Source organism: Ranitomeya imitator, chromosome 9, assembly GCF_032444005.1.
Source record: "Ranitomeya imitator isolate aRanImi1 chromosome 9, aRanImi1.pri, whole genome shotgun sequence".
In the NCBI taxonomy this organism is placed as follows: Eukaryota; Metazoa; Chordata; class Amphibia; order Anura; family Dendrobatidae; genus Ranitomeya; species Ranitomeya imitator.
This window is the reverse complement of record NC_091290.1, coordinates 142,906,646-142,978,734: the sequence shown is the minus strand read 5'-3', so window position 1 is coordinate 142,978,734 and position 72,089 is coordinate 142,906,646. Positions and strand designations below refer to the sequence as shown.

General features: G+C 46.7%; 1 protein-coding gene across 2 annotated transcripts; it reads right to left on the bottom strand.

The window, feature by feature from the left end:
• Positions 1–21,408: 21,408 nt before the first annotated feature.
• Positions 21,409–59,978, bottom strand: URI1 (URI1 prefoldin like chaperone). 2 transcript variants are annotated; one of them, XM_069739298.1, is made up of 11 exons: positions 59,851–59,978; positions 50,817–50,851; positions 48,712–48,790; positions 48,334–48,469; positions 35,448–35,539; positions 35,037–35,097; positions 28,169–28,337; positions 27,595–27,793; positions 27,327–27,469; positions 23,444–23,669; positions 21,409–23,120 (listed from the first exon to the last, which is right to left on the bottom strand). In XM_069739298.1, the coding sequence occupies exons 1-11, from the start codon at positions 59,926–59,928 to the stop codon at positions 22,935–22,937; spliced, it is 1,404 nt and encodes a 467-aa protein (XP_069595399.1). In that variant the 5' UTR covers positions 59,929–59,978; the 3' UTR covers positions 21,409–22,934. The 2 variants fall into 2 exon arrangements, with proteins under 2 accessions (XP_069595399.1, XP_069595400.1); XM_069739299.1 differs by having other exon boundaries at positions 48,712–48,786; positions 59,851–59,939.
• Positions 59,979–72,089: the final 12,111 nt, after the last annotated feature.

Here is a 72,089-nt window from a genome sequence, read left to right as displayed (position 1 = left end):
AGGTACCAGGTTCTGTCTGGGTTTGTGTCTCTACCTGTAAATATTGATCACTACTTCTCCTGTGAAAGGTACCAGGTTCTGTCTGGGTTTGTGTCTCTACCTGTAAATATTGATCACTACTTCATCTGTGAAAGGCTCCAGGTTCTGTCTGGGTTTGTGTCTCTACCTGTAAATATTGATCACTACTTCACCTGTGAAAGGCTCCAGGTTCTGTCTGGGTTTGTGCCTCTACCTGTAAATATTGATTACTACTTCACCTGTGAAAGGTACCAGGTTCTGTCTGGGTTTGTGTCTCTACCTGTAAATATTGATCACTACTTCACCTGTGAAAGGTACCAGGTTCTGTCTGGGTTTGTGTCTCTACCTGTAAATATTGATCACTACTTCTCCTGTGAAAGGCTCCAGGTTCTGTCTGGGTTTGTGCCTCTACCTGTAAATATTGATCACTACTTCTCCTGTGAAAGGCTCCAGGTTCTGTCTGGGTTTGTGTCTCTACCTGTAAATATTGATCACTACTTCACCTGTGAAAGGCTCCAGGTTCTGTCTGGGTTTGTGTCTCTACCTGTAAATATTGATCACTACTTCATCTGTGAAAGGCTCCAGGTTCTGTCTGGGTTTGTGTCTCTACCTGTAAATATTGATCACTACTTCACCTGTGAAAGGCTCCAGGTTCTGTCTGGGTTTGTGCCTCTACCTGTAAATATTGATCACTACTTCACCTGTGAAAGGCTCCAGGTTCTGTCTGGGTTTCTGTCTCTACCTGTAAATATTGATCACTACTTCACCTGTGAAAGGCTCCAGGTTCTGTCTGGGTTTGTGTCTCTACCTGTAAATATTGATCACTACTTCACCTGTGAAAGGCTCCAGGTTCTGTCTGGGTTTGTGTCTCTACCTGTAAATATTGATCACTACTTCACCTGTGAAAGGCTCCAGGTTCTGTCTGGGTTTGTGTCTCTACCTGTAAATATTGATCACTACTTCATCTGTGAAAGGCTCCAGGTTCTGTCTGGGTTTGTGTCTCTACCTGTAAATATTGATCACTACTTCACCTGTGAAAGGCTCCAGGTTCTGTCTGGGTTTGTGCCTCTACCTGTAAATATTGATCACTACTTCTCCTGTGAAAGGCTCCAGGTTCTGTCTGGGTTTGTGCCTCTACCTGTAAATATTGATCACTACTTCACCTGTGAAAGGCTCCAGGTTCTGTCTGGGTTTGTGCCTCTACCTGTAAATATTGATCACTACTTCACCTGTGAAAGGCTCCAGGTTCTGTCTGGGTTTGTGCCTCTACCTGTAAATATTGATTACTACTTCTTCTGTGAAAGGCTCCAGGTTCTGTCTGGGTTTGTGCCTCTACCTGTAAATATTGATCACTACTTCATCTGTGAAAGGCTCCAGGTTCTGTCTGGGTTTGTGCCTCTACCTGTAAATATTGATCACTACTTCTCCTGTGAAAGGCTCCAGGTTCTGTCTGGGTTTGTGCCTCTACCTGTAAATATTGATTACTACTTCTTCTGTGAAAGGCTCCAGGTTCTGTCTGGGTTTGTGCCTCTACCTGTAAATATTGATCACTACTTCTCCTGTGAAAGGCTCCAGGTTCTGTCTGGGTTTGTGCCTCTACCTGTAAATATTGATCATCACTACTTCACCTGTGAAAGGCTCCAGGTTCTGTCTGGGTTTGTGCCTCTACCTGTAAATATTGATCACTACTTCATCTGTGAAAGGCTCCAGGTTCTGTCTGGGTTTGTGCCTCTACCTGTAAATATTGATCACTACTTCACCTGTGAAAGGCTCCAGGTTCTGTCTGGGTTTGTGCCTCTACCTGTAAATATTGATCACTACTTCACCAGTGAAAGGCTCCAGGTTCTGTCTGGGTTTGTGTCTCTACCTGTAAATATTGATCACTACTTCACCAGTGAAAGGCTCCAGGTTCTGTCTGGGTTTGTGTCTCTACCTGTAAATATTGATCACTACTTCATCTGTGAAAGGCTCCAGGTTCTGTCTGGGTTTGTGTCTCTACCTGTAAATATTGATCACTACTTCACCTGTGAAAGGCTCCAGGTTCTGTCTGGGTTTGTGCCTCTACCTGTAAATATTGATCACTACTTCACCTGTGAAAGGCTCCAGGTTCTGTCTGGGTTTGTGTCTCTACCTGTAAATATTGATCACTACTTCTCCTGTGAAAGGCTCCAGGTTCTGTCTGGGTTTGTGTCTCTACCTGTAAATATTGATCACTACTTCACCTGTGAAAGGCTCCAGGTTCTGTCTGGGTTTCTGTCTCTACCTGTAAATATTGATCACTACTTCACCTGTGAAAGGCTCCAGGTTCTGTCTGGGTTTGTGCCTCTACCTGTAAATATTGGTCACTACTTCTCCTGTGAAAGGCTCCAGGTTCTGTCTGGGTTTGTGTCTCTACCTGTAAATATTGATCACTACTTCACCTGTGAAAGGCTCCAGGTTCTGTCTGGGTTTGTGTCTCTACCTGTAAATATTGATCACTACTTCACCTGTGAAAGGCTCCAGGTTCTGTCTGGGTTTGTGTCTCTACCTGTAAATATTGGTCACTACTTCTCCTGTGAAAGGCACCAGGTTCTGTCTGGGTTTGTGTCTCTACCTGTAAATATTGATCACTACTTCACCTGTGAAAGGCTCCAGGTTCTGTCTGGGTTTGTGTCTCTACCTGTAAATATTGATCACTACTTCTCCTGTGAAAGGCTCCAGGTTCTGTTTGGGTTTGTGCCTCTACCTGTAAATATTGATCACTACTTCATCTGTGAAAGGCTCCAGGTTCTGTCTGGGTTTGTGTCTCTACCTGTAAATATTGATCACTACTTCACCTGTGAAAGGTACCAGGTTCTGTCTGGGTTTGTGCCTCTACCTGTAACTATTGATCACTACTTCACCTGTGAAAGGCACCAGGTTCTGTCTGGGTTTGTGCCTCTACCTGTAAATATTGATCATTACTTCACCTGTGAAAGGCTCCAGGTTCTGTCTGGGTTTGTGCCTCTACCTGTAAATATTGATCACTACTTCACCTGTGAAAGGCTCCAGGTTCTGTCTGGGTTTGTGCCTCTACCTGTAAATATTGATCACTACTTCTCCTGTGAAAGGCACCAGGTTCTGTCTGGGTTTGTGTCTCTACCTGTAAATATTGATCACTACTTCTCCTGTGAAAGGCTCCAGGTTCTGTCTGGGTTTGTGTCTCTACCTGTAAATATTGATCACTACTTCTCCTGTGAAAGGCTCCAGGTTCTGTCTGGGTTTGTGTCTCTACCTGTAAATATTGATCACTACTTCACCTGTGAAAGGCTCCAGGTTCTGTCTGGGTTTGTGTCTCTACCTGTAAATATTGATCACTACTTCACCTGTGAAAGGCACCAGGTTCTGTCTGGGTTTGTGCCTCTACCTGTAAATATTGATCACTACTTCTCATGTGAAAGGTACCAGGTTCTGTCTGGGTTTGTGTCTATACCTGTAAATATTGATCACTACTTCATCTGTGAAAGGCTCCAGGTTCTGTCTGGGTTTGTGTCTCTACCTGTAAATATTGATCACTACTTCTCCTGTGAAAGGCTCCAGGTTCTGTCTGGGTTTGTGTCTCTACCTGTAAATATTGATCACTACTTCACCTGTGAAAGGTTCCAGGTTCTGTCTGGGTTTGTGCCTCTACCTGTAAATATTGATCACTACTTCTCCTGTGAAAGGCTCCAGGTTCTGTCTGGGTTTGTGTCTATACCTGTAAATATTGATCACTACTTCTCCTGTGAAAGGCTCCAGGTTCTGTCTGGGTTTGTGTCTCTACCTGTAAATATTGATCACTACTTCATCTGTGAAAGGCTCCAGGTTCTGTCTGGGTTTGTGTCTCTACCTGTAAATATTGATCACTACTTCATCTGTGAAAGGCTCCAGGTTCTGTCTGGGTTTGTGTCTCTACCTGTAAATATTGATCACTACTTCTCCTGTGAAAGGCTCCAGGTTCTGTCTGGGTTTGTGTCTCTACCTGTAAATATTGATCACTACTTCATCTGTGAAAGGCTCCAGGTTCTGTCTGGGTTTGTGTCTCTACCTGTAAATATTGATCACTACTTCATCTGTGAAAGGCTCCAGGTTCTGTCTGGGTTTGTGTCTCTACCTGTAAATATTGATCACTACTTCACCTGTGAAAGGCTCCAGGTTCTATCTGGGTTTCTGTCTCTACCTGTAAATATTGATCACTACTTCACCTGTGAAAGGCTCCAGGTTCTGTCTGGGTTTGTGTCTCTACCTGTAAATATTGATCACTACTTCTCCTGTGAAAGGCTCCAGGTTCTATCTGGGTTTCTGTCTCTACCTGTAAATATTGATCACTACTTCGTCTGTGAAAGGCTCCAGGTTCTGTCTGGGTTTGTGTCTCTACCTGTAAATATTGATCACAACTTCACCAGTGAAAGGCTCCAGGTTCTGTCTGGGTTTGTGTCTCTACCTGTAAATATTGATCACTACTTCACCTGTGAAAGGCTCCAGGTTCTGTCTGGGTTTGTGTCTCTACCTGTAAATATTGATCACTACTTCATCTGTGAAAGGCTCCAGGTTCTGTCTGGGTTTGTGCCTCTACCTGTAAATATTGATCACTACTTCATCTGTGAAAGGCTCCAGGTTCTGTCTGGGTTTGTGCCTCTACCTGTAAATATTGATCACTACTTCTCCTGTGAAAGGCTCCAGGTTCTGTCTGGGTTTGTGTCTCTACCTGTAAATATTGATCACTACTTCACCTGTGAAAGGTACCAGGTTCTGTCTGGGTTTGTGCCTCTACCTGTAAATATTGATCACTACTTCATCTGTGAAAGGCTCCAGGTTCTGTCTGGGTTTGTGTCTCTACCTGTAAATATTGATCACTACTTCTCCTGTGAAAGGCTCCAGGTTCTGTCTGGGTTTGTGTCTCTACCTGTAAATATTGATCACTACTTCACCTGTGAAAGGCTCCAGGTTCTGTCTGGGTTTGTGCCTCTACCTGTAAATATTGATCTCTACTTCTCCTGTGAAAGGTACCAGGTTCTGTCTGGGTTTGTGTCTCTACCTGTAAATATTGATCACTACTTCACCTGTGAAAGGCTCCAGGTTCTGTCTGGGTTTGTGTCTCTACCTGTAAATATTGATCACTACTTCATCTGTGAAAGGTTCCAGGTTCTGTCTGGGTTTGTGCCTCTACCTGTAAATATTGATCACTACTTCATCTGTGAAAGGCTCCAGGTTCTGTCTGGGTTTGTGCCTCTACCTGTAAATATTGATCTCTACTTCTCCTGTGAAAGGCTCCAGGTTCTGTCTGGGTTTGTGCCTCTACCTGTAAATATTGATCACTACTTCACCTGTGAAAGGCTCCAGGTTCTGTCTGGGTTTGTGCCTCTACCTGTAAATATTGATCACTACTTCTCCTGTGAAAGGTACGAGGTTCTGTCTGGGTTTGTGTCTCTACCTGTAAATATTGATCACTACTTCACCTGTGAAAGGCTCCAGGTTCTGTCTGGGTTTGTGTCTCTACCTGTAAATATTGATCACTACTTCACCTGTGAAAGGTACGAGGTTCTGTCTGGGTTTGTGTCTCTACCTGTAAATATTGATCACTACTTCTCCTGTGAAAGGCTCCAGGTTCTGTCTGGGTTTGTGTCTCTACCTGTAAATATTGATCACTACTTCACCTGTGAAAGGTACCAGGTTCTGTCTGGGTTTGTGTCTCTACCTGTAAATATTGATCACTACTTCATCTGTGAAAGGCTCCAGGTTCTGTCTGGGTTTGTGTCTCTACCTGTAAATATTGATCTCTACTTCACCTGTGAAAGGTACCAGGTTCTATCTGGGTTTGTGTCTCTACCTGTAAATATCGATCACTACTTCACCTGTGAAAGGCTCCAGGTTCTGTCTGGGTTTGTGTCTCTACCTGTAAATATTGATCTCTACTTCACCTGTGAAAGGTACCAGGTTCTGTCTGGGTTTGTGTCTCTACCTGTAAATATTGATCACTACTTCACCTGTGAAAGGCTCCAGGTTCTGTCTGGGTTTGTGTCTCTACCTGTAAATATTGATCACTACTTCTCCTGTGAAAGGTACCAGGTTCTGTCTGGGTTTGTGTCTCTACCTGTAAATATTGATCACTACTTCCCCTGTGAAAGGCTCCAGGTTCTGTCTGGGTTTGTGTCTCTACCTGTAAATATTGATCACTACTTCACCTGTGAAAGGCTCCAGGTTCTGTCTGGGTTTGTGCCTCTACCTGTAAATATTGATCACTACTTCACCTGTGAAAGGCTCCAGGTTCTGTCTGGGTTTGTGTCTCTACCTGTAAATATTGATCACTACTTCACCTGTGAAAGGCTCCAGGTTCTGTCTGGGTTTGTGTCTCTACCTGTAAATATTGATCACTACTTCACCTGTGAAAGGCTCCAGGTTCTGTCTGGGTTTGTGTCTCTACCTGTAAATATTGATCACTACTTCATCTGTGAAAGGCTCCAGGTTCTGTCTGGGTTTGTGTCTCTAACTGTAAATATTGATCACTACTTCACCTGTGAAAGGCTCCAGGTTCTGTCTGGGTTTGTGCCTCTACCTGTAAATATTAATCACTACTTCATCTGTGAAAGGCTCCAGGTTCTGTCTGGGTTTGTGCCTCTACCTGTAAATATTGATCACTACTTCTCCTGTGAAAGGCTCCAGGTTCTGTCTGGGTTTGTCTCTCTACCTGTAAATATTGATCACTACTTCATCTGTGAAAGGCTCCAGGTTCTGTCTGGGTTTGTCTCTCTACCTGTAAATATTGATCACTACTTCATCTGTGAAAGGCTCCAGGTTCTGTCTGGGTTTGTGTCTCTACCTGTAAATATTAATCACTACTTCATCTGTGAAAGGCTCCAGGTTCTGTCTGGGTTTGTGCCTCTACCTGTAAATATTGATCACTACTTCACCTGTGAAAGGCACCAGGTTCTGTCTGGGATTGTGTCTCTACCTGTAAATATTGATCACTACTTCACCTGTGAAAAGCTCCAGGTTCTGTCTGGGTTTGTGTCTCTACCTGTAAATATTGATCACTACTTCATCTGTGAAAGGTACCAGGTTCTGTCTGGGTTTGTGTCTCTACCTGTAAATATTGATCACTACTTCTCCTGTGAAAGGCTCCAGGTTCTGTCTGGGTTTGTGCCTCTACCTGTAAATATTGATCACTACTTCATCTGTGAAAGGTACCAGGTTCTGTCTGGGTTTGTGTCTCTACCTGTAAATATTGATCACTACTTCTCCTGTGAAAGGCTCCAGGTTCTGTCTGGGTTTGTGTCTCTACCTGTAAATATTGATCACTACTTCTCCTGTGAAAGGCTCCAGGTTCTGTCTGGGTTTGTGTCTCTACCTGTAAATATTGATCACTACTTCACCTGTGAAAGGCTCCAGGTTCTGTCTGGGTTTGTGTCTCTACCTGTAAATATTGATCACTACTTCTCCTGTGAAAGGTACCAGGTTCTGTCTGGGTTTGTGTCTCTACCTGTAAATATTGATCACTACTTCACCTGTGAAAGGCTCCAGGTTCTGTCTGGGTTTGTGTCTCTACCTGTAAATATTGATCACTACTTCTCCTGTGAAAGGCTCCAGGTTCTGTCTGGGTTTGTGTCTCTACCTGTAAATATTGATCACTACTTCACCTGTGAAAGGTACCAGGTTCTGTCTGGGTTTGTGTCTATACCTGTAAATATTGATCACTACTTCATCTGTGAAAGGCTCCAGGTTCTGTCTGGGTTTGTGTCTCTACCTGTAAATATTGATCACTACTTCACCTGTGAAAGGCTCCAGGTTCTGTCTGGGTTTGTGCCTCTACCTGTAAATATTGATCACTACTTCACCTGTGAAAGGTACCAGGTTCTGTCTGGGTTTGTGTCTCTACCTGTAAATATTGATCACTACTTCACCTGTGAAAGGCTCCAGGTTCTGTCTGGGTTTGTGTCTCTACCTGTAAATATTGATCACTACTTCTCCTGTGAAAGGCTCCAGGTTCTGTCTGGGTTTGTGCCTCTACCTGTAAATATTGATCACTACTTCTCCTGTGAAAGGCTCCAGGTTCTGTCTGGGTTTGTGTCTCTACCTGTAAATATCGGTCACTACTTCTCCTGTGAAAGGCTCCAGGTTCTGTCTGGGTTTGTGTCTCTACCTGTAAATATTGATCACTACTTCACCAGTGAAAGGCTCCAGGTTCTGTCTGGGTTTGTGCCTCTACCTGTAAATATTGATCACTACTTCACCAGTGAAAGGCTCCAGGTTCTGTCTGGGTTTGTGTCTCTACCTGTAAATATTGATCACTACTTCACCAGTGAAAGGCTCCAGGTTCTGTCTGGGTTTGTGCCTCTACCTGTAAATATTGATCACTACTTCACCTGTGAAAGGTACCAGGTTCTGTCTGGGTTTGTGTCTCTACCTGTAAATATTGATCACTACTTCTCCTGTGAAAGGCACCAGGTTCTGTCTGGGTTTGTGTCTCTACCTGTAAATATTGATCACTACTTCTCCTGTGAAAGGCTCCAGGTTCTGTCTGGGTTTGTGTCTCTACCTGTAAATATCGGTCACTACTTCTCCTGTGAAAGGCTCCAGGTTCTGTCTGGGTTTGTGTCTCTACCTGTAAATATTGATCACTACTTCACCAGTGAAAGGCTCCAGGTTCTGTCTGGGTTTGTGCCTCTACCTGTAAATATTGATCACTACTTCACCTGTGAAAGGTACCAGGTTCTGTCTGGGTTTGTGTCTCTACCTGTAAATATTGATCACTACTTCTCCTGTGAAAGGCTCCAGGTTCTGTCTGGGTTTGTGTCTCTACCTGTAAATATTGATCACTACTTCTCCTGTGAAAGGCTCCAGGTTCTGTCTGGGTTTGTGTCTCTACCTGTAAATATTGATCACTACTTCACCTGTGAAAGGCTCCAGGTTCTGTCTGGGTTTGTGTCTCTACCTGTAAATATTGATCACTACTTCACCTGTGAAAGGCTCCAGGTTCTGTCTGGGTTTGTGTCTCTACCTGTAAATATTGATCACTACTTCACCTGTGAAAGGCTCCAGGTTCTGTCTGGGTTTGTGCCTCTACCTGTAAATATTGATCACTACTTCTCCTGTGAAAGGTTCCAGGTTCTGTCTGGGTTTGTGTCTCTACCTGTAAATATTGATCACTACTTCACCTGTGAAAGGCTCCAGGTTCTGTCTGGGTTTGTGCCTCTACCTGTAAATATTGATCACTACTTCTCCTGTGAAAGGCTCCAGGTTCTGTCTGGGTTTGTGTCTCTACCTGTAAATATTGATCACTACTTCACCTGTGAAAGGCTCCAGGTTCTGTCTGGGTTTGTGTCTCTACCTGTAAATATTGATCACTACTTCACCTGTGAAAGGCTCCAGGTTCTGTCTGGGTTTGTGTCTCTACCTGTAAATATTGATCAACACTTCACCTGTGAAAGGTACCAGGTTCTGTCTGGGTTTGTGCCTCTACCTGTAAATATTGATCACTACTTCTCCTGTGAAAGGCTCCAGGTTCTGTCTGGGTTTGTGTCTCTACCTGTAAATATTGATCACTACTTCATCTGTGAAAGGCTCCAGGTTCTGTCTGGGTTTGTGTCTCTACCTGTAAATATTGATCACTACTTCACCTGTGAAAGGCTCCAGGTTCTGTCTGGGTTTGTGTCTCTACCTGTAAATATTGATCAACACTTCACCTGTGAAAGGTACCAGGTTCTGTCTGGGTTTGTGCCTCTACCTGTAAATATTGATCACTACTTCTCCTGTGAAAGGTACCAGGTTCTGTCTGGGTTTGTGCCTCTACCTGTAAATATTGATCACTACTTCTCCTGTGAAAGGCTCCAGGTTCTGTCTGGGTTTGTGTCTCTACCTGTAAATATTGATCACTACTTCTCCTGTGAAAGGCTCCAGGTTCTGTCTGGGTTTGTGTCTCTACCTGTAAATATCGATCACTACTTCTCCTGTGAAAGGCTCCAGGTTCTGTCTGGGTTTGTGCCTCTACCTGTAAATATTGATCACTACTTCACCTGTGAAAGGCTCCAGGTTCTGTCTGGGTTTGTGTCTCTACCTGTAAATATTGATCACTACTTCACCTGTGAAAGGCTCCAGGTTCTGTCTGGGTTTGTGCCTCTACCTGTAAATATTGATCACTACTTCTCCTGTGAAAGGCTCCAGGTTCTGTCTGGGTTTGTGTCTATACCTGTAAATATTGATCACTACTTCACCTGTGAAAGGCACCAGGTTCTGTCTGGGTTTGTGCCTCTACCTGTAAATATTGATCACTACTTCACCTGTGAAAGGCTCCAGGTTCTGTCTGGGTTTGTGCCTCTACCTGTAAATATTGATCACTACTTCTCCTGTGAAAGGCTCCAGGTTCTGTCTGGGTTTGTGCCTCTACCTGTAAATATTGATCACTACTTCTCCTGTGAAAGGCTCCAGGTTCTGTCTGGGTTTGTGTCTATACCTGTAAATATTGATCACTACTTCTCCTGTGAAAGGCTCCAGGTTCTGTCTGGGTTTGTGTCTCTACCTGTAAATATTGATCACTACTTCACCTGTGAAAGGCTCCAGGTTCTGTCTGGGTTTGTGTCTCTACCTGTAAATATTGATCACTACTTCTCCTGTGAAAGGCACCAGGTTCTGTCTGGGTTTGTGTCTCTACCTGTAAATATCGATCACTACTTCTCCTGTGAAAGGCTCCAGGTTCTGTCTGGGTTTGTGCCTCTACCTGTAAATATTGATCACTACTTCACCTGTGAAAGGCTCCAGGTTCTGTCTGGGTTTGTGTCTCTACCTGTAAATATTGATCACTACTTCATCTGTGAAAGGCTCCAGGTTCTGTCTGGGTTTGTGTCTCTACCTATAAATATTGATCAACACTTCACCTGTGAAAGGTACCAGGTTCTGTCTGGGTTTGTGTCTCTACCTGTAAATATTGGTCACTACTTCTCCTGTGAAAGGCTCCAGGTTCTGTCTGGGTTTGTGTCTCTACCTGTAAATATTGGTCACTACTTCTCCTGTGAAAGGCTCCAGGTTCTGTCTGGGTTTGTGTCTCTACCTGTAAATATTGATCACTACTTCATCTGTGAAAGGCTCCAGGTTCTGTCTGGGTTTGTGCCTCTACCTGTAAATATTGGTCACTACTTCTCCTATGAAAGGCTCCAGGTTCTGTCTGGGTTTGTGCCTCTACCTGTAAATATTGATCATTACTTCATCTGTGAAAGGCTCCAGGTTCTGTCTGGGTTTGTGTCTCTACCTGTAAATATTGATCATTACTTCACCTGTGAAAGGCTCCAGGTTCTGTCTGGGTTTCTGTCTCTACCTGTAAATATTGATCACTACTTCATCTGTGAAAGGCTCCAGGTTCTGTCTGGGTTTGTGCCTCTACCTGTAACTATTGATCACTACTTCACCTGTGAAAGGCTCCAGGTTCTGTCTGGGTTTGTGTCTCTACCTGTAACTATTGATCACTACTTCTCCTGTGAAAGGCTCCAGGTTCTGTCTGGGTTTGTGTCTCTACCTGTAAATATTGATCACTACTTCACCTGTGAAAGGCTCCAGGTTCTGTCTGGGTTTGTGTCTCTACCTGTAAATATTGATCACTACTTCATCTGTGAAAGGCTCCAGGTTCTGTCTGGGTTTGTGTCTCTACCTGTAAATATTGATCACTACTTCATCTGTGAAAGGCTCCAGGTTCTGTCTGGGTTTGTGTCTCTACCTGTAAATATCGATCACTACTTCACCTGTGAAAGGCTCCAGGTTCTGTCTGGGTTTGTGCCTCTACCTGTAAATATTGATCACTACTTCTCCTGTGAAAGGCTCCAGGTTCTGTCTGGGTTTGTGCCTCTACCTGTAAATATTGATCACTACTTCACCTGTGAAAGGCTCCAGGTTCTGTCTGGGTTTGTGTCTCTACCTGTAAATATTGATCACTATTTCATCTGTGAAAGGCTCCAGGTTCTGTCTGGGTTTGTGTCTCTACCTGTAAATATTTATCACTACTTCTCCTGTGAAAGGCACCAGGTTCTGTCTGGGTTTGTGCCTCTACCTGTAAATATCGATCATTACTTCACCTGTGAAAGGATCCAGGTTCTGTCTGGGTTTGTGCCTCTACCTGTAAATATCGATCACTACTTCTCCTGTGAAAGGCTCCAGGTTCTGTTTGGGTTTGTGTCTCTACCTGTAAATATCGATCACTACTTCTCCTGTGAAAGGCTCCAGGTTCTGTCTGGGTTTGTGCCTCTACCTGTAAATATCGATCACTACTTCTCCTGTGAAAGGCTCCAGGTTCTGTCTGGGTTTGTGTCTCTACCTGTAAATATTGATCACTACTTCACCTGTGAAAGGCACCAGGTTCTGTGTGGGTTTGTGTCTCTACCTGTAAATATCGATCACTACTTCTCCTGTGAAAGGCTCCAGGTTCTGTCTGGGTTTGTGTCTCTACCTGTAAATATTGATCACTACTTCACCTGTGAAAGGCTCCAGGTTCTGTCTGGGTTTGTGTCTCTACCTGTAAATATTGATCACTACTTCTCCTGTGAAAGGCTCCAGGTTCTGTCTGGGTTTGTGTCTCTACCTGTAAATATTGATCACTACTTCTCCTGTGAAAGGCTCCAGGTTCTGTCTGGGTTTGTGTCTCTACCTGTAAATATTGATCACTACTTCTCCTGTGAAAGGCTCCAGGTTCTGTCTGGGTTTGTGTCTCTACCTGTAAATATTGATCACTACTTCACCTGTGAAAGGCTCCAGGTTCTGTCTGGGTTTGTGCCTCTACCTGTAAATATTGATCACTACTTCACCTGTGAAAGGCTCCAGGTTCTTTCTGGGTTTGTGCCTCTACCTGTAAATATTGATCACTACTTCTCCTGTGAAAGGCTCCAGGTTCTGTCTGGGTTTGTGTCTCTACCTGTAAATATTGATCACTACTTCTCCTGTGAAAGGCTCCAGGTTCTGTCTGGGTTTGTGCCTCTACCTGTAAATATTGATCACTACTTCACCTGTGAAAGGCTCCAGGTTCTGTCTGGGTTTGTGCCTCTACCTGTAAATATTGATCACTACTTCACCTGTGAAAGGCTCCAGGTTCTGTCTGGGTTTGTGTCTCTACCTGTAAATATTGATCACTACTTCACCTGTGAAAGGCTCCAGGTTCTGTCTGGGTTTGTGTCTCTACCTGTAAATATTTATCACTACTTCTCCTGTGAAAGGCTCCAGGTTCTGTCTGGGTTTGTGTCTCTACCTGTAAATATTGATCACTACTTCTCATGTGAAAGGTTCCAGGTTCTGTCTGGGTTTGTGTCTCTACCTGTAAATATCGATCACTACTTCTCCTGTGAAAGGCTCCAGGTTCTGTCTGGGTTTGTGTCTCTACCTGTAAATATCGATCACTACTTCTCCTGTGAAAGGCTCCAGGTTCTGTCTGGGTTTGTGTCTCTACCTGTAAATATCGATCACTACTTCACCTGTGAAAGGCTCCAGGTTCTGTCTGGGTTTGTGTCTCTACCTGTAAATATCGATCACTACTTCACCTGTGAAAGGCTCCAGGTTCTGTCTGGGTTTGTGTCTCTACCTGTAAATATTGATCACTACTTCATCTGTGAAAGGCTCCAGGTTCTGTCTGGGTTTGTGTCTCTACCTGTAAATATTGATCACTACTTCTCCTGTGAAAGGCTCCAGGTTCTGTCTGGGTTTGTGTCTCTACCTGTAAATATTGATCACTACTTCTCCTGTGAAAGGTACCAGGTTCTGTCTGGGTTTGTGTCTCTACCTGTAAATATTGATCACTACTTCATCTGTGAAAGGCTCCAGGTTCTGTCTGGGTTTGTGTCTCTACCTGTAAATATCGATCACTACTTCTCCTGTGAAAGGCTCCAGGTTCTGTCTGGGTTTGTGCCTCTACCTGTAAATATTGATCACTACTTCTTCTGTGAAAGGCTCCAGGTTCTGTCTGGGTTTGTGCCTCTACCTGTAAATATTGATCACTACTTCATCTGTGAAAGGCTCCAGGTTCTGTCTGGGTTTGTGTCTCTACCTGTAAATATTGATCACTACTTAACCTGTGAAAGGCTCCAGGTTCTGTCTGGGTTTGTGCCTCTACCTGTAAATATTGATCACTACTTCATCTGTGAAAGGTACCAGGTTCTGTCTGGGTTTGTGCCTCTACCTGTAAATATTGATCACTACTTCATCTGTGAAAGGCTCCAGGTTCTGTCTGGGTTTGTGTCTCTACCTGTAAATATTGATCACTACTTAACCTGTGAAAGGCTCCAGGTTCTGTCTGGGTTTGTGCCTCTACCTGTAAATATTGATCACTACTTAACCTGTGAAAGGCTCCAGGTTCTGTCTGGGTTTGTGCCTCTACCTGTAAATATTGATCACTACTTCTCCTGTGAAAGGCTCCAGGTTCTGTCTGGGTTTGTGTCTCTACCTGTAAATATCGATCACTACTTCACCAGTGAAAGGCTCCAGGTTCTGTCTGGGTTTGTGGCTCTACCTGTAAATATTGATCACTACTTCTCCTGTGAAAGGTTCCAGGTTCTGTCTGGGTTTGTGCCTCTACCTGTAAATATTGATCACTACTTCACCTGTGAAAGGTACCAGGTTCTGTCTGGGTTTGTGTCTCTACCTGTAAATATTGATCACTACTTCACCCGTGAAAGGCTCCAGGTTCTGTCTGGGTTTGTGCCTCTACCTGTAAATATTGATCACTACTTCACCTGTGAAAGGCTCCAGGTTCTGTCTGGGTTTGTGCCTCTACCTGTAAATATTGATCACTACTTCACCTGTGAAAGGTACCAGGTTCTGTCTGGGTTTGTGTCTCTACCTATAAATATTGATCACTACTTCTCCTGTGAAAGGCTCCAGGTTCTGTCTGGGTTTGTGTCTCTACCTGTAAATATTGATCACTACTTCACCTGTGAAAGGTACCAGGTTCTGTCTGGGTTTGTCTCTCTACCTGTAAATATTGATCACTACTTCACCTGTGAAAGGCTCCAGGTTCTGTCTGGGTTTGTGTCTCTACCTGTAAATATTGATCACTACTTCACCTGTGAAAGGCTCCAGGTTCTGTCTGGGTCTTGTGTCTCTACCTGTAAATATTGATCACTACTTCTCCTGTGAAAGGCTCCAGGTTCTGTCTGGGTTTGTGTCTCCACCTGTAAATATTGATCACTACTTCACCTGTGAAAGGCTCCAGGTTCTGTCTGGGTTTGTGTCTCTACCTGTAAATATTGATCACTACTTCTCCTGTGAAAGGCTCCAGGTTCTGTCTGGGTTTGTGTCTCCACCTGTAAATATTGATCACTACTTCTCCTGTGAAAGGCTCCAGGTTCTGTCTGGGTTTGTGTCTCTACCTGTAAATATTGATCACTACTTCACCTGTGAAAGGCTCCAGGTTCTGTCTGGGTTTGTGTCTCTACCTGTAAATATTGATCACTACTTCACCTGTGAAAGGCTCCAGGTTCTGTCTGGGTTTGTGCCTCTACCTGTAAATATTTATCACTACTTCACCTGTGAAAGGCACCAGGTTCTGTCTGGGTTTGTGTCTCTACCTGTAAATATTGATCACTACTTCACCTGTGAAAGGCTCCAGGTTCTGTCTGGGTTTGTGTCTCTACCTGTAAATATTGATCACTACTTCTCCTGTGAAAGGCTCCAGGTTCTGTCTGGGTTTGTGTCTCTACCTGTAAATATTGATCACTACTTCATCTGTGAAAGGATCCAGGTTCTGTCTGGGTTTGTGTCTCTACCTGTAAATATTGATCACTACTTCACCTGTGAAAGGCTCCAGGTTCTGTCTGGGTTTGTGTCTCTACCTGTAAATATTGATCACTACTTCATCTGTGAAAGGTACCAGGTTCTGTCTGGGTTTGTGTCTCTACCTGTAAATATTGATCACTACTTCTCCTGTGAAAGGCTCCAGGTTCTGTCTGGGTTTGTGCCTCTACCTGTAAATATTGATCACTACTTCACCTGTGAAAGGTACCAGGTTCTGTCTGGGTTTGTGCCTCTACCTGTAAATATTGATCACTACTTCACCTGTGAAAGGCTCCAGGTTCTGTCTGGGTTTGTGTCTCTACCTGTAAATATTGATCACTACTTCACCTGTGAAAGGCTCCAGGTTCTGTCTGGGTTTGTGTCTCTACCTGTAAATATTGATCACTACTTCTCCTGTGAAAGGCTCCAGGTTCTGTCTGGGTTTGTGTCTCTACCTGTAAATATTGATCACTACTTCATCTGTGAAAGGCTCCAGGTTCTGTCTGGGTTTGTGTCTCTACCTGTAAATATTGATCACTACTTCTCCTGTGAAAGGCTCCAGGTTCTGTCTGGGTTTGTGACTCTACCTGGTAATATTGATCACTACTTCTCCTGTGAAAGGCTCCAGGTTCTGTCTGGGCTTGTGCCTCTACCTGTAAATATTGATCACTACTTCACCTGTGAAAGGCTCCAGGTTCTGTCTGGGTTTGTGTCTCTACCTGTAAATATTGATCACTACTTCATCTGTGAAAGGTACCAGGTTCTGTCTGGGTTTGTGTCTCTACCTGTAAATATTGATCACTACTTCTCCTGTGAAAGGCTCCAGGTTCTGTCTGGGTTTGTGCCTCTACCTGTAAATATCGGTCACTACTTCTCCTGTGAAAGGCTCCAGGTTCTGTCTGGGTTTGTGTCTCTACCTGTAAATATTGATCACTACTTCTCCTGTGAAAGGCTCCAGGTTCTGTCTGGGTTTGTGTCTCTACCTGTAAATATTGATCACTACTTCATCTGTGAAAGGCACCAGGTTCTGTCTGGGTTTGTGCCTCTACCTGTAAATATTGATCACTACTTCTCCTGTGAAAGGCTCCAGGTTCTGTCTGGGTTTGTGTCTCTACCTGTAAATATTGATCACTACTTCATCTGTGAAAGGATCCAGGTTCTGTCTGGGTTTGTGTCTCTACCTGTAAATATTGATCACTACTTCACCTGTGAAAGGCACCAGGTTCTGTCTGGGTTTGTCTCTCTACCTGTAAATATTGATCATTACTTCATCTGTGAAAGGCTCCAGGTTCTGTCTGGGTTTGTGTCTCCACCTGTAAATATTGATCTCTACTTCTCCTGTGAAAGGTACCAGGTTCTGTCTGGGTTTGTGTCTCTACCTGTAAATATTGATCACTACTTCATCTGTGAAAGGCTCCAGGTTCTGTCTGGGTTTGTGTCTCTACCTGTAAATATTGATCACTACTTCTCCTGTGAAAGGCTCCAGGTTCTGTCTGGGTTTGTGTCTCTACCTGTAAATATTGATCACTACTTCATCTGTGAAAGGCTCCAGGTTCTGTCTGGGTTTGTGCCTCTACCTGTAAATATTGATCACTACTTCTCCTGTGAAAGGCTCCAGGTTCTGTCTGGGTTTGTGTCTATACCTGTAAATATTGATCACTACTTCTCCTGTGAAAGGCTCCAGGTTCTGTCTGGGTTTGTGTCTCTACCTGTAAATATTGATCACTACTTCATCTGTGAAAGGCTCCAGGTTCTGTCTGGGTTTGTGTCTCTACCTGTAAATATTGATCACTACTTCATCTGTGAAAGGCTCCAGGTTCTGTCTGGGTTTGTGTCTCTACCTGTAAATATTGATCACTACTTCTCCTGTGAAAGGCTCCAGGTTCTGTCTGGGTTTGTGTCTCTACCTGTAAATATTGATCACTACTTCACCTGTGAAAGGCTCCAGGTTCTGTCTGGGTTTGTGCCTCTACCTGTAAATATTGATCACTACTTCACCTGTGAAAGGCTCCAGGTTCTGTCTGGGTTTGTGTCTCTACCTGTAAATATTGATCACTACTTCACCTGTGAAAGGCTCCAGGTTCTGTCTGGGTTTGTGTCTCTACCTGTAAATATTGATCACTACTTCACCTGTGAAAGGCTCCAGGTTCTGTCTGGGTTTGTGTCTCTACCTGTAAATATTGATCACTACTTCTCCTGTGAAAGGCTCCAGGTTCTGTCTGGGTTTGTGTCTCTACCTGTAAATATTGATCACTACTTCATCTGTGAAAGGCTCCAGGTTCTGTCTGGGTTTGTGTCTCTACCTGTAAATATTGATCACTACTTCATCTGTGAAAGGCTCCAGGTTCTGTCTGGGTTTGTGTCTCTACCTGTAAATATTGATCACTACTTCTCCTGTGAAAGGCTCCAGGTTCTATCTGGGTTTCTGTCTCTACCTGTAAATATTGATCACTACTTCACCTGTGAAAGGCTCCAGGTTCTGTCTGGGTTTGTGTCTCTACCTGTAAATATTGATCACTACTTCACCTGTGAAAGGCTCCAGGTTCTGTCTGGGTTTGTGTCTCTACCTGTAAATATTGATCACTACTTCTCCTGTGAAAGGCTCCAGGTTCTGTCTGGGTTTGTGCCTCTACCTGTAAATATTGATCACTACTTCTCCTGTGAAAGGCTCCAGGTTCTGTCTGGGTTTGTGTCTCTACCTGTAAATATTGATCACTACTTCTCCTGTGAAAGGCTCCAGGTTCTGTCTGGGTTTGTGCCTCTACCTGTAAATATTGATCACTACTTCATCTGTGAAAGGCTCCAGGTTCTGTCTGGGTTTGTGTCTCTACCTGTAAATATTGATCACTACTTCACCTGTGAAAGGCTCCAGGTTCTGTCTGAGTTTGTGCCTCTACCTGTAAATATTGATCACTACTTCTCCTGTGAAAGGCTCCAGGTTCTGTCTGGGTTTGTGTCTCTACCTGTAAATATTGATCACTACTTCATCTGTGAAAGGCTCCAGGTTCTGTCTGGGTTTGTGTCTCTACCTGTAAATATTGATCACTACTTCATCTGTGAAAGGCTCCAGGTTCTGTCTGGGTTTGTGTCTCTACCTGTAAATATTGATCACTACTTCTCCTGTGAAAGGCTCCAGGTTCTATCTGGGTTTCTGTCTCTACCTGTAAATATTGATCACTACTTCACCTGTGAAAGGCTCCAGGTTCTGTCTGGGTTTGTGTCTCTACCTGTAAATATTGATCACTACTTCACCTGTGAAAGGCTCCAGGTTCTGTCTGGGTTTGTGTCTCTACCTGTAAATATTGATCACTACTTCTCCTGTGAAAGGCTCCAGGTTCTGTCTGGGTTTGTGCCTCTACCTGTAAATATTGATCACTACTTCTCCTGTGAAAGGCTCCAGGTTCTGTCTGGGTTTGTGTCTCTACCTGTAAATATTGATCACTACTTCTCCTGTGAAAGGCTCCAGGTTCTGTCTGGGTTTGTGCCTCTACCTGTAAATATTGATCACTACTTCATCTGTGAAAGGCTCCAGGTTCTGTCTGGGTTTGTGTCTCTACCTGTAAATATTGATCACTACTTCACCTGTGAAAGGTACCAGGTTCTGTCTGGGTTTGTGTCTCTACCTGTAAATATTGATCACTACTTCACCTGTGAAAGGCTCCAGGTTCTGTCTGGGTTTGTGTCTCTACCTGTAAATATTGATCACTACTTCACCTGTGAAAGGCTCCAGGTTCTGTCTGGGTTTGTGCCTCTACCTGTAAATATTGATCACTACTTCTCCTGTGAAAGGCTCCAGGTTCTGTCTGGGTTTGTGTCTCTACCTGTAAATATTGATCACTACTTCACCTGTGAAAGGCTCCAGGTTCTGTCTGGGTTTGTGTCTCTACCTGTAAATATTGATCACTACTTCACCTGTGAAAGGCTCCAGGTTCTGTCTGGGTTTGTGTCTCTACCTGTAAATATTGATCAACACTTCACCTGTGAAAGGTACCAGGTTCTGTCTGGGTTTGTGCCTCTACCTGTAAATATTGATCACTACTTCTCCTGTGAAAGGCTCCAGGTTCTGTCTGGGTTTGTGTCTCTACCTGTAAATATTGATCACTACTTCATCTGTGAAAGGCTCCAGGTTCTGTCTGGGTTTGTGTCTCTACCTGTAAATATTGATCACTACTTCACCTGTGAAAGGCTCCAGGTTCTGTCTGGGTTTGTGTCTCTACCTGTAAATATTGATCACTACTTCACCTGTGAAAGGCTCCAGGTTCTGTCTGGGTTTGTGTCTCTACCTGTAAATATTGATCACTACTTCTCCTGTGAAAGGCTCCAGGTTCTGTCTGGGTTTGTGTCTCTACCTGTAAATATTGATCACTACTTCACCTGTGAAAGGCTCCAGGTTCTGTCTGGGTTTGTGTCTCTACCTGTAAATATTGATCACTACTTCTCCTGTGAAAGGCTCCAGGTTCTGTCTGGGTTTGTGTCTCTACCTGTAAATATTGATCACTACTTCTCCTGTGAAAGGCTCCAGGTTCTGTCTGGGTTTGTGTCTCTACCTGTAAATATTGATCACTACTTCATCTGTGAAAGGCTCCAGGTTCTGTCTGGGTTTGTGTCTCTACCTGTAAATATTGATCACTACTTCTCCTGTGAAAGGCTCCAGGTTCTGTCTGGGTTTGTGCCTCTACCTGTAAATATTGATCACTACTTCTCCTGTGAAAGGCTCCAGGTTCTGTCTGGGTTTGTGTCTCTACCTGTAAATATTGATCACTACTTCATCTGTGAAAGGCTCCAGGTTCTGTCTGGGTTTGTGTCTCTACCTGTAAATATTGATCACTACTTCTCCTGTGAAAGGCTCCAGGTTCTGTCTGGGTTTGTGCCTCTACCTGTAAATATTGATCACTACTTCTCCTGTGAAAGGTACCAGGTTCTGTCTGGGTTTGTGTCTCTACCTGTAAATATTGATCACTACTTCTCCTGTGAAAGGCTCCAGGTTCTGTCTGGGTTTGTGTCTCTACCTGTAAATATTGATCACTACTTCACCTGTGAAAGGTACCAGGTTCTGTCTGGGTTTGTGTCTCTACCTGTAAATATTGGTCACTACTTCACCTGTGAAAGGCTCCAGGTTCTGTCTGGGTTTGTGCCTCTACCTGTAAATATTGATCACTACTTCACCTGTGAAAGGCTCCAGGTTCTGTCTGGGTTTGTGCCTCTACCTGTAAATATTGATCACTACTTCACCTGTGAAAGGCTCCAGGTTCTGTCTGGGTTTGTGCCTCTACCTGTAAATATTGATCACTACTTCACCTGTGAAAGGCTCCAGGTTCTGTCTGGGTTTGTGTCTCTACCTGTAAATATTGATCACTACTTCTCCTGTGAAAGGTACCAGGTTCTGTCTGGGTTTGTGTCTCTACCTGTAAATATCGATCACTACTTCTTCTGTGACCGGTACCAGGTTCTGTTTGGGTTCTGAACCTCAACCTGCAAACACGGATTAATCCTAATTATTGAAAGCAAGTAGAGGTCTTAAAAAATGGTGAAGAAACAAAATACAAATTTTAAATGGAGAACCTACACGTGTGAATTTACCTGAAATCCTGTAAATGTTTTTCCGACCGTCGTGGTCGCACGATGGGAAGAATTCCACGGGAGGCGCCGAAAAACTTCCAGTCATTGTAGAAACTTTTATTTCTTTACTTTTCGACATTGTGTGAAAATAGAGGAGAAAATATTCACAGAAAAAAAAAATTATTTGGAAAAAAAAAAAAAACTTCTTAGAAAATACTAGCAAATGTCACGGAGCGCTAAAGAAAGCTCCGGTAATGAGGTGTGGTACTACAAGACCCAGCATAGCAGCTTGTAGACCCTCTGGCCCATGTAATAATGCGAGGAGGAATTCCCATAAGGGGGTCTCCCACACCACACAGCTGATCTTGGTTGTACCTAAGGGCACAAACACTGAATATGTTAAAGGGACAGCAATTAAAGGGCTCCCCGGCATTGGTCACTGGGTGCTGATGATGTAAAGAAGCAGTATCTGACTCCACGGACTCGCAGGAATGACGATTAGAGGCAGTGAGATTGTTCTCAACACTCACTAAATTAAGGCACTATTGGTGGGGGGGGGGATTTACCTGACTAATGGCAGCATTTACTATACTCATTCTGTTTGGGGGGGAGGGTGTCATGCTTCTTAAAGGGATGTGGCACCCAAAATTTTAAAGAGACCCTCAGGTTCTCCGCAAAAATGTAAAATGACATGGGAAATGTATAAATCTAAGGGGCTAGGCTTCTGCAGTCTCTGTGCAACGTGCACACTGTCAGGATTCCCGTCCAGCAGGGGGTCTCGTGCCCGCTCATATGCGATGAGAAATGCAGGAAAAGTTGCAAGTTGTCTCAGGACCGATGCGATGCAATTTGGACCGGAGCTGGAAATCGAGCCGGATCCTGACAGTGTGCACATTGTCAGGATTCAGCAATCTACTGAGTGCAGAAATTTAGCTGAAAACACCAATAAAGTACTTTTTTTTACTTCCGCTAACTTTTAGATGAAACCATGCACTCGGCACTTGTGCTGCAGAGGGGACCTGGTTTCAGAAAACTAAAAAACAAAAAAAAAAAAAGTGTCGCTGGGTACGGTAATTCCGTATTCCTCATGTGACGTTACATTTTGTGGATCGCTTTAAAGTTCGTGATCTACGAGAACCTGATTCCATTCTGTTGGGGTCTCCCCGACAACAGAGTGGGGAGAGGGGGCAGCTGCATGAACTTTGGGTTTAAGTAGTTGATAAGTGCACGAATCCTATGCTGATGCATGAGTAACAACTCCTCGCCTGCAGGGATGAGCAGAGTGTCTGCGCCGCTTCTATTATGCACTTTAAAGTGACAGCACCTTACACGATTCTCCTAAGGAATTCCAGGTCCTGGCGATAAGAGTACGACCATAACCCCCTTCAGATACAGGACGGGGGAGGTCATGGGGGTTCTTCTCGCTTGTCCTAAGTGCGGACATCTCCGAATAAACGGTGAAAATTGCATATTTATTACAAGAGAGGAAAACGATCAAAGTGATTGTGACTTCACCTGGACGATGACACGTAACGGTGAGAACAACAACTCTCATCATCTGGCACAGAGCGAACGAGTAAACATGATCCAGACCCGACGACAGCGGCCGGGGGAGTAAAGGGTTATTTGTTCTGCTGTATTCTGGCTGCTTTGAACTTGGAGACTCTTTTTGGCGCCTCCTCGGCCACCTCTGTTGCGACCTCTTCAGATTTCCTTTCCTGGATGGTGGGCAGGCCGGGGTGGGCGATGCCCGTCACTGGCACCGACATAGAGAAAGCCTCTTTTTCGATTACTGTTCCTGAAAATGGCTGGAAAAATTAGAATAATCAGAAAGGTGCTTCTTATTGGACTGTGCACTTGTAGATTCAGACTGAAGGCAGCAAAACCACGAAGGGGGGGAAACACAAGGCAGCAGGTATGTTACACCTCAGGTTCCTCACATGCCCCCCCCCCCTGTTAATCTGATGACAGCTTTGCTCCTCCCCATTCGCGCTCTCAGCAGCTTCATCAGGTTGTCTTTCGTGGTTTTGCTGCCTTCAGTCTTAATCTACAAGTGCACATTCCAATAAGAACAAGGAAAACAATGTGTATAGAGAAGTGGAGACTATTCATGTAAGGACCCTCGGCCCACCTGTAAGGGTCCAGACACAGGAGATGCCTTCTTCTGGTCGTCGTCCTCGCTGTGGTCGCTGAAGGTGTTGTCCTCTAAGCTGAGGTTTCTTATGTAACCTCTTCTCTCCTCGAATTCGTGGGAGCTGTGATCGCTGGTGTCGCTGCACACGCTGTTCTCGCGGCTTCGAGATTTCATGATGGATTTCCGGGGGACGTATTCTCCATTTACGACATCGACAAAGACTCTGCAAAGCAACGTACACAGTGAGATGGAACCCCCAACACAAAGCTTATTGTTTAATAGACATTTTGGATCTAAAAGAGCCCCAAATTATTTTTTTATAGTGGTTAAATCACCATTGCCACCACTAGGGGGAGCTCACTACATACAGATTTATACAGCCACCACTAAAGGGAGCTCACTACATACAGATTTATACAGCCACCACTAGGAGGAGCTCACTACATACAGATTTATACAGCCACCACTAGGGGGAGCTCACTACATACAGATTTATACAGCCACCACTAAAGGGAGCTCACTACATACAGATTTATACAGCCACCACTAGGAGGAGCTCACTACATACAGATTTATACAGTCACCACTAGAGGGAGCGCACTACATAAAGATTTATACAGGCACCACTAGGGGGAGCTCACTACATACAGATTTATACAGCCACCACTAGGGGGAGCTCACTACATACAGATTTATACAGCCACCACTAGGAGGAGCTCACTACATACAGATTTATACAGTCACCACTAGAGGGAGCGCACTACATAAAGATTTATACAGGCACCACTAGGGGGAGCTCACTACATACAGATTTATACAGCCACCACTAGGGGGAGCTCACTACATACAGATTTATACAGCCACCACTAGGAGGAGCTCACTACATACAGATTTATACAGTCACCACTAGAGGGAGCGCACTACATAAAGATTTATACAGGCACCACTAGGGGGAGCTCACTACATACAGATTTATACAGCCACCACTAGGAGGAGCTCACTACATACAGATTTATACAGTCACCACTAGAGGGAGCGCACTACATAAAGATTTATACTGGCACCACTAGGGGGAGCTCACTACATACAGATTTATACAGCCACCACTAGGAGGAGCTCACAACATACAGATTTATGCAGCCACCACTAGGAGGAGCTCACTACATACAGATTTATACAGCCACCACTAGGGGGAGCTCACTACGTACAGATTTATACAGCCATCACTAGAGGGAGCGCACTACATAAAGATTTATACTGGCACCACTAGGGGGAGCTCACTACATGCAGATTTATACAGGCACCACTAGGAGGAGCTCACTACATACAGATTTATACAGGCACCACTAGGAGGAGCTCAATACATACAGATTTATACAGCCATCACTAGGAGGAGCTCACTACATACAGATTTATACAGCCACCACTAGAGGGAGCTCACTACATACAGATTTATACAGCCACCACTAGGGGGAGCTCACTACATACAGATTTATACAGCCACCACTAGAGGGAGCTCACTACATACAGATTTATACAGCCACCACTAGAGTGAGCTCACTGCATACAGATTTATACAGCCACCACTAGGGGGAGCTCACTACATACAGATTTATACAGTCACCACTAGAGGGAGCTCCCTACATACAGATTTATACAGCCACCACTAGAGGGAGCTCACTACATACAGATTTATACAGCCACCACTAGAGTGAGCTCACTGCATACAGATTTATACAGCCACCACTAGGAGGAGCTCACTACATACATATTTATACAGCCACCACTAGAGGGAGCTCACTACATACAGATTTATACAGCCACCACTAGAGGGAGCTCCCTACATACAGATTTATACAGCCACCACTAGGAGGAGCTCACTACATACATATTTATACAGCCACCACTAGAGGGAGCTCACTACATACAGATTTATACAGCCACCACTAGAGGGAGCTCACTACATACAGATTTATACAGCCACCACTAGAGGGAGCTCACTGCATACAGATTTATAAAGAGCACATTAAACCCTAAACCTCAGTCTAGTGGTAATTGCAGCAACTGCAGGGGAAATATCTACTATATAATTGTCTAAGGGTCACTTCCGTCTGTCTGTCCTTCTGTCACGGTTATTCATTCGCTGATTGGTCTCGCCAGCTGCCTTTCATGGCTGCCGCGACCAATCAGCGACGGGCACAGTCCGATTAGTCCCTCCCCTACTCCCCTGCACTCACTGCCCGGCGCCCGCTCTGTAATCCCCTCCACTCACCGCTCACACAGGGTTAATGGCAGCGGTAACGGCCCGCGGTGTAACACACTCCGTTACCGCTGCTATTAACCCAGTGAGTCCCCAACTATTTACTATTGATGCTGCCTATGCAGCATCAATAGTAAAAATAGGTCATTTTAAAAATAATATTAAAACCAAAAAACCTGCTATACTCACCCTCCGCCGCCTTTCTCGCTCCTCGCGACGCTCCCGGGACCGCTCCATTGCAAGCGGCAGCTTCCGCTCCCAAGGCTGGTGTGCGACAAGGACCTGCCGTGATGTCACGATCATGTGACCGCGACGTCATCATAGGTCCTGCTCACACCAGCCCTGGGACCGGAAGCTGCCGCTTGCAATGGAGCGGTCCCGGGAGCGTGGCGAGGAGCGAGAAAGGCGGCGGATGGTGAGTATAGCAGGACTTCAACGGGCAATAGGTGAGTATATGTTTATTTATTTTTTTAAGTCTCTATACTATGTGGCTCTGTGCTGGGCAATATACTATGTCGCTGGGCAATATACTACGTGGCTCTGTGCTGTATACTCCATCGCTGTGCAATATACTACGTGGCTGGGCAATATACTACGTGGCTGGGAAATATACTACGTGGCTGGGCAATATACTACGTGGCTGGGCAATATACTAAGTTGCTGGGCAATATAATACGTGGCTGGGCAATATACTACGTGGCTGGGCAATATACTACGTTGCTGGGCAATATACTACGTGACGGCAATATACTACGTGACTGGCCAATATACTACGTGACTGGGCAATATACTACGTGGCTGGGCAATATACTACGTGGCTGGGCAATATACTACGTGGCTGGGCAATATACTACGTTGCTGGGCAATATAATACGTGACTGGGCAATATACTACGTTGCTGGGCAATATAATACGTGGCTGGGCAATATACTACGTGGCTGGGCAATATACTACGTTGCTGGGCAATATACTACGTGGCTGGGCAATATAATACGTGACTGGGCAATATACTATGTGGCTGGGCAATATAATACGTGACTGGGCAATATACTACGTGCCTGGGAAATATACTATGTGTCTGGGCAATATACTACGTGGCTGGGCAATATACTATGTGTCTGGGCAATATACTACGTGCCTGGGCAATATACTATGTGTCTGGGCAATATACTATGTGTCTGGGCAATATACTACATGGCTGGGCAATATACTACGTGGGCTGGGCAATATACTACGTTGCTGGGCAATATACTACGTGGCTGGGCAATATACTACGTGGCTCTGTTATATACTATGTGGCTGGGCAATATACTACGATATACTACGTGGCTATATTATATACTACGTAGCTGTGCAATATACTACGTGGCTGAGTTATATACAACGTAGCTCTGCTATATACTACATAGCTTTGTTACATACTATGTAGCTCTGATATATACTATGTCGGTTGAGTTATATACTACGTCACTGTGCACCATCTAGTGACTACATAGCACACAGAGGGGGCTCTCCAGCTAAGGGACCCCCTCTATGATGTTCATGTGATTTAGTGACGGTGTCGGTGTGTAATCTATTGGGCAGTGACTGTTGCGTGTCGCCCCCAATAGGAATCGGTACCTGTAAATATCTGCGGGGGTCTTGATCACCGGCAGCTCCAGTGAAGAGTGTCCGTTTCCGTTGCTGTTTTTCCTTTTCCGTTTTGCTTCTTCTTTCTTTTCGCTATATTTCAGAGTTGTATTTCTTCCAGTGTTTATTCTCACCTGAAAAAAAAAAAAAAACAACAAAAAAACCCATTTTGCATCATGAAAAATAAAAAAATAAAATTCCAGCCTTTTCACTGACAGCAAGCAGAGATCTAAAAATTGGAAACATTGGAAGTCCTCACCCTTTTTAGTTCAACCGTATGAGAGAATCGGATTGTCGCCAGCGCGTTTTTCCGGCTGCTCAGATCGTCCTCCTCGTCGCTGTGATGGGGTGACGCCGAGCCGGTGATTAGGGCCGGCTCAGATTTTGGGCGGTTGCCCTGAGCCCGACAGTCGCGCCCGACATTCAGATCGGTCTTCAGATTCTCCTTGTCTTCGTCACTAATGAATGGGGACACAATGAGCATTAGACGCCCCTCCTGTAATGCGCTCTGCACCCTCGCCAAGATCTCTGCTTGCTGTCAGTAAATGGAGACGCTGTCTATACTCAGCGACTATTCTAAACGAGCGCTTCCTACACCCGGATGCACTTATCCTGCACCGAGACATTGTAACGAATGGACGGGACATGTGCGCCACACAGACAATTGTCACGACAGATCACAATGGTAACAAACCCTCAGCTGTGAGAAGGAATCAGTCTATAGACAGTGGTTAAAGCCTCCTGAAAACTCGGAGCTGCATTTAGAAGACAAAACTGTACGAGAAAGTTGCAAAACTTTTGGATCCAAATGATAACGCCTCATGGAGACCTACTCCGCCAGCTCTCCCCGCATCTCCTCCTGCTTCTCCAGCTCCTCCAGCCTCGCCCAGAGATCCGCATGGTCTAGGAAGCCATCTGTACCTTCTCCTTCCCGGAAGTCCACCTTGGAGCTGTCTGCAGCCTTTGGTTTAGAGTGAGGCTTGTGAGCTGTACGTTGTTTACCTGAGAAGAAATGGCCTCGTCAGGAACGAAACTACTAATCTAACAGGAACTCTCTCCACCGACAACATGCAACACTTATCCCATACTGTCCCAGAGCTGCGCTCACTATTCTGCTGGTGGTCACTGTGTACATACATTACATTACTGATCCTGAGTTACATCCTGTATTATACCCCAGAGCTGCACTCACTATTCTGCTGGTGGTCACTGTGTACATACATTACATTACTGATCCTGAGTTACATCCTGTATTATACCCCAGAGCTGCACTCACTATTCTGCTGGTGGTCACTGTGTACATACATTACATTACTGATCCTGAGTTACATCCTGTATTATACCCCAGAGCTGCACTCACTATTCTGCTGGTGCAGTCACTGTGTACATACATTAAATTACTGATCCTGAGTTACATCCTGTATTATACTCCAGAGCTGCACTCACTATTCTGCTGGAGCAGTCACTGTGTACATACATTACATTACTGATCCTGAGTTACATCCTGTATTATACCCCAGAGCTGCACTCACTATTCTGCTGGTGCAGTCACTGTGTACATACATTAAATTACTGATCCTGAGTTACATCCTGTATTATACTCCAGAGCTGCACTCACTATTCTGCTGGAGCAGTCACTGTGTACATACATTACATTACTGATCCTGAGTTACATCCTGTATTATACCCCAGAGCTGCACTCACTATTCTGCTGGTGCAGTCACTGTGTACATACATTAAATTACTGATCCTGAGTTACATCCTGTATTATACTCCAGAGCTGCACTCACTATTCTGCTGGAGCAGTCACTGTGTACATACATTACATTACTGATCCTGAGTTACATCCTGTATTATACCCCAGAGCTGCACTCACTATTCTGCTGGTGCAGTCACTGTGTACATACATTACTGATCCTGCGTTACATCCTGTATTATACCCCAGAGCTGCACTCACTATTCTGCTGGTGCAGTCACTGTGTACATACATTACTGATCCTGCGTTACATCCTGTATTATACCCCAGAGCTGCACTCACTATTCTGCTGGAGCAGTCACTGTGTACATACATTACATTACTGATCCTGAGTTAGATCCTGTATTATACCCCAGAGCTGCACTCACTATTCTGCTGGTGCAGTCACTGTGTACATACATTACTGATCCTGCGTTACATCCTGTATTATACCCCAGAGCTGCACTCACTATTCTGCTGGAGCAGTCACTGTGTACATACATTACATTACTGATCCTGAGTTACATCCTGTATTATACCCCAGAGCTGCACTCACTATTCTGCTGGTGCAGTCACTGTGTACATACATTACTGATCCTGCGTTACATCCTGTATTATACCCCAGAGCTGCACTCACTATTCTGCTGGAGCAGTCACTGTGTACATACATTACATTACTGATCCTGCGTTACATCCTGTATTATACCCCAGAGCTGCACTCACTATTCTGCTGGAGCAGTCACTGTGTGCATACATTACATTACTGATCCTGAGTTACATCCTGTATTATACCCCAGAGCTGCACTCACTATTCTGCTGGTGCAGTCACTGTGTGCATACATTACATTACTGATCCTGAGTTACATCCTGTATTATACCCCAGAGCTGCACTCACTATTCTGCTGGAGCAGTCACTGTGTACACACATTACATTACTGATCCTGAGTAACATCCTGTATTATACTCCAGAGCTGCACTCACTATTCTGCTGGTGCAGTCACTGTGTACATACATTACATTACTGATCCTGAGTAACATGCTGTATTATACTCCAGAGCTGCACTCACTATTCTGCTGGTGCAGTCACTGTGTACATACATTACATTACTGATCCTGAGTTACATCCTGTATTATACTCCAGAACTGCACTCACTATTCTGCTGGAGCAGTCACTGTGTACATACATTACATTACTAATCCTGAGTTACATCCTGTATTATACCCCAGAGCTGCACTCACTATTCTGCTGGTGGTCACTGTGTACATACATTACATTACTGATCCTGAGTTACATCCTGTATTATACCCCAGAGCTGCACTCACTATTCTGCTGGTGCAGTCACTGTGTACATACATTACATTACTGATCCTGAGTTACATCCTGTATTATACCCCAGAGCTGCACTCACTATTCTGCTGGTGGTCACTGTGTACATACATTACATTACTGATCCTGAGTTACATCCTGTATTATACCCCAGAGCTGCACTCACTATTCTGCTGGTGGAGTCACTGTGTACATACATTACATTACTGATCCTGAGTAACATCCTGTATTATACTCCAGAGCTGCACTCACTATTCTGCTGGTGCAGTCACTGTGTACATACATTACATTACTGATCCTGAGTTACATGCTGTACTATACTCCAGAGCTGCACTCACTATTCTGCTGGTGCAGTCACTGTGTACATACATTACTGATCCTGAGTAACATCCTGTATTATACTCCAGAGCTGCACTCACTATTCTGCTGGTGCAGTCACTGTGTACATACATTACATTACTGATCTTGAGTTACATCCTGTATTATACCCCAGAGCTGCGCTCACTATTCTGCTGGTGCAGTCACTCTGTATACACATTACATTACTGATCCTGAGTTACCTCCTGCATTATCCTCCAGAGCTGCACTCACTATTCTGCTGGTGCAGTCACTGTGTACATACATTACTGATCCTGAGTTACATCCTGTATTATACTCCAGAGCTGCACTCACTATTCTGCTGGTGCAGTCACTGTGTACATACATTACATTACTGATCCTGAGTTACATCCTGTATTATACTCCAGAGCTGCACTCACTATTCTCCTGGTGCAGTCATTGTGTACATACATTACATTACTGATCCTGAGTTACCTCCTGCATTATCCTCCAGAGCTGCACTCACTATTCTGCTGGTGCAGTCACTGTGTACATACATTACATTACTGATCCTGAGTTACATCCTGTATTATACTCCAGAGCTGCACTCACTATTCTGCTGGTGCAGTCACTGTGTACATACATTACATTACTGATCCTGAGTTACATCCTGTATTATACCCCAGAGCTGCACTCACTATTCTGCTGGTGCAGTCATTGTGTACATACATTACATTACTGATCCTGAGTTACCTCCTGCATTATCCTCCAGAGCTGCACTCACTATTCTGCTGGTGCAGTCACTGTGCACATACATTACATTACTGATCCTGAGTTACCTCCTGAATTATCCTCCAGAGCTGCACTCACTATTCTGCTGGTGCAGTCTGAGTAGGCAGCAGGCTGTCGGCCTTAGCACGGTGTATGGCAGCAGTGTGCGCTGTCAGTGTGGGTACGCGGTGCTGATTTCCTCCCCCTCCCGCTGTGATTATGCCCCTCGTTTCCTCCTCTTGCCGTGTGCAGTCTCGGCTCCGGTGATGGAAGATGCAGCAGACGCTTCTCTCCGCTCCGCTATGAATTTTAATCCCTCTTAAAACAATCGGCCTTGATGGCAGAGAGCAAACAATGCGATAAACAGCGGCGGCTGAGATCAGAGCAGATGATGGGGAGCTGAGATCAGAGCAGATGATGGGGAGCTGAGTTCAGAGCAGATGATGGGGTGCGGAACCCCCGGCCGATCATGTACCCCCGCACTCTGCGTTACAACACAATTTTAAAGGGTGTCAATAATTTTGCAACAGTACACTCCGCCCTCCTTTACTGCCTCAATCACCTCTTGATGCAAAATACACAGTTTTGTGTATTCGGTGTTTTGCGTATACAGCTCCTATGCAGCCCTATGCGTTTCCATGGATAGAGACTACAAACAAACCCTGTGTAGTCAGATACCGCAAAGTCTTGTGAAGAAGCAGATGGCGGGAAGAGAATCTAAATGCCTCATCCAGGTATCCATGAAGACACATAGGTCTGCATAGGAGCTGCATACCAAAAACTATGCGCCTCCTTGGACACAAACTACAGGGGAATTTATTTGGACTAGTGTTGAATATTCCAGTCTTAAAAAGGTCCAGGGTGAGAAACACAAAAACAGCCCCACCCCTGCACTCAGGCCATGTGTGGTATTACAGCTGTGCACTGTTTACTTTGATGACACCAAGCTGCAATACCAGACACAACCTGTAGACAGTGGTGGCGCTGTTTTTAGCAAAAAAACAAACATTTCACAACAGCCTGTTGTGATGTGTCCTGACCTGCTCTTCCTTCTGGAGTTGTGCTAATCTGCATATATTTCCCAGGAGGCATTGCTGAAGTCGGCTGGGTCTCCACATTGGGAGCCGTAGCCAAACCTGCACTGATTGCGGGGCCGATAGTTTGGGCCTATTCACACCCCTGGATTACGGCCGCAGGGTCGGCCGGGCTGGGAACTGGCGCAACCACGACTGGAAAATGAACCAGCAAAGCGATAGAGAGAATGAGCCCCAGTAGTGAGGATGGCGGCATTCTGTCTATTATCTCTGCTGGTTGCTGGGGTGGCTCACACAATTACATTGGGAAAAAGCAAAGAAAATACCGCCATATGGTGCAACACAAGAACTCATTGGAACAGAGGGGAAGACAGTGACTAATCCCCCCACACGCGACAATACAGCATATGACGCAGTATCTCACTGGGGCACTATATGGCAGATTACCTTTGTGTGACGCAGTATCTCACTGGGGCACTATATGGCAGATTACCTTTGTGTGACGCAGTATCTCACTGGGGCACTATATGGCAGATTACCTTTGTGTGACGCAGTATCTCACTGGGGCACTATATGGCAGATTACCTTTGTGTGACGCAGTATCTCACTGGGGCACTATATGGCAGATTACCTTTGTGTGACACAGTATCTCACTGGGGCACTATATGGCAGATTACCTTTGTGTGACGCAGTATCTCACTGGGGCACTATATGGCGGATTACCTTTGTGTGACGCAGTATCTCACTGGGGCACTATATGGCAGATTACCTTTGTGTGACGCAGTATCTCACTGGGGCACTATATGGCAGATTACCTTTGTGTGACGCAGTATCTCACTGGGGCACTATATGGCGGATTACCTTTGTGTGACGCAGTATCTCACTGGGGCACTATATGGCAGATTACCTTTGTGTGACGCAGTATCTCACTGGGGCACTATATGGCAGATTACCTTTGTGTGACACAGTATCTCACTGGGGCACTATATGGCAGATTACCTTTGTGTGACGCAGTATCTCACTGGGGCACTATATGGCAGATTACCTTTGTGTGACGCAGTATCTCACTGGGGCACTATATGGCAGATTACCTTTGTGTGACGCAGTATCTCACTGGGGCACTATATGGCGGATTACCTTTGTGTGACGCAGTATCTCACTGGGGCACTATATGGCAGATTACCTTTGTGTGACGCAGTATCTCACTGGGGCACTATATGGCAGATTACCTTTGTGTGACGCAGTATCTCACTGGGGCACTATATGGCAGATTACCTTTGTGTGACGCAGTATCTCACTGGGGCACTATATGGCAGATTACCTTTGTGTGACGCAGTATCTCACTGGGGCACTATATGGCAGATTACCTTTGTGTGACGCAGTATCTCACTGGGGCACTATATGGCAGATTACCTTTGTGTGACGCAGTATCTCACTGGGCACCATATGGCGGATTACCTTTGTGTGACGCAGTATCTCACTGGGGCACTATATGGCGGATTACCTTTGTGTGACACAGTATCTCACTGGGGCACTATATGGCAGATTACCTTTGTGTGACGCAGTATCTCACTGGGGCACTATATGGCGGATTACCTTTGTGTGACGCAGTATCTCACTGGGGCACTATATGGCGGATTACCTTTGTGTGACGCAGTATCTCACTGGGGCACTATATGGCAGATTACCTTTGTGTGACGCAGTATCTCACTGGGGCACTATATGGCGGATTACCTTTGTGTGACGCAGTATCTCACTGGGGCACTATATGGCGGATTACCTTTGTGTGACACAGTATCTCACTGGGGCACTATATGGCGGATTACCTTTGTGTGACACAGTATCTCACTGGGGCACTATATGGCGGATTACCTTTGTGTGACGCAGTATCTCACTGGGGCACTATATGGCGGATTACCTTTGTGTGACGCAGTATCTCACTGGGGCACTATATGGCAGATTACCTTTGTGTGACGCAGTATCTCACTGGGGCACTATATGGCGGATTACCTTTGTGTGACGCAGTATCTCACTGGGGCACTATATGGCGGATTACCTTTGTGTGACACAGTATCTCACTGGGGCACTATATGGCGGATTACCTTTGTGTGACGCAGTATCTCACTGGGGCACTATATGGCAGATTACCTTTGTGTGACGCAGTATCTCACTGGGGCACTATATGGCGGATTATCTTTGTGTGACGCAGTATCTCACTGGGGCACTATATGGCGGATTACCTTTGTGTGACGTAGTATCTCACTGGGGCACTATATGGCGGATTACCTTTGTGTGACACAGTATCTCACTGGGGCACTATATGGCAGATTACCTTTGTGTGACGCAGTATCTCACTGGGGCACTATATGGCGGATTACCTTTGTGTGACGTAGTATCTCACTGGGGCACTATATGGCAGATTACCTTTGTGTGACACAGTATCTCACTGGGGCACTATATGGCGGATTACCTTTGTGTGACGCAGTATCTCACTGGGGCACTATATGGCGGATTACCTTTGGTGCACATGGTGTCCACATTCAAGTCTTCCCTGATGTCAAAGAAGTCGCCGGAATCCTGCAGTGAAAGGAAGAGATGAATGACACCAGATCTGAGCCGTCAGCCGATCGTCCCCCACCTGCTCCGCCTGTGCCCCCCACCAGCCTTGCATGAGTCCCCTTACACCGCCACCCACTGGCCCCGTGGACGCCCCCTTACACCGCTTCCCACCAGCCTCGCAGATGCCCACTTACACCGCACTACACCAGCCCTGCGGACACCCCGATACACCGCCACCCATCAGCTCCACGGACACCCAGTTACACCACCCCCCACCAGCCCCATGGACACCCAGTTACACCGCCCCCCACCAGCCCCATGGACATCCCCTTACACCGCCCCCCACCAGCCCCGCAGACGCTGCTTACACTGCTCATCCTCTGCAGGTCCTTGGTCAGCTCCACCCGAGACTCGAAGTTCTTCATGACCTGCTGATATTCCTCCATGGCTTCCCGGACATCTGCAAGGATAGTCACAAGTGTCACTTCGGCGTCCGACAGTGATCTGGACCGACGGGTGCAAATCAAAGGGCTACCCCTTTAAGTGACTATAACAATGGCGCCCGGTCCACCGCGCTGCCGATCTGTATAAGAAAAACCCATGAAAATGAACATGCAAACCTGATTAGCGGCCGCCGTAATCGGATGGATGTTGGGAGTTTTCCCGCGACTGCTCCCCGGACGGATGAGAATGTCGCACGTTACAAACACATCTCACTGGAGGATTTGCAGATGTCGTGTGATCTCCACGCTTCTCTCACAATCTCGCGGTAATCTCCCCCCTCGGTACGGGACGTTTCCGAATTCTTATACGGTAACTTTCTATGTGATGTACGGACCCCAGATGGTGCACGAGATGGCGGCACGGAGTGCGGAGGCAGCAACTATAAAGCAAAGCGCTGGGCTCCGAGCCCCCAAACATTTAGGCTGTGTGCACACGATGCAGATTTGGTGCAGAATTTTCTGCATAAAATCTGCACTAAATCTGCATCTCCTGACAGAATCCGCAGGTGCGTTTTTTGTGCGTTTTTGATGCGTTTTTTACCAATGGATTTCTATAATGGAGGGGTGCAGAAACGCTGCAGAACTGCACAAAAGAAGTGACATGCACTTCTTTGAAATCTGCAGCGTTTCTGCGCAGATTTTTCTGCACCATGTGCACAGCTTTTTTTTGTTCACATTGATTTACATTGTACTGTAATCACAGTGCAGTTCTGCACTAAATCAGCATCGTGTGCACATACCCTTACAGCTCCTTGTGAGAGTTACAGTAAGAGCACACATGTCGGGATAATAAACACGGAAAGTGCAGATTGGGGCAGAGGACCCCCAAACCCACACTCCGAGCGCTCAGTCCATGCAGACCACCACACATCTGCTCAGACCCCACACCACTACATTCCAGGCCCTGAACCCTGAAGAGACACCCAGACCCCTAAATCCATTCAGACCCCAGACCAGACCCCTAAATCCATTCAGACTCCAGACCCCTAAATCCTTTCAGACCCCAGACCAGACCCCTAAATCCATTCAGACCCCAGACCAGACCCCTAAATCCATTCAGACCCCAGACCCCTAAATCCATTCAGACCCCAGACCAGACCCCTAAATCCATTCAGACTCCAGACCCCTAAATCCTTTCAGACCCCAGACCAGACCCCTAAATCCATTCAGACCCCAGACCAGACCCCTAAATCCATTCAGACCCCAGACCCCTAAATCCATTCAGACCCCAGACCAGACCCCTAAATCCATTCAGACCCCAGACCAGACCCCTAAATCCATTCAGACCCCAGACCAGACCCCTAAATCCATTCAGACCCCAGACCAGACCAGACCCCTAAATCCATTCAGACCCCAGACCAGACCCCTAAATCCATTCAGACTCCAGACCAGACCCCTAAATCCATTCAGACCCCAGACCAGGCCCCTAAATCCATTCAGACCCCAGACCAGACCCCTAAATCCATTCAGACCGCAGACCAGATCCCTAAATCCATTCAGACCCCAGACCAGATCCCTAAATCCATTCAGACCCCAGACCAGATCCCTAAATCCATTCAGACCCCAGACCAGATCCCTAAGGCTATGTGCACACGTTGCGGATTAGGCTTAGGAATTTCTGGTGTGGATTCCGCATCTCTTGGCAGAAAACGCAGGTGCGGATTTGTCGCGTTTTTTGTGCGGTTTTCTTGCGGATTTGCTGCGTTTTTTGCCCCTGCGGATTTCTATAATGGAATGGGTACAAAAACGCTAGACCAGTCCCCTAAATCCATTCAGACCCCACACCAGATCCCTAAATCCATTCAGACTTCAGAGCAGACCCCTAAATCCATTCAGACTCCAGACCAGATCCATTCTGACCCCAGACCAGACCCCTACATTTATTTTGACCTTAGATCGGATCTGTAAATCAGACCACACAGACTCCATCTTTCTGTCGCACAGACTTACAGTGAGGCCGTAGATTTCTATGCAATTGGTTCTGTGCATGAGCCCCTGTCTGTACAATAAAACCAGACACAAGACCCCACAACTCTGTGCAAGAGTCAAGTGAGTTCCCACAATGCACTGCACACTGCTGAAGACCCGTGAAAGCAGCGGAGACATAAAACGTTGCATATAGCAATAGTACAAGAAAACAGCGGAGACATAAAACGTTGCATATAGCAATAGTACAAGCGAATATAAGAAACACCGGAACACATCACAAGAGAACTCTGCTTCTCCCTCCAACCATGAATAGCTTCTCCTCCTCTGCATCCTGAACGCATCACTGAGAGATCAGATTACAGCTGCCTATTATAGTCTATGGAAAGGGGTGGAGGAGGAGAAGCAGAGTGAGACACAGAGATGGGGGATGCGGCTTTCTACTGAAATTCAACTCCGGAGCTGGATTCACAGTTACACTGCTCAGTGCTTCTGTATAATGTTCCCTATGCTGCTGCTAAAAATGTTCTAAATAGAGAAAGGAGAGCAGGAGCTCCTCATGTCTATATATGCTGTATCTTCACCTACCAGCTCAGAGACAACTGGAAATTAGAGATAGAGGCTACAGAGGGGAAAGCCTGCTGAAAATGCAGGATACAAGTCATGATCATGTTTGGAAAGCGCTGTGGAATTAATGGCGCTATATAAGTGAGTAATATAAGAGAATATATATATATATATATATATATATATATATATATATATATATATATATATACATATACATATACATATACACACACACACACACACATATACATATACACCAGAAATAACTGTTAGTCCTTGCAAACAAGAGTCAGAGTAAAATGCAGAGAGATACACATAGATAGGGAATGCTCCAGTCTATTAGTATCTCCCTTTCGAGCTGGATTCACAGCTACATTGCTCAGTGCTTCTATATAATGTCCTCTATGCTGCTGCAGGATACTCGCTTGAGAATGCAAAGATGTCAGACACATGAAATAGGAATGAAAATGACATCCAAATATTGTTCTTGATGGACCCAAATCCAGGACCCATCATTAAGAGTTAGCGGTGGGGTTCACATATTTATGTAGTGTGTCCTTCTACTCCTCTTCGCACCAGCTGTCAATCACAACCATCCAATGCCATGCTGTCCAACAACCCCCAATAGATATGCTTCTGACTTTTGGTGAGGACGGACGGACTTTTAATGTGCCAATGAGTGACCCCCCTCAATCGCTCAGTCCGCAGCCCTTCACGAGCAAAAGAAGCACTGAGTAAAGACTGGCTGTCTCCTCGGGCGCAGGACGGCGATCGGCGGCATTCAGGGGGAGAGACCTTCTCATGGGCTGTGTTTTCTTTCCCGTCTGGTGCACTAATTCCAGCCATTGTTCTACCCTATTAAGGACACTGTGAGACTGGCACGTCACCGCCGATAACCTGCTAAAAATGCCACCAGGCGCTTCCTATCTGCCGCCCCCCATCTCCGCCCTTATCCATTAAATTTTCTAATTAAGGGGCATTAATGCAAAAATAATCCCGAACTGGTCAAAAGGCATCTCTTATTTTTTGGCATTTTTTTTATTTAATTCTTTATTTTTAAGTTAAAAGCACTTGGGGCTTTTCGGTATCGCCTCTCCTTAATTAACATTGCAAAAAAAAAAAACCTAAGCGTTAATAATATCTGGCAGCGGAAAGCGCTCCCAAAAATACACCCGACTCTGCAATCATCTCCATAAAGACACAGCTGATTTTTTTTTTTTTTTTCTTAATCCCCCCTTTTTTTTTTTCTTTAATCCCCCCTTCGTGTTTTTTTTTTTTTTTCTTTTCCCAGCTGTTGCTGAACGGGTTACAAAAAAAAAAAAAAGATGGCATTAACAAAATGAAAATTACGGTGTAAACAGTTCATAAAATCTCACAGCCCTGATGTCGCTCTAGATCATTAAATTTCTGCAACAATTAGACCTTTTCTCACGGCGGCAAATTGGACCGGTTGCCATGGCAAATCTGAGCCCTTAAGTCATATATCTTTGATTGCAGAAAGGTCAGACGCAGACAGCCTAATAACTCAAGAAGCTGTTTGACAGATTTCAGCGGTGCATGGTCACATAACAGCACAAAACTGTGTCGGCAGTTGTTAAAAGCGGAGGGTCAGGGAAAAGGTTGAGGTTGTGGAATGTTTTCGCTTCACTGAACCCGGCGAGATAATGTGTCTAACCAGCTTTAGATCTAAAGAACATTATTTTAGGTAGGAGGTCAAATCAATAACTTTCTTTTTTTTTTCCCCTCCTTTACTCAAAACAACTGCAAAATATTAAAAAAGGGAAAGAAAAGGCAGCGACTGCGTGTGAGCGGATTATTCATTAGCTGTTTTTTTTATTATTTATTGGTCTTACTTTAAAAGCTCAATTTCAATCTAAAAAAATAAGCTTTTTATTTCCTATTTTGGAAGTTTCCTCGGGGGTGTAACTACTTGTAGGGAAGGGGCGGGGTGTTTTATTGGCGCCTCCTCTGCCCCTCCCAAGAGGAGATTTGGTTTTCATTTATTTATGGGAATGTGTTGCTTAAATCAGGTTTTGTGGTCCATGTTGTTTTAAAACCTTTTTTTTTGTCAGTTTTATTACCCTGTCATGTCACCATCAGTATTAACTAAAAAAACAAATCTAGTATTCTTACAATTTTCTTATTGGCTACTCAGGCTATTGTAGACTCATACTTCAAGTCATTTTGGAGAAGAGTTTTTATCAGGCAACTTATCAGATGATGGAATACAATTGCTTATGATAGTCTATATACAGGATAAACCATTCACAATAGATGTCACAGCTCACCTCCTCCTCCTCCTGTACAATGACTGATAACACCTCTATATACAGTAGATAACACAGGATCCACCATTCACAATAGGTGATGTCACAGCTCACCTCCTCCTGTACAATGACTGATAACACCTCTATATACAGTAGATAACACAGGATCCACCATTCACAATAGGTAATGTCACAGCTCACCTCCTCCTCCTGTACAATGACTGATAACACCTCTATATACAGTAGATAACACAGGATCCACCATTCACAATAGGTGATGTCACAGCTCACCTCCTCCTGTACAATGACTGATAACACCTCTATATACAGTAGATAACACAGGATCCACCATTCACAATAGGTGATGTCACAGCTCACCTCCTCCTCCTGTACAATGACTGATAACACCTCTATATACAGTAGATAACACAGGATCCACCATTCACAATAGGTGATGTCACAGCTCACCTCCTCCTCCTGTACAATGACTGATAACACCTCTATATACAGTAGATAACACAGGATCCACCATTCACAATAGGTGATGTCACAGCTCACCTCCTCCTCCTGTACAATGACTGATAACACCTCTATATACAGTAGATAACACAGGATCCACCATTCACAATAGGTGATGTCACAGCTCACCTCCTCCTCCTGTACAATGACTGATAACACTTATATATACAGTAGATAACACAGGATCCACCATTCACAATAGGTGATGTCACAGCTCACCTCCTCCTCCTCCTGTACAATGACTGATAACACCTCTATGTACAGTAGATAACACAGGATCCACCATTCACAATAGGTGATGTCACAGCTCACCTCCTCCTCCTGTACAATGACTGATAACACTTATATATACAGTAGATAACACAGGATCCACCATTCACAATAGGTGATATCACAGCTCACCTCCTCCTCCTGTGCAATGACTGATAACACCTCTATATACAGTAGATAACACAGGATCCACCATTCACAATAGGTGATGTCACAGCTCACCTCCTCCTCCTCCTGTACAATGACTGATAACACCTCTATGTACAGTAGATAACACAGGATCCACCATTCACAATAGGTGATGTCACAGCTCACCTCCTCCTCCTGTACAATGACTGATAACACTTATATATACAGTAGATAACACAGGATCCACCATTCACAATAGGTGATATCACAGCTCACCTCCTCCTCCTGTACAATGACTGATAACACCTCTATATACAGTAGATAACAAATAATCCATCACTCACAATAGGTGATGTCACAGCTCACCTCCTCCTCCTGTACAATGACTGATAACACCTCTATATATAGTAGATAACACAGGATCCACCATTCACAATAGGTAATATCACAGCTCACCTCCTCCTCCTGTACAATGACTGATAACACCTCTATATACAGTAGATAACACAGAATCCACCAATCACAATAGGTGATGTCACAGCTCACCTCCTCCTCCTGTACAATGACTGATAACACCTCTATGTACAGTAGATAACACAGGATCCACCATTCACAATAGGTGATATCACAGCTCACCTCCTCCTCCTGTACAATGACTGATAACACCTCTATATACAGTAGATAACAAATAATCCATCACTCACAATAGGTGATGTCACAGCTCACCTCCTCCTCCTGTACAATGACTGATAACACCTCTATATATAGTAGATAACACAGGATCCACCATTCACAATAGGTAATATCACAGCTCACCTCCTCCTCCTGTACAATGACTGATAACACCTCTATATACAGTAGATAACACAGAATCCACCAATCACAATAGGTGATGTCACAGCTCACCTCCTCCTCCTGTACAATGACTGATAACACCTCTATATACAGTAGATAACACAGGATAACCATTCACAATAGGTGATGTCACAGCTCACCTCCTCCTCCTGTGCAATGACTGATAACACCTCTATATACAGTAGATAACACAGGATCCACCATTCACAATAGGTGATGTCACAGCTCACCTCCTCCTCCTCCTGTACAATGACTGATAACACCTCTATGTACAGTAGATAACACAGGATCCACCATTCACAATAGGTGATGTCACAGCTCACCTCCTCCTCCTGTACAATGACTGATAACACCTCTATATACAGTAGATAACACAGGATCCACCATTCACAATAGGTGATGCCACAGCTCACCTCCTCCTGTACAATGACTGATAACACCTCTATATACAGTAGATAACACAGGATCCACCATTCACAATAGGTGATATCACAGCTCACCTCCTCCTCCTGTACAATGACTGATAACACCTCTATATACAGTAGATAACAATTCTTGTCTGGTTGTTGCGGGGGAAGGGGGGTGGCGCGGGGATGGTCAGAGGCTTCTGGGTCATGCAGCTTGTGATGGATGTAGAGGATGCTGGGGGTAGTAGTACATATCACTAGTTAATGAGGTTGTCACTTCCCTTCCGCCGTGGAGCGGTGACGTCCTTGCAGGGACTTTTCATGATAAAGTCCCCATATATAAATGGCATTTTTCATTCCACCCTCTATACATACCTGATCAACAGATATTCTGGATTATTGGACAGCCAATAACAATTATTACTAAACCCTCTAAGATCTCATTTTCTTCCCCCTCTGCCTGGTTTGTGTGCTGGAAGCAAGTGCCGGATTATCAGATTTTTCCAGAGCTATAACTGTTTGGTGTTAACGCTTTATTCCGGATTTCCTGCGGCTTTTTTTAATCTTCACTAGAGATTTTTTTTTTGTATCCTTTTATGTAACATCCGATAATTCAGAATCACAAGCGCCGGATTAAAGGAATTTCACTAATTTCACGATATTTGTGCAGCCGTTTATTATACAAGCCTCGGAATGTTACAAATTAATTTTTATGATTTTTTTTCCCTATGTTTTTACTTCCTTAAAAATCAATAAAATTAGAATCTCCGGCAATGAACACACTTGACGCGTTCTTCCCCCCTCCTGTCTTTCCGCGTGGATCGATGCTCGAGCGGCGGAGGCCTCGGCCTGCGCTAAACCGGGAGGTTATTACACGGGCCGTCTGGTGGTCGCCGCCGCAGCTGACAGCTAGTTAGCATTACCATTTAACCCCGTCACTGCTGGTGCGGCTCGCCGGTGGAGGAGGGGGCAGTGTATATCTAAACAATGGGGAAAGGGTCGACGATGATCCTCAGGGTAACGTTATCACATCCCCGTATTTGGGTCTCCAATTAGCAGAACGCGGAGGAACGGTGCAAGGCTGCCCCGACGCGCGTCCTCCGCCATTTCGAAAGCCGCTGAAGAGTCATCTGCGATTCTCGAGATCAAACCACAAGTGTCTGGCGGCAGCAGCTGGGAATTCTCCTGAGCGTCGAGTGTGGATATTAGAGCGGCGAGGCTTCGGTGCGACGTCGTCCAAAAGAGCGCTCGACGAGGAGGAGGAGGAATAAATCCTGCCTCTCGAAAAAAAAACGCAGGGTTAACCGCCTAAATACCATCCGTAGTAATGAAGCCAAACGGAAATCTTCGAATGCATGCGACCCTGGGTGGGCAGAAATCCACATCAGATGCTTCGCGGGGAAAAAAAACGCTGCAGGATTTGGGCACAGAATGCTACTATTACTTGTAGAAGGTGCATAAGTGTAAGCGCCCAGCTTGCTCGGTCTCTGATGTGCCAGCAGATGCTGCATCTAGAAGATAACTTTTGAGGTCGGTGACTGTCGTGCTGTATATCCGGATGTTGCAGAAAAGAGTCAGTGTTTGGCACACGGTGCGGAGATACGATCGCCATTCAGGAGCCTTGGAAAGATGGAATTAGCTTTCTCCGAAACAGAACTAAGCAAAGGCCTAGTAGGATTTATTCTCCTGGGTTACAACCAATATATCCACCATAATAGCTACTATTGGGAATATAATCCAGCTGTCCGACAGCTCTGAATGGCAAAGCTGGCCAAAACTGCATCCTCCTAATAATCCCAAGATCTGCTGTTGGCAACGAAATGCAACAACCCCAAGTGATTTAACGGCAAACAGATTGGTTGTCACTCTGCTTTTTTCATTATACAGCACTAATGTGCAGTGTAGCTGCGAATCCAGCAATGGGGGTGAGAAACACTTGCTATAAAAGCAGTATGGTGGACATTATACACCAGTACTGAACACTGTAGTGAATTGAGCATTGGCGATGATAAAAGACATTTGTTACAAGCAGCAGAATGGAATACGTTGTATAGCAGTACTAAGTAATGTAGCTGTGAATCCAGCATCAGGGATGAGAAACATCTGCAATAATGTAGCAGCATGGAGAAAATTTTACAGCAGTACTCAGCAGTATAACTGTGAATCCAGTATTGGGGTGAGAAAAGACATGCTACAATGCAGTAGCAGGGAGGACATTATCCAGTAGTTCTGAGCAGGGGGCTGTGAATCCAGCAGTGGGGTAAAAAAACACTTGCTTTCAATTAGCAGCGTGAAAGGCATTATACAGCAGTACCAAGCAGTTTAGCTGTAAATCCAGTACTGGAGCGAGAAAAACTTGCAATAAAGCAGGAGCATAGAGGACATTATACAGCAGTACTGATAAGTGTAGCTATGAATCCAGCATCAGTGCGAGACAAAACACTAGAAAGCATGAGCATGGTGAACATTATGTAGCAGTAGGTAGCAATTTAGCTGTGATTCTAGCAAATGGGAATTAAAATCAACAGCAATAAAGCAGCAACAAGGAGTACATTATACAGCAGTACTGAACAGTATAGCTGTGAATCCAGCATTGGGGTGAGAAAAGGCATGCTACAAAGCAGTAGCACGGAGGACAATATACAGTAGTTATGAGCAGTGTAGCTGTGAATCCAGCAATGGCGAAAGAGAAAACCTTCCAAAAAAAAACAGTAGCAGGGAATACATTATATAGCGGTACTTAGCAGTCTAGCTGTGAATCCAGCATTGTGAGGAGAAAATACACTTGCTACAAAGCAGCAGGCAGGACGTTACAACCAGCACTGGAATGAGAAATATTTGCTTTAAATCAATAACATGAAAGACATTATACAGTGGTAGTGACTGAGTAGTGTGCTGTGAATCCAGCATTGGTGTAAGATAACACACTTCCTATATAGCAGCAGCATGGAGGACAAAACACAGCAGTACCGAGCAGTGTAGCTGTGAATCCAGCAATGGGGGTGAAATAAAACAAGAAAGCAGCAGCACACTTCTCTTCCTCTCCGCTCACTGCGCTAGCAGTCCAACTTGCCTTGACCAGTACAGATTATAGCAGTATTTCTGAAGAAGTGCGGAGATGAAAAGGCAAGGACAAGTGGTGGCTCATAAGTGGAGAAAAAAAAAAGGCCGATTTTTCTGATACAATGTTTCTGGTATTCACTCCTTCTATTGATTCCGTTTAAGACTCCATTTAACTCCTCACTTCTATTTGAGTCTTTTTTTAACCAATTAGTCGCAAAACTTTCTTAAGTCGTTGAACGCGCGTTTCAGTCTCTGGCCGACCACATATCTGAAATCGAAAAGTTTCCCGATGTCCTATCACCGCATGCGGGGGATTATTTCTATTGGATGCTGATGAATTACAGAATAATTTGCCCTTGACTCTATAAAGAGCCGGCAGAGCTGATTTCATGGAGGCCCTGAAACGCGCCAGTCCCCGATTTCCCTTCCAAATGACTCTTGTCTTCTATCAATCAATGACGCGCGCACAGCCCTTACTTCAATAATCCTGATCATCTGCCTCGTTCGCCCCCTCCCCCACCTCTTCTTGCAATGATTTCTTTTCTTATGCTAAGCAGCCCCGAACACTTTTTTTTTTTTTTTTTTTTGCGCCGGGATATTTCTGCCGCCTTATTGCTATTTTTGGGCGAGTAAAAAAAAAAAAAATTAAAAGTCTTTATACTTTAATGGCTTAACACGTGCGACGCGTTTTGGAAAGCAGCACAATGCAAAGGAGGTAATTAGGACCCCCCCTCCCTTCTCATCACCCCCATAAGTTTATTATTGCCAGAAAAAAAAAAAAAAAATCAAGATATTCGCACATGCCTTCCAGATAGATCCGAGGGTGCCAGGACGCCTGAAGATGGAGCTTCGCGCCGGAAACGCTGCAAATAACCCTGATCTGACGCCCTGACCCCGCCAGGTTACATCTGTCCTGTCACACGCACCTCTGCAAGACAGAACCTCCATGCTGACGGTTTCCGAGCCAAATGTTCGGGCACAGTTATATCCGTTTCTGGACACTATGCGAATCTAGTTTTCAGGGTAGTAGGAAAGCTGGGTGACAACCAATATGATCATTGCAGGTGGGATTGGGGTTGTCACTCCACTTTCCCAAAGTAGAGAATGGGACTGGGTGTTCAGGAAAGCTGGGTGACAACCAATCAATATGGCCCCCGTACCCTCCAAATGTAGGAAAGCTGGGTGTTAAGATTGGATGTAATTGTACCAAACCCTCAGCTGAGAGAAGCGTCAGGTCTTATGTGAGGTTTCCATTCATTGACCGCAAGCAGCGGTACGTTGAGTGATCTCCGTCTGACAGCAGGATGAGAAGTGGCGCAGAACCAGGAGAGATTTCCACCCCGGGAGGATACAAAGCTGAGAGCCGTTCAGCGCGGAGCAAGGCGCCGGGGGATTACGCTGCAAAACGGCTCCGATCATTCTAACCCGAGGGTCCCCGGAGGCGGCTGCCTCAGATCCCTCCGAAAACGCAGCTAAGTATCGTTATCTATTACACTGTAACGCGGCTCTAATCAATTGTGCTGTGAAAATGTCAGAAGCACTGGCAGCGGCGGTGGTGGGGTGCGGAGCGCGCACGTCCTCCTCACGCTGCGGGAGCACCGCATCTTCCCCGCCTGGGCTACTATATACCAGCACTATGCGACCAGAGAAAGAAGGGGCTGCGGCCATGACGTAGCATTGCATCCCCCACGCAGCGGCGCCCCAGCCCCAGTACAGACCGGTGACTGAGGCTGTGGCTTTCTACTCCTTTCTGGCAGCCCCGCCAGTACCTGCCCAGGATAAAGAGTAATTGGGTTCCTGATTAGTATCTCCGTTCATCAAGACAGTAACTTTAAGGGGTAATATTAAGCAAATACCTCCAGTAAGAAATGTAGTATAGTTCTTCTGATTAGCTCTGTCGCTTACCCCATGTGCAGGGCATTGCAGTATCTTAGGTTGTCCATGGTTACGACTGCTCATATAGTGACAGTTCGTTATTAGTGGTCGTGACCATGAATTGCTAAGCTACTGCAATGCCCTGCACGTGGAGTAAGCGACATAGCTAATCAGAAGAACTATCCCACATTTCTAATTGGAGGTACTTGCTAATATTATCATTATTACTCCTACTACCTATTGGAGATGGGAGTACCCCGTTAACAGTAGACTTCACTCTGTGCTGTCTGTGGTTACTCTTTATTAAAAGGGTGTTAAAACTTTTGCAAAAAAAATTTTTTTACTTCTTAAATGCATCTCTAACGTGTATATATACATATTAAACTAATCACCAATCTCCTGATGTTGTCTGTATACAGCTCTCATGCAGAACTATGCATTTTCCAGGTTATAGACCTGCAGTCAGGGGGGTTTTCAGGGGTCCGTTTATCTCAAAGGAAAAAAAATCCGACACGCCGATGTTTCTGGTTCCTGACATCTGACAACAAGGAAGAGCGTCGGACCCCCTCATGCATTAGACTGTGCCGTAATGATTGCCTGTCGATTGTCTAAAGTCACCGTTACTCTCTGACCTGAGGATCAAAGTGTGACACAAAATGTCAAAATCCGACTACATTGACTTGGCTTGTTGTCTGTTACCATGGAGACCCATAAGTCTGTATAGGAGCAGCCAAACACTATAGAAATTGAGGTTTATTGAAAAGCGTCTGATAAAAAAAAAGTTGCAAAACTTTACGCACCCTTTCTAGTGATCCATTGATCCTTGTCAATGAGGACAAGGGGTGGTGCTATAGAACTTTTTACACTCACGTTTTTTCCTGTGATCCACTAAACTCATCGCCTGTTTGATGGAACATTTGGCGAACCAGTTGTCCCCGAGGAGGACGGTAACTTCATTGGTTTGGACGAGGCGCCCGGGCATAAAAGCCAAAGGGCCGAACGGTACCTGGGAGAAACAGAAGTGGCAGAAAAACGTCTAATATCACATTACCCATTCCATTCCATTAAAAGCATTAGTGGAAACCATCAGCATGCAACGAAAAAAAAAAAAATGAAGTAAATTGGGTATTCTTGATGAAGAATGAATTAAAGGGTTAATGATCCTGAACACACTCAAAATATTATAATAGGATGTTCCTGCTTGCTGACGGTTTCCACGTCCTTTATACAGTATGTTGGAGCGCTCACCATTATCTCATAGGACAGCTTGTCGGGGAGGGTTCCCAGCCGGTCCTGAAGAGCGTCATAGTCCTCTTCTACTTTCTTCCTGGAGGATAACAGACCAGAACGTGACATACGAGACGCTGCCGCCCCCCAAAATCCTGCCCCCCGCCACCGATGGGAAGTCAGGAGGTGATGATTTGATCATTTCCATTATTATTATCACCATTTTTGTTGTTATGATGATGAGAATTTATGAGAACCTTCTTCCTTTTTTGTTATTATTGTTGCTATTTTTATTAGGCGATTGCTCTTTTTACGGCGGTTTTTGTGGTTATTGGCGGCGCCGCTGTGTTATCATTAATAGCGCCGTCCTCTATGGCGATTATTACACACTTTGTTATCTTCTCATCGTTAGCGGAATCCGCCTCTTGTTTTTGTTCTTCTTGTTGCTATTTTTATTCTAATTATTTTAGGATTGTTCTGAACCTGATTTTACGCTGTTATTGTACTTGCTGCTGTTATTGTATCACTGCTGCTTTCTTCTATAGGTTTTATGCTGAGATTTTAATAATTGTAATTATCTTATTAGGTTTTTTATTTTACTATTATCGTTACTATTTCTATTAGTATTCTTTCAAGTTGCAATGACAATGACGGATCTATCTACAGACACTGCACCATTGGGGGAAGACCCTCGGCTCAACACCCCCTCAGACAAGGGGACCTGAATCCCCCGAACAAAGCCAGCGACCCCTCTGGACAAGCTCCTCCAGCCCAGCCCCCTAAACAACCCCCCCAACCGAATCCCTCTGCCCTCTGAACAAGCTCCTCCAGCCCAGCCCCCTAAACAACCCCCCCGACCGAACCCCTCTGCCCTCTGGACAAGCTCCCCCAGCCCCCTAAACAAATCCTCCAACCGAACCCTTCTGCCCTGAGGATAAGCCCCTTTCCTTCCCCAGCCCAGGCCCCTTTGGAAAAGGCCCTCATCCCCAGCCCAGCCCCCTCTGAACAAGCTCCTCCAGCCCAGCACCCTAAACAACCCCTCCAACCGAACGCTTCTGCCCTCTGGATAAGCCCCTTTCCTTCCCCAGTTCCGCCCCCTCTGGACAAGGCCTCCCTCACCAGCCAGGGCCGCTCTGGACAAGGCCCCTTTCCTTCCCCAGCCTCGCCCCCTCTGGACAAGGCCCCCCCTCACCAGACAGGGCCCTTCTAAGCCAGTCCCCCTCTGTACAAGTGCCCCCTCCAAAGCCCGGCCCCCAACCTAGATAGACTCTCTTTGGACAAGGTTGCCTTCCAAAGCCAGGTCCCTTCTGGACAAGGCCCTACCATCCAGCCAGTCCCACTTTGGACAAGGACCCCTCCAGATAAGGCCCTTCCTCACCAGCCAGGGTCCTTCTGGACAAGGTACCACCATCTAGCCAGTCCCACTTGGGACAAGGTCCCCCTCCTCTGTTAGTCCCCCTCTGGATAAGGCCCTCCCTCACCAGCCAGGGCCCTCCTGGATAAGTCCCCCCCCCCCCCTCGCCCCTTCCCCCAGGCAGACCACCTCTGGACAGGGTCCCCGCAGGCAGGCCCCCTCTGAACTATACTTGCCTGTTACAGTGAATGGGTCAGTGAAAAAAAAAAAAGAGGAATTTGCAGCCCTCAGTTTCTCATGGACCGTTTGCTAGACTCGGGATCCAAGGATTGTTTTGCGCATGAGAAAAATGGAAGATGTGCATATTGTAAAAACAAAGAAAGCCAAATAAAGAGGAGCGACCGGAATCTTCACCCTCCCGATCCCATCGCTCCTCAGGGCTCCGGAGTCTCCTCCTGTTCTGCAGTAATGGCGGCTGCACAGCCGCCTGCAGGAGAGCCATCACAGTGACCGGAGTGCGAAAGAAAAGTCGCCGAGATAGGGGAGGGGGAAAAAATTAATAATAATAATAGTAATAATAATATTATATATATATATATATATATATATATATATATATATATATATACAGTATATATATATATATATATATATATATATATATATATATATATATATATAATATTAGAGGTTGAAAAGCACTTTAGAAAAAATACAAAAATTCACAGGCCGGAGAAATATAAGGCCTAGACACTTTCAGCTTTCCACTTACCAGTGCTGGATTTTCTCCTGGCAGCCGCTGATCACCTGTGAAACAAAACAGGAAGATAAATAAGAGGCAGAGAAGACGGAGATATGGATTCCCCAGCGGCAGTGCAGGTAAAAGGCAACATATTAACAAGATTATTTTATTTACTTCTCTAAAAATATAAATATTATAGAGGAAACTAAAGTTATTGCAACTGTTTAATAATAATGAAAAAAAATATATAAATATTTATATACACCCTTTAAGTCTGCACGGATTGAATTTATGCTGCAGATTTCCACCCTTTGTAACGTATAAGGTGACATTCTCGGCAAATTTGTAAGAAAATCCTTGACAAACAAGAATGGTACACAAAGAGGGGAAGGGGGGCACTAATTTTTCAACTTAAAGGGGACATTTTCGTCTTCATAGATGGATATTGTTGGATAGAGCTTGTAAAAACGTGCACTTTTGCAATTTACTGCTTATTAAAATTTGCAGCCGTTCTCGAGATATTAACATTTTTCTTTCGTTTACTCTTTGTTGCCTCGGAGACCGACCACCGCTGCTGTGTAGTCGTTAACAGAAGAGTGTTAATAACTCAAAAACGGCTGACAATTTTAAGAAGCAGTAAATTGCAAAAGTGCTTGTTTTGACAAGGGCTATCCAATAATATGCAATTAGAAAAATGGGAATAGTCCCTTTAAGAGGGGAAAGAATGCTAAATTTTGAGGACATTTGCTATCCGCAAAGTTTTTTTTTTTTAACTTTAGTACTTACACTTTTTTGTACACATGGGTGGGACTTATCGGGAGACGGTGTGGCCTTTTGCAAGGTGATAAATCTACCACAATTTTACACCGAAACCGGTCATAAATTAGAAAGTAAATATGTCGCATTTTATTCTGGTTCATCGAGAACTCCGTTAAGGACGGACACCAGCGGCGCTCGACAGCCCCCTACAGACTTAACAGTGGGGTCCGTCAGGTTCCACCGGGGTGAAATTTGTGTTGATGGTAAAAATAGCGCAGCCTTGCGGCCTCTGACGCAACCGGAATAATAATAGATTTTTTAATGATCTTGTAAATAAAATCGGGAGAAGTAAAATATCATAAAAGGTTAAGTCGGTTATTAAAATATAAAATAAAGGGATCCAATAAATACGGAGCGGCACAGAACTATTAAGAGTGACATACGGCCTAATTACATCTTTATAGAGGAGATCGCGGATAAACACTTCCAAACAAATGAACAGAATATCCGCCGCCGGGGAGAAAAGGCTGCGGGATGGAGGGTGAGGGGGACGTCTGACTCCAAAGGTTTCGGGAACCGATGTGATCTTTGCACCCCCTTAACAACTGCATTATTGAGTCCTTCCGACCCACCAGGGCTTCGGTGGCACCTACTGATGAGCGGAGGTGGATCCATACACTTCTATGGACACTTCCCACATCACAGAAGGGCTGGTAATGGTATTGCCCCACCCACGCTGAGCGCAGGAGGTCCTGGCCTCTGGTCCAGCCACTCCCTGCCATCCCTTACCCCCAACAAAGTTTTTGGCTCTGATATTTTTGCCTTTTAGTGAAAGTCTGAACAGATCAGAACTTTTGCAGTTTCTCCTTTGCGGGGTGGAAGGGGGGGGGGAGACGCCGTTCTTCAGGGGAATGATCCATATGTGACAGCGGCGTGCCGTGCCCCACTCGCGCCATAAATCTGCATTGATCTTTGAAGCTGCCATTTTCCTCCAGCGCAGAACGATGCTCCGGTGCCCATTTCATGTCGCAGAGCTGAGATTTATGGGCGGCTGGTGCAACATCTGCCGGCAAAACCGAGAAGGTACACACCGCTTCCACAGCTAAACAAACACTTTCCTGCGTCCCCGAATAATGCGAGGTGGCGGCGGGAGGGGGCGATAGGGCGTCACTCGCTATCAGGCTGATTAGAAGTTGCCCAGTGGTGAAATATGGCGCACTCCGCTCTGATGCGGGGATATGGTAATACAACATTGGAGGCAGCGGGTGGTCACCGGTGTGCGCGGCCGCGTATTCACCCATCATACCATGGCGGCCGGCGGAGATCAGTGCGTCCTGCCACGTATTGATCAGCTGCTTATTCCAATGTGTACATGGCAGTAAGAGAGAAATAGAATTATCATAATGGCAGCAGGTCATCTCCCAGGAAAACAAAGGATCGGGCAGATTACTATCCAACATGTCCAATGCTTGTTTCCTCTGTTCGCCAGTGTCAGGGGTTAGTGATGATGATGATGATACCCCCATAGTTAGAGAGAAGAGAGCGAGGGATTGAGGGAGAAGAGAGCCAGAGGGAAAAGCGGGCCAGAGGGAGGGATTGAGGCAGAAGACAGACAGAGGCAGAAGACAGACAGAGGCATTGAGGGAGGAGACAGCCAAAGGAAGGAGACAGCGAGAGGGAGGAGACGAGCCAGAGGGAGGAGACGAGCCAGAGGGAGGAGACGAGCCAGAGGGAGGAGACGAGCCAGAGGGAGGAGACGAGCAGAGAGCAAAAGGGAGGGATCGAGAGAGAGGAGAGCCAGAGAGGGGTTGAGGGAGAGGAGAGCCAGAGGGAGGGATTAAAGGAGAAGAGAGCCAGAGGGAGGGTTTGAGGGAGAAGAAAGCCAGAGAGAGGGGTTGAGGGAGAAGAGAGTTAGAGGGAGAGGTTGAGGGAGAAGAGAGTAGAGAGCCAAAGGGAGAGATCGAGGGAGAGGAGAGCCAGAGAGAAGGGTTGAGGGAGAGGAGAGCTGGAGAGAGGGATTGAAGGAGAAGAGAGCCAGAGGGACTGATTGAGGGAGAAGAGAGCCAGAGGGAGGGGCTGAGGGAGAAGAGAGCCAGAGGGAGTGTTTGAGGGAGAGGAGAGCCAGAGAGAAGGGTTGAGGGAGAAGAGAGCCAGAGGGAGGGATTGAGGGAGAAGAGAGTTAGAGGGAGGGGCTGAGGGAGAAGAGAGCCAGAGGGACTGATTGAGGGAGAAGAGAGCCAGAGGCAGAAATTGAGGGAGAAGAGAGCCAGAGGGAGAAATTGAGGGAGAAGAGAGCCAGAGGGAGAAATTGAGGGAGAAGAGAGCCAGAGGGAGAAATTGAGGGAGAAGAGAGCCAGAGGGAGAGTTTGAGAGAAAAGAGAAAGAATATGCAGGAGGTTGGGGCCAGGCAGTAGGTAGAACGTGAGAGACTGCAGGTGGACTGGAAGAAAGGAGCAACAAAAAGCAAGAAAAGTGATAGGAGAGTGAGTGAGACCGTGGGGGGTTGGGCCGGTCGTGTTTGACCCTACAAGTTAATTTCATTGGTAAATGGCCGAAATAGAGAATTCCTCAATAATCTGGCGTCTTTGACTTCTCGGCCGGACGTGCACAGGGTGAGATCACGGTGAGTGCAGGCCGCCCCGTCAGAGGTGTAGAGCCGGGTCGGAGCCTAATTTCCTCGCGTTTCTCGCCCGCGTTCCACATTAAGTCCATACATTGCACACGGCGGTAATGAGCGTCTGTCGGCTCAGGCATGAAGAAGCCGCCGCTCGCGCCCGTCTGGCTTCCTCTAAGAGCAGCGCATTCATTAACCCCGACATGATAATCCTTTCACGGCTGCATATTAACTAGTTACATATTCATAATCATTTACATTATTTAAAGGGCCGTCGATGAGATTTGCTCGACTATATCCATTAACTGCGGTGATAAAGGTTACAGAAGATATTTTACTTAATGTTTCCAAGAAGCCACTTTAATTAGCAAATATGCAAATGAAGCGTATTTTTTGACAGATAGGGCCAATGCCACCGGTTCATATGTTCCTTCTAAAAGCCAGAGGCGCAGAAATAAAGCGCAGGATGGGGCTGCACTCGTCACTGCCGGCGGAGGAGGACGCCCGCCGCCACTCATATTATATTGGGCCCCTGCGAACAATTCTATGGGATATGTGGCCCCTCCAGTCTAAAGACAGTAATGCTGGTAGCAGTAGTTCCACAATGGCTGCAGTGCTACAGGTTGAGGGCCCCTGCATTAAAGGGGCACTCTACAGTCTATTACTCCCTGTTATCAGCCACAGTACAACACAGAGGATAGATGTTGCAGTGAAAATACCACGAGTCCATCTATTTTTTTTTTCCAGGACGAAACTTACTCCAGAGCAATAAGTGAGGCAAAAGATAATTGATTGCCTGTTAATTAGAAGAATTAGGAAGCACTGGCAGGTCAGCGGCCCCGGAGAATGAAGTTGGACAAAGCTGGCGGAAAAACAAAAAGAGGCTTTAAAACGCAGCAGTCTATAATGCGATCATTCATCTTCCCGGCCCTCGCAGCCGACGACTAAAGCCACAATTATCAACTGTTTCCTGGGTCTGAGCGTGAAAAATCTCCCGACACCTGCAAGGTGTATTACCGCAGATGGCCACCAGAGGGAAGCGGCGATCCCTGCACTGCATCGGTGTATAGGAGGCCAATGCTAAATCCGAATCCGCTGTTCCCATTCACCGACAGCAAGCGGATCCCGAGCGCACCCACAGCAAGCGGATCCCGAGCGCACCCACAGCAAGCGGATCCCGAGCGCACCCACAGCAAGCGGATCCCGAGCGCACCCACAGCAAGCGGATCCCGAGCGCACCCACAGCAAGCGGATCCCGAGCGCACCCACAGCAAGCGGATCCCGAGCGCACCCACAGCAAGCGGATCCCGAGCGCACCCACAGCAAGCGGATCCCGAGCGCACCCACAGCAAGCGGATCCCGAGCGCACCCACAGCAAGCGGATCCCGAGCGCACCCACAGCAAGCGGATCCCGAGCGCACCCACAGCAAGCGGATCCCGAGCGCACCCACAGCAAGCGGATCCCGAGCGCACCCACAGCAAGCGGATCCCGAGCGCACCCACAGCAAGCGGATCCCGAGCGCACCCACAGCAAGCGGATCCCGAGCGCACCCACAGCAAGCGGATCCCGAGCGCACCCACAGCAAGCGGATCCCGAGCGCACCCACAGCAAGCGGATCCCGAGCGCACCCACAGCAAGCGGATCCCGAGCGCACCGACAGCAAGCGGATCCCGAGCGCACCGACAGCAAGCGGATCCCAAACGCACCAACAGCAAGCGGATCCCAAACGCACCGACAGCAAGCGGATCCCAAACGCACCGACAGCAAGCGGATCCCAAACGCACCGTCAGCAAGCGGATCCCGAATTCACCGACAGCAAGATGATCCCGAATTCACCGACAGCAAGATGATCCCGAATTCACCGACAGCAAGATGATCCCGAATGCACTGACAGCGAGCGGATCTTGAATGCACTGACAGCAAGCGAATCCCAAATTCACTGACAGCAAGGTGATCCAGAATTCACTGACAGCAAGCAGATCCTCAATTCACAGACAGCAAGCGGATCCTGAAGCGGAGAGGAATGGAAAGACAAAGTGCAGACTGCCGCCCCTTTAAGTGGCGCTATATTAAGTGTGGCCGGCGGGGACAGCTGCGATCTCCGCGCTCCTGATACAGCGTGCAGAGTGATCAGAGGGTGAAGCTGTAAGTCTAAGTTCACATTTGCGTTGTGCGCCGCAGCGTCGTCGCCGCAACGCACAACGCAAACAAAAACGCAGCAAAACGCATGCACATGCGGCCCCATGCGGCGCCAATGTTAAAGATAGGGCCGCACGACGCATGCGTTTTTTAAAAGGTCGGCGCCGCACAAAAAATCCAACATGTTGCGTTTGCCGCGCCCAGACAGGTGCGCCCTAACGCCGCATGCGGCGTAAAACGCAACACAACGCATGCACATGCGGCCCCATGCGGCGCCAATGTTAAAGATAGGGCCGCACGACGCATGCGTTTTGTTGCGGCGGCGACGCTGCGGCGCAAACCGCAAATGTGAACGTACCCTAAGAATAGACCGTGCCCCTATGACAACACCTACTGCCCCTGTGTCCGAGTGACAATAAGTGTTATCATAGGGGCACGGACACTTGTCAGCCCCAGAGGAGGAAGCTTCTCATGGCTTCTCACCAAGATCTCAGCTTGCCATCATTGAATGAAAACCTAAGTGGTCACAATCCAAAGCTGCACAGAGGCGACACTGCTCACAGCTGAGGGTTTGCTTCATCCTGCACTGACACAGGGAAGCAAAACATTAGGTCACGAGAGAAAAGTGACACATCCTAATGGAGCAAGGCGAGAAATCACACTGGGGATACTGGGGTGACGGGATATGTGACCTCTGCAGGATATTGGGGTGACGGGGATATGTGACCTCTGCAGGATACTGGGGTGACGGGATATGTGACCTCTGCAGGATACTGGGGTGACGGGATATGTGACCTCTGCAGGATACTGGGGTGACGGGATATGTGACCTCTGCAGGATACCGGGGTGACGGGGATATGTGACCTCTGCAGGATACTGGGGTGACGGGGATATGTGACCTCTGCAGGATACTGGGGTGACGGGATATGTGACCTCTGCAGGATACTGGGGTGACGGGGATATGTGACCTCTGCAGGATACTGGGGTGACGGGATATGTGACCTCTGCAGGATACTGGGGTGGCGGGATATGTGACCTCTGCAGGATACTGGGGTGACGGGATATGTGACCTCTGCAGGATACCGGGGTGACGGGGATATGTGACCTCTGCAGGATACTGGCGTGACGGGGATATGTGACCTCTGCAGGATACTGGGGTGACGGGATATGTGACCTCTGCGGGATACTGGGGTGACGGGATATGTGACCTCTGCAGGATACTGGGGTGACGGGATATGTGACCTCTGCAGGATACTGGGGTGACGGGATATGTGACCTCTGCAGGATACTGGGGTGACGGGATATGTGACCTCTGCAGGATACTGGGGTGACGAGATATGTGACCTCTGCAGGATACTGGGGTGACGGGATATGTGACCTCTGCGGGATACTGGGGTGACGGGGATATGTGACCTCTGCGGGATACTGGGGTGACGGGATATGTGACCTCTGCAGGATACTGGGGTGACAGGATATGTGATCTCTGCAGGATACTGGGATATGTGACCTCTGCAGGATACTGGGGTGGCGGGATATGTGACCTCTGCAGGATATTGGGGTGACAGGATATGTGACCTCTGAAGGATACTGGGGTGACGGGATATGTGACCTCTGCAGGATACTGGGGTGGCGGGATATGTGACCTCTGCAGGATACTGGGGTGGCGGGATATGTGACCTCTGCAGGATATTGGGGTGACAGGATATGTGACCTCTGAAGGATACTGGGGTGACGGGATATGTGACCTCTGAAGGATACTGGGGTGACGGGATATGTGACCTCTGCAGGATACTGGGGTGACGGGATATGTGACCTCTGCAGGATACTGGGGTGACAGGATATGTGATCTCTGCAGGGTACTGGGATATGTGACCTCTGCAGGATACTGGGGTGGCGGGATATGTGACCTCTGCAGGATACTGGGGTGACGGGATATGTGACCTCTGCAGGATAATGGGGTGGCGGGATATGTGACCTCTGTAGGATATTGGGGTGACAGGATATGTGACCTCTGCAGGATACTGGGGTGGTGGGATATGTGACCTCTGCAGGATATTGGGGTGACGGGATATGTGACCTCTGCAGGATACTGGGGTGGCGGGATATGTGACCTCTGCAGGATACTGGGGTGACAGGATATGTGACCTCTGCGGGAAACCGGGGTGACGGGATATGTGACCTCTGCAGGATACTGGGGTGACGGGGATATGTGACCTCTGCAGGATACTGGGGTGACGGGGATATGTGACCTCTGCAGGATACTGGGATATGTGACCTCTGCAGGATACTGGGGTGGCGGGATATGTGACCTCTGCAGGATATTGGGGTGACGGGATATGTGACCTCTGAAGGATACTGGGGTGACGGGATATGTGACCTCTGCAGGATACTGGGGTGACGGGATATGTGACCTCTGCAGGATACTGGGGTGGCGGGATATGTGACCTCTGCAGGATACTGGGGTGACAGGATATGTGACCTCTGCGGGATACCGGGGTGACGGGATATGTGACCTCTGCAGGATACTGGGGTGACGGGGATATGTGACCTCTGCAGGATACTGGGGTGGCGGGATATGTGACCTCTGCAGGATATTGGGGTGACGGGATATGTGACCTCTGCAGGATACCGGGGTGACGGGATATGTGACCTCTGCAGGATATTGGGGTGACGGGATATGTGACCTCTGCAGGATACTGGGGTGACGGGATATGTGACCTCTGCAGGATATTGGGGTGACGGGATATGTGACCTCTGCAGGATACTGGGGTGACAGGATATGTGACCTCTGCAGGATATTGGGGTGACGGGATATGTGACCTCTGCAGGATACTGGGGTGACGGGATATGTGACCTCTGCAGGATATTGGGGTGGCGGGATATGTGACCTCTGCAGGATATTGGGGTGACGGGATATGGGCAGCACGGTGGCGCAGTGGTTAGCACAGCAGCCTTGCAGCGCTGGGGTCCTGGGTTCTAATCCCACCCAGGACAACATCTGCAAAGAGTTTGTATGTTCTCTCCGTGTTTGCGTGGGTTTCCTCCGGGCACTCCGGTTTCCTCCCACATTCCAAAGACATACTGATAGGAATTCTAGATTGTGAGCCCAATCGGGGACAGTGATGATAATGTGATGTAAAGCGCTGCGGAATATGTTAGCGCTATATAAAAATAAAGATTATTATTTATTATTATTATTATATGTGACCTCTGCAGGATATTGGGGTGGCGGGATATGTGACCTCTGCAGGATATTGGGGTGGCGGGATATGTGACCTCTGCAGGATATTGGGGTGGCGGGATATGTGACCTCTGCAGGATACTGGGGTGACGGGATATGTGACCTCTGCAGGATATTGGGGTGGCGGGATATGTGACCTCTGCAGGATATTGGGGTGGCGGGATATGTGACCTCTGCAGGATACTGGGGTGAGGTGTTTGCAGGCGGCAGAGCACGTGACATGTGACGCACGGAGGGGCCGTTTCCAGGGTTTACCCCGTTACTCGCTCCCCCCGCTCCTGCTGACGTCACCCCTCTCTCGCGTGGTTACCTCGCTCTGCTCCGCCTGCAGTCGGGTCACCTCCCGGGCGCTGAGCCGCTGCCGCCCCCCATCCTTCAGCCCGTCCATGCTGCGCTCCGGAACAATGGCCACGCCCCTCCTCCTCTCATTGGTCCGTGGAGAGCGACAGCTGACGTCACGATCTCGGAGAAGGCCCGAAGTCTCACTCGGAAAAAGGGGGTGTGTCAGCATCGCCATGGCAACACCAATCGCACCACGTGATTCCTCGCACTGTCCAGCTGTCATGTGACTTCTTCCAGGATTCTCAGCTACAGGAAGTGCAGCAGCAGCTGTTGCCCATAGCAACTAAATAAAAGCTACAAAATTACTGGTTGCTATGGACAACTGATTAAAAAATGTATGAAATATAATCCAGCGACTGCAGCACACCGATCACTCTGCACCCCGGAATCCTGGTTCCCATAGAACCATTTAATTGCCTGTGTTTTGGCCTATAACTCGCCCTCTCGCACCCCGTGTCCGCCACGCGTGGGCAGAAACTAATAACATTAAAAAAAATGAAAAAAATCCTACATTTGTTATTAATCTATTAATCCCATCTCATGAACACCGAGAGTAAAAAATATATTAATATGGTAGAATTGCTGATTTCTGGTAATTTCTCCAAAAAACTTGAAGGAAAAGACATGAGAAAGTCGTAGAGACCCCAAAACAGTGAAGATAAAAACTGCAGCCCAAAACGCTGAAAACAAGCCCCGATACAACGCTATTAACCCCCAGTAAGAACCGTGAAGCGCATGAGCCTCTCCGTGAGAACTGTAAAGCGCATGTGCCTCTCCGTGAGAACCGTAATGCGCATGTGCCTCTCCGTGAGAACCGTAATGCGCATGTGCCTCTCCGTGAGAACCGTAAAGCGCATGAGCCTCTCCGTGAGAAAATTAAAGCGCATGTGCCTCTCCGTGAGAACCGTAAAGCGCATGAGCCTCTCCGTGAGAAAATTAAAGCGCATGTGCCTCTCCGTGAGAACCGTAAAGCGCATGAGCCTCTCTGTGAGAACTGTAAAGCGCATGTGCCTCTCCGTGAGAACTGTAAAGTGCATGAGCCTCTCCGTGAGAACTGTAAAGCGCATGTGCCTCTCCGTGAGAACTGTAAAGCGCATGAGCCTCTCCGGGAGAACTGTAAAGTGCATGAGCCTCTCCGTGAGAACTGTAAAGCGCATGAGCCTCTCCGTGAGAACTGTAAAGTGCATGTACCATTCTGTGAGAACCGTAAAGCGCATGAGCCTCTCCGTGAGAACTGTAAAGCGCATGTACCTCTCCGTGAGAACCGTAAAGCGCATGAGCCTCTCCGTGAGAACTGTAAAGCGCATGAGCCTCTCCGTGAGAACTGTAAAGTGCATGTACCATTCTGTGAGAACCGTAAAGCGCATGAGCCTCTCCGTGAGAACTGTAAAGCGCATGTACCTCTCCGTGAGAACCGTAAAGCGCATGAGCCTCTCCGTGAGAACTGTAAAGCGCATGAACCCCACCGTGAAAACCGTAAAACGCATGTGCCTCTCCGTGAGAACCATAAAGCGCATGTGCATCTCTGTGAGAACCATAAAGCGCATGTGCCTCTCCGTGAGAACCGTAAAGCGCAAGTGCCATTCCGTAAGAACCGTAAAGCGCATGTGCCTCCCCATGAGAACCGTAAAGTGCATGTGCCTCTCCATGAGAACCGTAAAGCTCATGTACCTCTCTATGAGAACCGTAAAGCACATGTGCCTCGCCGTGAGAACTGTAAAACGCATGAGCCTCTCCGTGAGAACTGTAAAGCGCATGTGACATTCTGTGAGAACCGTAAAGCGCATGTGCCTCTCCGTGAGAACTGTAAAGCGCATAAGCCTCTCCGTGAGAACCGTAAAGCGCATGAGCCTCTCCGTGAGAACCGTAAAGCGCATGAGCCTCTCCGTGAGAACCGTAAAGCACATGTGACTCTCCGTGAGAACGGTAAAGCGCATGAGCCTCTCCGTGAGAACTGTAAAGCGCATGTGCCTCTCTGTTGTGAATTCTGTGGCAGAGTTCACTCCTGTGGTCACAAGTGGTACTTCGGCTGATTCTCTCTGGGAGCTTCCGTTTGTGGAGGAAAGTGGTACTGCAGCTTCTGAGTTTCCTCCCTCAGGTGATCTGGTGAGGTCGTTAGCTACTTCTCTACTTAACTCCACCTGATGCTTTGATCCATGCTTCCTGTCAATGTTCCAGTGTTGGACTTGCTTTTCCCTGGATCATTCCTGTGGCCTGCTGCTCTTCATAGCTAAGTGTTTCTTATGTTTTTTTTTGCTGCTATATTTCTGTCCAGCTTGCTTTATTGGTTTTACTTGCCTGCTGGAAGCTCTGAGACGCAGAGGGACCATCTCCGTACCGTTAGTCGGTGCAGAGGGTCTTTTTGTCCCCTCTGCGTGGTTATTTATAGGTTTTTGTGCTGACCGCAAAGTTATCTTCCCTATCCTCGTTCTATTCAGCTAGTCGGGCCTCTCTTTGCTAAACCTGTTTCATCTCTATGTTTGTGTTTTCATCTTACTCACAGTCATTATATGTGGGGGGCTGCCTTTTCCTTTGGGGAATTTCTCTGAGGCAAGGTAGGCTTATTTTTCTATCTTTAGGCCTAGCTAGTTTCTCAGGCTGTGACGAGGCGCCTAGGTTCTGGTCAGGAGCGCTCCACGGCTACCTTTAGTGTGGTTTGATAGGATTAGGGTTTGCGGTCTGCAGAGTTCCCACGTCTCAGAGCTCGTTCTATTATTTTGGGTGTTTGTCAGATCACTGTATGTGTTCTGATCGCTATGTCCATTGTGGTACTGAATTGCCTTCATATCAGTTTTCATAACAGTACAGGAAGCCAACAGTGCTAATGATTCTCAATAGAGGGAAAAAAGAAGTTCTGAGACCATTTTTTTTTCTTTGCACTGTGTTTTGTCTTTTTTTTCCCCTAGACATTTGGGTGGTTCAGGACACAGGTGTAGCAATGGACATTAAAGGTCTGTCTTCATGTGTGGATCAGCTCTCGGCAAGAGTACAAAAGATTCAGGACACTATTGATCAGAAATCTATGTTAGAGCCGAGAATTCCGATTCCAGATTTGTTTTTTGGAGATAGAATTAAATTTCTGAGTTTCAAAAATAATTGTAAACTATTTCTGGCTTTGAAACCTCGTTCTTCTGGTGACCCAGTTCAACAGGTTAGGATCGTCATTTCTTTTTTGCGCGGCGATCCTCAAGACTGGGCGTTTTCTCTTGCATCAGGAGATCCTGCATTGAGTAATATTGATGCGTTTTTCCTGGCGCTTGGGTTGCTGTACGATGAGCCTAATTCAGTGGATCAGGCAGAAAAGAATTTGCTGGCTCTTTGTCAGGCTCAGGATGAGATAGAGGTATATTGTCAGAAATTTAGAAAGTGGTCAGTGCTCACTCAATGGAATGAATCTGCTCTGGCAGCTATATTCAGAAAGGGTCTCTCTGAAGCCCTTAAGGATGTTATGGTGGGATTTCCTATGCCTGCTGGTTTGAATGAGTCTATGTCTTTGGCCATTCAGATCGGTCGACGCTTGCGTGAGCGTAAATCTGTGCACCATTTGGCGGTATTACCTGAGCTTAAACCTGAGCCTATGCAATGTGATAGGACCTTGACCAGAGTTGAACGGCAAAAGCACAGACGTCTGAATGGTCTGTGTTTCTACTGTGGTGATTCCACTCATGCTATCTCTGATTGTCCTAAGCGCACTAAGCGGTTCGCTAGGTCTGCCACCATTGGTACTGTACAGTCAAAATTTCTTCTGTCCGTTACCTTGTCTGCTCTTTGTCATCGTATTCTGTCATGGCATTTGTGGATTCAGGCGCTGCCCTGAATTTGATGGACTTGGAATATGCTAAGCGTTGTGGGTTTTTCTTGGAGCCCTTGCAGTGTCCTATTCCATTGAGAGGAATTGATGCTACGCCTTTGGCCAAGAATAAGCCTCAATACTGGACCCAGCTGACCATGTGCATGGCTCCTGCACATCAGGAGGATATTCGCTTTCTGGTGTTGCATAATCTGCATGATGTGGTTGTGTTGGGGTTGCCATGGCTACAAGCCCATAATCCAGTATTGGATTGGAAATCCATGTCGGTGTCCAGCTGGGGTTGTCAGGGGGTACATGGTGATGTTCCATTTCTGTCAATTTCGTCATCCACCCCTTCTGAGGTCCCAGAGTTCTTGTCTGATTACCGGGATGTATTTGATGAGCCCAAGTCTGATACCCTACCTCCGCATAGGGATTGTGATTGTGCTATCAATTTGATTCCTGGTAGTAAATTCCCAAAAGGTCGATTGTTTAATTTATCCGTACCTGAGCACACCGCTATGCGCAGTTATGTGAAGGAATCCCTGGAGAAGGGGCATATTCGCCCGTCATCGTCGCCATTAGGAGCAGGGTTCTTTTTTGTAGCCAAGAAGGATGGTTCGCTGAGACCTTGTATAGATTACCGCCTTCTTAATAAGATTACGGTTAAATTTCAGTACCCCTTGCCATTGTTATCTGATCTGTTTGCTCGGATTAGGGGGGCTAGTTGGTTCACAAGGATAGATCTTCGTGGTGCGTATAATCTGGTGCGAATTAAGCAAGGCGATGAATGGAAAACTGCATTTAATACGCCCGAGGGTCATTTTGAGTATCTTGTGATGCCGTTCGGACTTGCCAATGCTCCATCAGTGTTTCAGTCCTTTATGCATGACATCTTCCGAGAGTACCTGGATAAATTCCTGATTGTGTACTTGGATGACATTTTGATCTTCTCGGATGATTGGGAGTCTCATGTGAAGCAGGTCAGAATGGTTTTTCAGGTCCTGCGTGCTAATTCTTTGTTTGTGAAGGGATCAAAATGTCTCTTTGGTGTGCAGAAGGTTTCATTTTTGGGGTTCATCTTTTCCCCTTCTACTATCGAGATGGATCCTGTTAAGGTCCAAGCCATCCATGATTGGACTCAGCCGACATCTCTGAAAAGTCTGCAAAAGTTCCTGGGCTTTGCTAATTTTTATCGTCGCTTCATCTGCAATTTTTCTAGTATTGCTAAACCATTGACCGATTTGACCAAGAAGGGTGCTGATGTGGTCAATTGGTCTTCTGCTGCTGTGGAAGCCTTTCAAGAGTTGAAGCGTCGTTTTTCTTCTGCCCCTGTGTTGTATCAACCAGATGTTTCTCTTCCGTTCCAGGTCGAGGTTGATGCTTCTGAGATTGGAGCAGGGCGGTTTTGTCGCAAAGAAGTTCTGATTGCTCAGTGATGAAACCATGCGCTTTCTTTTCCAGGAAGTTTTCGCCTGCTGAGCGAAATTATGATGTGGGCAACCGAGAGTTGCTGGCCATGAAGTGGGCATTCGAGGAGTGGCGTCATTGGCTTGAAGGAGCTAAGCATCGCGTGGTGGTATTGACTGATCATAAGAACTTGACTTATCTCGAGTCTGCCAAGCGGTTGAATCCTAGACAGGCTCGTTGGTCGCTGTTTTTTGCCCGCTTTGACTTTGTGATTTCGTACCTCCCGGGCTCTAAAAATGTGAAGGCGGATGCTCTGTCTAGGAGTTTTGTGCCCGACTCTCCGGGTTTGTCTGAGCCGGCGGGTATCCTCAAGGAAGGAGTAATTGTGTCTGCCATCTCCCCTGATTTGCGGCGAGTGCTGCAAAAATTTCAGGCTAATAAACCTGATCGTTGTCCAGCGGAGAGACTGTTTGTCCCTGATAGGTGGACGAATAAGGTTATCTCTGAGGTTCATTGTTCGGTGTTGGCTGGTCATCCTGGAATCTTTGGTACCAGAGAGTTAGTGGCTAGATCCTTTTGGTGGCCATCTCTGTCGCGGGATGTGCGTACTTTTGTGCAGTCCTGTGGGATTTGTGCTCTGGCTAAGCCCTGTTGTTCTCGTGCCAGTGGGTTGCTTTTGCCCTTGCCGGTCCCGAAGAGGCCTTGGACACATATCTCTATGGATTTTATTTCAGATCTTCCCGTTTCTCAAAAGATGTCAGTCATTTGGGTGGTCTGTGATCGCTTTTCTAAGATGGTCCATCTGGTACCCTTGTCTAAATTGCCTTCCTCCTCTGATTTGGTGCCATTGTTCTTCCAGCATGTGGTTCGTTTACATGGCATTCCAGAGAATATCGTTTCTGACAGAGGTTCCCAGTTTGTTTCGAGGTTTTGGCGAGCCTTTTGTGGTAGGATGGGCATTGATTTGTCTTTTTCCTCGGCTTTCCATCCTCAGACTAATGGCCAGACCGAACGAACCAATCAGACCTTGGAAACATATCTGAGATGTTTTGTTTCTGCTGATCAGGATGACTGGGTGTCCTTTTTGCCTTTGGCTGAGTTCGCCCTTAATAACCGGGCCAGCTCGGCTACCTTGGTTTCGCCATTTTTTTGCAACTCTGGGTTCCATCCTCGTTTCTCTTCAGGACAGGTTGAGTCTTCGGACTGTCCTGGTGTGGATGCTGTGGTGGACAGGTTGCAGCAGATTTGGACTCATGTGGTGGACAATTTGACCTGGTCCCAGGAGAGGGCTCAACGTTTTGCTAATCGCAGACGCTGTGCGGGTCCCCGACTTCGTGTTGGGGATCTGGTTTGGTTATCTTCTCGTCATATTCCTATGAAGGTTTCCTCTCCTAAGTTTAAACCTCGTTTTATTGGTCCGTATAGGATTTCTGAGGTTCTTAATCCTGTGTCTTTTCGTCTGACCCTTCCAGATTCTTTTTCCATACATAACGTATTCCATAGGTCATTGTTGCGGAGATACGTGGCACCTATGGTTCCATCTGTTGAGCCTCCTGCCCCGGTTTTGGTGGAGGGGGAATTGGAGTATATTGTGGAGAAGATTTTGGATTCTCGTCTTTCAAGACGGAAACTCCAGTATCTGGTTAAATGGAAGGGTTATGCTCAGGAAGATAATTCCTGGGTTTTTGCCTCTGATGTCCATGCTCCCGATCTTGTTCGTGCCTTTCATGTGGCTCATCCTGGTCGGCCTGGGGGCTCTGGTGAGGGTTCGGTGACCCCTCCTCAAGGGGGGGGGGTACTGTTGTGAATTCTGTGGCAGAGTTCACTCCTGTGGTCACAAGTGGTACTTCGGCTGATTCTCTCTGGGAGCTTCCGTTTGTGGAGGAAAGTGGTACTGCAGCTTCTGAGTTTCCTCCCTCAGGTGATCTGGTGAGGTCGTTAGCTACTTCTCTACTTAACTCCACCTGATGCTTTGATCCATGCTTCCTGTCAATGTTCCAGTGTTGGACTTGCTTTTCCCTGGATCATTCCTGTGGCCTGCTGCTCTTCATAGCTAAGTGTTTCTTATGTTTTTTTTGTTGCTATATTTCTGTCCAGCTTGCTTTATTGGTTTTTCTTGCCTGCTGGAAGCTCTGAGACGCAGAGGGACCATCTCCGTACCGTTAGTCGGTGCAGAGGGTCTTTTTGTCCCCTCTGCGTGGTTATTTATAGGTTTTTGTGCTGACCGCAAAGTTATCTTCCCTATCCTCGTTCTATTCAGCTAGTCGGGCCTCTCTTTGCTAAACCTGTTTCATCTCTATGTTTGTGTTTTCATCTTACTCACAGTCATTATATGTGGGGGGCTGCCTTTTCCTTTGGGGAATTTCTCTGAGGCAAGGTAGGCTTATTTTTCTATCTTTAGGCCTAGCTAGTTTCTCAGGCTGTGACGAGGCGCCTAGGTTCTGGTCAGGAGCGCTCCACGGCTACCTTTAGTGTGGTTTGATAGGATTAGGGTTTGCGGTCTGCAGAGTTCCCACGTCTCAGAGCTCGTTCTATTATTTTGGGTGTTTGTCAGATCACTGTATGTGTTCTGATCGCTATGTCCATTGTGGTACTGAATTGCCTTCATATCAGTTTTCATAACACCTCTCTGTGAGAACTGTAAAGTGCATGAGCCTCTCCGTGAGAACTGTAAAGCACATGGGCCTCTCCGTGAGAACCGTAAAGCGCATGAGCCTCTCCGTGAGAACTGTAAAGCGCATGTGCCTCTCCGTGAGAACCGTAAAGCGCATGAGCCTCTCCGTGAGAACTGTAAAGCGCATGTGCCTCTCCGTGAGAACTGTAAAGCGCATGAGCCTCTCCGTGAGAACCGTAAAGCGCATAAACCCCACCGTGAAAACCGTAAAACACATATGCCTCTCTGTGAGAACCATAAAGCGCATGTGCATCTCCGTGAGAACCATAAAGCGCATTTGCCTCTCCGTGAGAACCGTAAAGCGCATGTGCCATTCCGTGAGAACCGCAAAGCGCATGTGCCTCTCCATGAGAACCGTAAAGCGCATGTGCCTCTCCATGAGAACCGTAAAGTGCATGTGCCTCTCCGTCAGAACTGTAAAACGCATGAGCCTCTCCGTGAGAACTGTAAAGCGCATGTGCCTCTTCGTGAGAACCGTAAAGCGCATGAGCCTCTCCGTGAGAACTGTAAAGCGCATGTGCCTCTCTGTGAAAACTGTAAAGCACATGTGCCTCTCCGTGAGAACAGTAAAGTGCATGTGCCTCTCCGTGAGAACTGTAAAGCGCATGTGACATTCCGTGAGTACCGTAAAGCGCATGAGCCTCTCTGTGCGAACCCTAAAGCGCAGAAGCCTCTCCGTGAGAACCATAAAGCGCATGAGCCTCTCCGTGAGAACTGTAAAGCGCATGTGCCTCTCCGTGAGAACCGTAAAGCGCATGAGCCTCTCCGTGAGAACTGTAAAGCGCATGTGCCTCTCCGTGAGAACTGTAAAGCGCATGTGCCTCTCCGTGAGAACTGTAAAGCGCATGTGCCTCTCCGTGAGAACCATAAAGTGCATAAGCCTCTCCGTGAGAACCGTAAAGCGCATGTGCCTCTCCGTGACAACCATCAAGTGCATAAGCCTCTCTGTGAGAACCGTAAAGCGCATGAGCCTCTCCGTGAGAACTGTAAAGCGCATGTGCCTCTCCGTGAGAACCGTAAAGCGCATGAGCTTCTCCGTGAGAACTGTAAAGCGCATGTGCCTCTTCGTGAGAACTGTAAAGCGCATGAGCCTCTCCGTGAGAACCGTAAAGCGCATGAACCCCACCGTGAAAACCGTAAAACACATGTGCCTCTCTGTGAGAACCATAAAGCGCATGTGCATCTCCGTGAGAACCATAAAGCGCATTTGCCTCTCCGTGAGAACTGTAAAGCGCATGTGCCTCTCCATGAGAACCATAAAGCGCATGTGCCTCTCCATGAGAACCGTAAAGTGCATGTGCCTCTCCGTCAGAACTGTAAAACGCATGAGCCTCTCCGTGAGAACTGTAAAGCGCATGTGCCTCTTCGTGAGAACCGTAAAGCGCATGAGCCTCTCCGTGAGAACTGTAAAGCGCATGTGCCTCTCCTTGAGAACTGTAAAGTGCATGTGACATTCTGTGAGAACCGTAAAGCGCATAAGCTTCTCCGTGAGAACCGTAAAGCGCATGATCCTCTCCGTGAAAACTGTAAAGCACATGTGCCTCTCCGTGAGAACAGTAAAGTGCATGTGCCTCTCCGTGAGAACTGTAAAGCGCATGTGACATTCCGTGAGAACCGTAAAGCGCATGAGCCTCTCTGTGAGAACCCTAAAGCGCAGAAGCCTCTCCGTGAGAACCATAAAGCGCATGAGCCTCTCCGTGAGAACTGTAAAGCGTATGTGCCTCTCCGTGAGAACCGTAAAGCGCATGAGCCTCTCCGTGAGAACTGTAAAGCGCATGTGCCTCTCTGTGAGAACTGTAAAGCGCATGTGCCTCTCCGTGAGAACTGTAAAGCGCATGTGCCTCTCCGTGAGAACCATAAAGTGCATAAGCCTCTCCGTGAGAACCGTAAAGCGCATGAGCCTCTCCGTGAGAAATGTTAAGCGCATAAGCCTCTCCGTGAGAACCGTAAAGCGCATGATCCTCTCCGTGAAAACTGTAAAGCACATGTGCCTCTTCGTGAGAACAGTAAAGTGCATGTGCCTCTCCGTGAGAACTGTAAAGCGCATGTGACATTCCGTGAGAACCGTAAAGCGCATGAGCCTCTCTGTGAGAACCCTAAAGCGCAGAAGCCTCTCCGTGAGAACCATAAAGCGCATGAGCCTCTCCGTGAGAACTGTAAAGCGCATGTGCCTCTCCGTGAGAACTGTAAAGCGCATGTGACATTCCGTGAGAACCGTAAAGCGCATGAGCCTCTCTGTGAGAACCCTAAAGCGCATGTGCCTCTCCGTGAGAACCATAAAGCGCATGAGCCTCTCCGTGAGAACTGTAAAGCGCATGTGCCTCTCCATGAGAACCGTAAAGCGCATGAGCCTCTCCGTGAGAACTGTAAAGCGCATGTGCCTCTCCGTGAGAACTGTAAAGCGCATGTGCCTCTCCGTGAGAACTGTAAAGCGCATGTGCCTCTCCGTGAGAACCATAAAGTGCATAATCCTCTCCGTGAGAACCGTAAAGCGCATGAGCCTCTCCGTGAGAACTGTTAAGCGCATAAGCCTCTCCGTGAGAACCGTAAAGCGCATGATCCTCTCTGTGAAAACTGTAAAGCACATGTGCCTCTCCGTGAGAACAGTAAAGTGCATGTGCCTCTTTGTGAGAACCGTAAAGCGCATGAGCCTCTCCATGAGAACTGTAAAGCGCATGTGCCTCTCCTTGAGAACTGTAAAGTGCATGTGACATTCCGTGAGAACCGTAAAGCGCATAAGCCTCTCCGTGAGAACCGTAAAGCGCATGATCCTCTCTGTGAAAACTGTAAAGCACATGTGCCTCTCCGTGAGAACAGTAAAGTGCATGTGCCTCTCCGTGAGAACTGTAAAGCGCATGTGACATTCCGTGAGAACCGTAAAGTGCATGAACCTCTCTGTGAGAACGCTAAAGCGCAGAAGCCTCTCCGTGAGAACCATAAAGCGCATGAGCCTCTCCGTGAGAACTGTAAAGCGCATGTGCCTCTCCGTGAGAACCGTAAAGCGCATGAGCCTCTCCGTCAGAACTGTAAAGCGCATGTGCCTCTCCGTGAGAACTGTAAAGCGCATGTGCCTCTCCGTGAGAACTGTAAAGCGCATGTGCCTCTCCGTGAGAACCATAAAGTGCATAAAACTCTCCGTGAGAACCGTAAAGCGCATGAGCCTCTCTGTGAGAACTGTTAAGCTCATAAGCCTCTCCGTGAGAACCGTAAAGCGCATGATCCTCTCCATGAAAACTGTAAAGCACATGTGCCTCTCCGTGAGAACAGTAAAGTGCATGTGCCTCTCCGTCAGAACTGTAAAACGCATGAGCCTCTCCGTGAGAACTGTAAAGCGCATGTGCCTCTTCGTGAGAACCGTAAAGCGCATGAGCCTCTCCGTGAGAACTGTAAAGCGCATGTGCCTCTCCGTGAGAACCGTAAAGCGCATGAGCTTCTCCGTGAGAACTGTAAAGCGCATGTGCCTCTTCGTGAGAACTGTAAAGCGCATGAGCCTCTCCGTGAGAACCGTAAAGCGCATGAACCCCACCGTGAAAACCGTAAAACACATGTGCCTCTCTGTGAGAACCATAAAGCGCATGTGCATCTCCGTGAGAACCATAAAGCGCATTTGCCTCTCCGTGAGAACTGTAAAGCGCATGTGCCTCTCCATGAGAACCATAAAGCGCATGTGCCTCTCCATGAGAACCGTAAAGTGCATGTGCCTCTCCGTCAGAACTGTAAAACGCATGAGCCTCTCCGTGAGAACTGTAAAGCGCATGTGCCTCTTCGTGAGAACCGTAAAGCGCATGAGCCTCTCCGTGAGAACTGTAAAGCGCATGTGCCTCTCCTTGAGAACTGTAAAGTGCATGTGACATTCTGTGAGAACCGTAAAGCGCATAAGCTTCTCCGTGAGAACCGTAAAGCGCATGATCCTCTCCGTGAAAACTGTAAAGCACATGTGCCTCTCCGTGAGAACAGTAAAGTGCATGTGCCTCTCCGTGAGAACTGTAAAGCGCATGTGACATTCCGTGAGAACCGTAAAGCGCATGAGCCTCTCTGTGAGAACCCTAAAGCGCAGAAGCCTCTCCGTGAGAACCATAAAGCGCATGAGCCTCTCCGTGAGAACTGTAAAGCGTATGTGCCTCTCCGTGAGAACCGTAAAGCGCATGAGCCTCTCCGTGAGAACTGTAAAGCGCATGTGCCTCTCTGTGAGAACTGTAAAGCGCATGTGCCTCTCCGTGAGAACTGTAAAGCGCATGTGCCTCTCCGTGAGAACCATAAAGTGCATAAGCCTCTCCGTGAGAACCGTAAAGCGCATGAGCCTCTCCGTGAGAACTGTTAAGCGCATAAGCCT

Excerpts from the sequence above, each read along its gene's own strand:
- URI1 (XM_069739298.1), bottom strand. The coding sequence starts at position 59,928 with ATGGACGGGCTGAAGGATGGGGGGCGGCAGCGGCTCAGCGCCCGGGAG. Across the intron at positions 48,791-50,816 it reads CAGGAGAAAATCCAGCACTG|GAAGAAAGTAGAAGAGGACT; the intron begins GTAAGTGGAAAG and ends GTTATCCTCCAG. Across the intron at positions 35,540-48,333 it reads AGTGGATCACAGGAAAAAAC|ATGTCCGGGAAGCCATGGAG; the intron begins GTGAGTGTAAAA and ends CTATCCTTGCAG.